The sequence below is a fragment of the Dermacentor albipictus genome, unplaced genomic scaffold (genome assembly GCF_038994185.2).
Source record: "Dermacentor albipictus isolate Rhodes 1998 colony unplaced genomic scaffold, USDA_Dalb.pri_finalv2 scaffold_21, whole genome shotgun sequence".
NCBI classification, from domain to species: Eukaryota; Metazoa; Arthropoda; class Arachnida; order Ixodida; family Ixodidae; genus Dermacentor; species Dermacentor albipictus.
Window position 1 is genome coordinate 1,940,407 of NW_027225575.1, and position 72,089 is coordinate 2,012,495.

General features: G+C 48.2%; 2 protein-coding genes and 1 long non-coding RNA gene across 4 annotated transcripts; 1 reads left to right on the top strand and 2 right to left on the bottom strand.

Moving 5' to 3' along the window:
* Positions 1-9,477: 9,477 nt before the first annotated feature.
* On the bottom strand, positions 9,478-10,646 carry LOC139052324 (uncharacterized). Its single transcript, XM_070529418.1, has 2 exons — positions 10,637-10,646; positions 9,478-10,556 (listed from the first exon to the last, which is right to left on the bottom strand). Exons 1-2 carry the CDS (start codon positions 10,644-10,646, stop codon positions 9,808-9,810), a joined length of 759 nt encoding a protein of 252 aa, XP_070385519.1. The 3' UTR covers positions 9,478-9,807.
* An 8,370-nt stretch (positions 10,647-19,016) lies between these two features.
* On the bottom strand, positions 19,017-20,669 carry LOC139052285 (uncharacterized). Of its 2 annotated transcripts, none has more exons than XR_011509822.1 (2): positions 20,536-20,669; positions 19,017-19,827 (listed from the first exon to the last, which is right to left on the bottom strand). It is a non-coding gene; the product is annotated as an uncharacterized lncRNA (long non-coding RNA). The 2 variants fall into 2 exon arrangements; XR_011509821.1 differs by lacking the exon at positions 20,536-20,669 and adding an exon at positions 20,203-20,368.
* Positions 20,670-44,090: 23,421 nt separating this feature from the next.
* On the top strand, positions 44,091-44,852 carry LOC139052272 (structural maintenance of chromosomes protein 4-like). The gene has a single exon (XM_070529351.1). The coding sequence runs from the start codon at positions 44,157-44,159 to the stop codon at positions 44,850-44,852; it is 696 nt and encodes a 231-aa protein (XP_070385452.1). The 5' UTR covers positions 44,091-44,156.
* Positions 44,853-72,089: the final 27,237 nt, after the last annotated feature.

Sequence of the window (72,089 nt, forward strand, 5' to 3'; positions counted from 1 at the left end):
ATCCAGCCTCCCCCAATTTTTGCCTGCAAATGCAACCATTTTGCACCCAAAAGCAGATGAATCCAGCCTCTTTCAAAGCTACCGCAAGTGTTACAGGCAAGTGCATGCACACTGTGATTCACTCTACTCTGATTTAAACTTAATAGAGGAACCATCACCGTTTTCTCTGGCGAAATGTGGTTAACCAGGGGTCACTTGTCATACATTCGTGTAGGAACTGTCACTGAAGACTTCACAGGCTATGTGCTTGACTTCATTGTTTTGTCAAATTTCAGTTTGGGATGCCAGCTTGGCCCCAAGGAAGGCGACCTAAGGTACATGTGGTGGCGAGCCAGCCACACATGTCAAAAAGCAGTTCAAGCAAGCCTGCCCAAATTGAAGTTGAGGCAGCACAAATGTTCTTCGGCCGCTCATTGCAAATGCGTGGACTTCGCTACACGACTACACTGTGCGATGGCGACAGTGACAAATTTAATAGGTTGCAGGAAGCAGAAGTTTATATAGGATTAAATTACTCATGTGCATAAGCTCATGGGCATAGCCCTTGGTACCCCCTGCAGAAACAAATAAAAGTAGAAGACAAGCCAAGTCTTGGCGGAAAGGAAAAACTTACAGGCGAGCTCCTCACAAAGCTCACAATGTACTATGGCTGGGCTCTGAAAGCGCTCCAAAGCAACATTGAAGGAATGTAGAAAGCTATCTGGGCCACTTTCTATCGCACAGTTTCTGCACACGGTCGCGGGATCGAATCCCGGCCATGGCGGCCACATTTCGATGGTGGCGAAATGCGAAAACACCCGTGTACTTAGATTTAGGTGCACGTTAAAGAACCCCGGGTAATAGAAATTTCCAGAGTTCCCCACTGCGGCGTGCCTAATAATCAAAGTGGTTTTGGCACGTAAAACCCCATAATTTAATTAGTTTCTGCACACGCAAACCCAAGGCATGATCATTGGCCAAGTAGTGACGAGCATTGGTGCAAGTATAACAAGGCTATTGCAAAGCAGGGGAGCCCACCAAAACGCCGCCATAACCTACCAGAGTATGTGGCCAATGTCTTGCTGCCTGTATTTACACACCTCTCCAACAGAAAGTTGCTTAAACATTGTCAGCTAGGCAAAGCCCAAATAAAAGCCTAGACTCCACCATTAGGTCCCTGGTCCCCAAAAATAAAAAAGATTTCAATAAATAAATAAACAAGGTAAAGAATCACGATTGCCCTTTGCTGTCGAAGCCGCTGTGGCCAAAGCTGTCGCAAGCTTCAATGCAGGCAAGGAGAGCAACTGCAGCAGTCCTGAAAGAACTAAACCGAACCTGCATTAACCTTGAAAGATCCACAGAAAAGAACTGGCACTGGCTAGTGACATTTGAGAGGAAGCAAATGCATGCTGAAACATTCCGGTATGCCATGAAAAGAAAGCACAGAACAGAAACCAATGAAGATTATATGCCTGGTAGATCCTAGGATCACTCACGCAAAGTTATGCCTTTTTATTGTGGAATATAAATTTTTCACATGTTTTCAAGCTTGCTTCATTGTTCTCCCAAAACAAGTTTTTTTCATTACGTAATGGACTATTTGCCACAATATGTTTGGGCCTAGTTGTTGGATTCTAATGTATCCTGCTTCATTTAAAAGCTTATACTCTGGTTAGTGCACAAAAGCCAAAAAACCTTATATTTAAGCACATCTGTGAGTGTATAAGCAGTAAAAGTTTGTCAACAAGCTGAGTTTCAAAAAGTCAACTTTTTTACTGGTAAAGCTAAATTTACGATTATGGTTTTCTTGCACACTCTAATGCAACTTTTTGATAGGAAAATTCTAAAAAGTATTTGTAGAAAATTCAGAATCCTAATATCTATTTGTGGTAGGCAAAACTCGATTGCACATTTGTTTTTAGTGTGCAAAAATACAGTATGGGTGAAAGTTTCACTCAGAAGTACTTAAAACGAAAAAAAAAAATTCCAAACCAGTGTCTTCCCGGGATACTTTTAAAGCCCTGAAAGGTTTCAGCTAACCACTGTTGAAGAAACTTGTGAAGAAAATTACGATTAGGGCTGCTTCATAATTCTGCGGTTTTATGAATTCAGTTCTAAGAAAAATTTATTTTGCACAGTTGTCATAAGCTAATATGTTTGCATCTGAGGATCTTTTCATGCAGTCTATGAAGCAAGTTAATAATAATAATAATATTTGGGGTTTTACGTGCCAAAACCACTTTCTGATTATGAGGCACGCCGTAGTGGAGGACTCCGGAAATTTTGACCACCTGGGGTTCTTTAACGTGCACCTAAATCTAAGCACACGGGTGTTTTCGCATTTCGCCCCCATCGAAATGCGGCCGCCGTGGCCGGGATTCGATCCCGCGACCTCGTGCTCAGCAGCCCAACACCATAGCCACTGAGCAACCACGGCGGGTATGAAGCAAGTTATAAGCTGTGGCGGTCATGGAAACTGACTATTTGTGCGATAAAAAAAGATTAACCTATGATAAACTCAAAATCACAATGACGTGTTATTGGAATGGCTGTGATAATAGAGGGCTTAAAACAGGTGAGCATTTTTTTAGTGTTACAGAATTTTAAAAAACAGCCTGTGGCAGGTGCTAATTCTAGTCCATGAGCTGGATTATTCAGAGACAGACATTACTTAAACGAGAAATTGAAACACACATTCAACAAAATAATAAAAAATTTGTCTTAATTAATTTACGGCACATATTGCAATTTATGAATTGTAGCCGGTGGGTTCGCAAGGTGTGTTCACTTAGAGTAAATTTTTAGAATGACAGTTTTGAGATATTCAATGCTAAAGGGTGCAATGAAATACATGGGCATTCCAGTTACTTTTCCGCTTCAATGCATAAAGTAGCGCTTTGTTAGAAAAGTAAAATCGTGCATTTTTACTGCTAGTTTGAAGGTGCATATCTTGAAACCAGGGGAATCCTCAAGGTTTGTTACAAGTGGATATGCCTTGCAAGCTCTCTGGCTACAATTAGTAAATTTCATTATGTCTTGTAAATTAATTTGTTATTTAGGGAATTTCGTTCAATTATTTGATTGTGTTTTAATTTATTGCGCGAGTAATGTCCGCCTCTTTGAATAATCCAGCTCCAGGGCTAGAATTATGCTGTCTGCCGCAGGTAATTTTTGAAAATATTGTAAAACTTTCAAATTATTACCCTGTCGGTGACCCATACTCTACGATAATTCAAGGTCACTGTTTGCAGAATTGGACAAGGCTGTATGATCAAGTCTGGGATCGTGTATTTATTCCGTTTAGCATTGTGAGTATCTGACAGAGGCACTGGTATTACCACTACCTGAATATCTAGTATCATTGGCTCGTTTTCTCTTTTGTTTACTAGGTCACAGATACGTGTATTGTGGGATGTTTTAAAATTTGGCTCTAGTATCACTTGCCGTCCCACTGCTGAGATCCTTTTCTCCAGATGTCTCAAGATGTCATGTCTTGTTATCCGAGTATGGTGTGTCCGGTGATGTCTAAAGGATGTGACCCAAGGACTCATCTGAATCACAGCCAGCTCTGCAACGTTTTGAGACATCTTTTCCCCTCTTGAGGTGGGTGAGGTTTGGCATGAATCCGATGTGAAATTTTACCAAGTCCATGAACTCCTTTCCTTTAAGAAACGCCAGGTTGTTGATACCTTTGCATTTTTGCGTTCTACCGATGTTCTCTCATCGAATGGTTTGTGACATAGATCCCCAAAATTCCAGAGAATTTTTTGACACTATAACTTTTGATTTTTGTGGAAGCATAGTTTGTCAGCCTGATCCCTTGCATCTGAGATAGTTTTCTTTGTAGTTGTGTAAACACAGACTGAGTTAGTTGCATCAGCTAGTTTGGCATATCTCTTGAGCCTCAGAGCTGGGATTGTTGTCCAGAAACATTGTACGCCCAAACCTCTGTCATCTACAGATGCTTAGAAGAAACCCATTGGCACATCCTGGGGAAGAGCCAACCATCTTTGTACCACTGATTTAACTACTCTATCGAATGTTAAAAGTGTTTCTGAAGATGCAGGGCCCAATGTCAAACGACTCATCAAATACTGCAACAGCTGGAAGCGCCAAATGACCAGTCTCTGCTGTGGCTTGAACAAAGCTTTGGACAGCTGCTCTAGGAGAGTCATTAGCTCTTCACATATTGAACCTTGAGTTCTCCCATTTGCTGAAAACGCAAGTGGTTGACAGCATGGTAGGCTTGATTTCCTCTCCGAGCAATTAGAATATGATGTCATCACAGATCTTTAATTTATTATCTCTACCAGAGGGCAGGATCACCAATGTGGATTTGGTAGCATTTGCCTTCATTCCCCCTACAAACAAAGAGTTTTCAAGTCAATTCAGGTGAACCCTAGGTACTGGAACCGATTCTGCAGTCAGAACAAGATCGTCAGTGAAAGCCAGTGCAGAAACTTTTAGAACACCGCTGCAAAATGCACATTCGGGATGAGGCCTTTCAAGAAGTTCATCGATTATTAGATTGAAGAGAAGGGGACTGAGAGGGTCACCCTGTTGAACTCCAGCAGCTGTATGCACCAGTAGTTTTTTTAGTGAAACATAAGAATGGTCGAAGCGGTCTCATAGAAGTTCTTCACATAGGAGAGGAAGTCTTCTGCCACACCTTTTCACCGCTGCCCCAGAAGTATAGCACAATGTGCAATTGTATCGAAAGCTTTGACTGTATCAAGCGTGGCCATTGAGAGCAGTTTCAATGAGCGACGAGCCTCATTTATTATTGTTGCCAACAAGATGTTTTCGGCACATTCATCGGAGAGGATAAAAGCCCATTGTCTCTTGTCTAACTCAATGCCCGCCAACAACCGCCTGGAGTAGATTTATGCCGAAACCTCTCCAATACATGTGGTATAGTTATTGGCCTGTGCTCGGAAGCCATCAAGGCCCCCAGTTAACTGAATATTGTTCTAGCCTGGCACAAAAAGAGAGGCAACCTCTTCAGAAGCATCAATAAATTCAGTAGGACTGTCAAAATCATCATTGGTACTTTCCTCAATCGCTTTTCAGAGAAACCTTCTGGTGCTGAAGCTTGCAAGCATTGAAGTTTTTATATCCGAAGCTGTGATCAATGTCTGTGGGTTGATGGTCACAGCAGACTTCAGACATTGGCCTTTACCGATGCAGGGGCAGCTGTCTCTCAACTGCTGCCACTCCACCAAGAAAGATTGAGGATACTCAACTGCTGGGGTAGCTTGACCATCAAGGACCATCCTGGCACAGAGATTATTTCTTTCAGTAGAATTCTTGCATTTCTGCATACTCTCTCTTCTTTCGTTTTCGATTCCTCTCTCCAAGTGGCCGTTTAGGTGCTGTCGATGTCAGTGCTCTATCATCAGCAAACACTTCTTTCAGATAAGCATTAAGTGTAGATGAGATATCCTGGTCCTCCAAGAAGCACTTGGCAATTTCCCGCAGGTATGTACCACAGCTTGGTATGAACGAGGAGGTGATTTACTTGTAAGGTTGCAAAGTACATCCTTTACTTTCTGCCTTAGGTCCTCCTCTTCTTGATTTTCATCATGGATAACCTCTCCAGGCTCACTCCCATCATGCTGCTGACTTCCAGAGGGTGCAGCTGTTCTCAATCGTTTGGGTTTCCCGTACCAGGTTTCTGTATGCCAGCAATCTTTGGTGAGACTTGATTGTGTTGAATGTTCAATTCTGGAATCTTTTTCCAGAATTCTGGGATAATCTGCGTGCAGTCACTGGTGCAGTCTCATCTGGTGCTGGCGAGTCGGAGGTGGCTGAAGGTGTAGCACTGCTATCTTGCCTGCTCAGGACATCTATGTCAGTGCTAGAGTTCAAGCCATAATCCACCATTGAAGCCACACAATTGGGTGTTTGGTTTGACTATTCCATTATATGAGAACGCTCACTTGAATGCACTGTTCCTCACTCACTTGTTCCTCTGAAATGCAATCTGCACTTCTCGTGCAGTCACTAGGACAGTTCAACTCAGACACCTCTATTGAGATTGCTACTGGTTGTTTATGTTTCATCCGAGTCTTATAGAGACTCAAGCCACATTTTGTGTCAAATTCTCTTAGGCACGTGTCGCACATGAACCTTGTGCCTACCAGAGGGGTTGCAGCCCTGCCAGTCTCGCCACTATGCCTGGAAGTGCACATCACGTCCAAGGCTTGATGCTGCTGCCGCTCGGCAGTGTTGTGTCTGCAAGTACGCAGCAGCCTACTTGCCAGAACACATGTTTATTGCCACTTCCAATACAATGGAAAAGAACCACAAGGCACTTACGTGGCCGTCTTATACAGCTATACAGAGCTGCTAATCAGTGACATCACAGACACACACACACAGGCATGTGCGCTCTATCTAAGACACACAATTCAAGACTTCAGTGACGGCAGAGTGCCACTAAAGGTTCTATCTAAAGGTGATGACACGACACTCCCTTCCCCCCCATAGTGTTCTTAGTAGTGGTCGGGCGGTCGACTTTGCTAGGTGCTGCGTCGAAGCTCCTGTTGGAAAGATGGCGATGTGCAGACGATGGGTCCGGAGGGGTGGCCTGTTTGTCGGTAGCTACTGCCTTCTCACCTACTTGATCGCTGTCAGGCATCTTTTGCGCACCTTCGTCATTTACAGGGTGTGCACCTAGAGACCTGCGAGAGAGACAATGTCTTGGCTACATGCTGGCAGTTCGGTGTTTGGAGACAGCGCCTGAACCGTCTCTTGCGCTCCGCCATCGTTTACAGGGTGTGCAGCTTGAGACGTGCGAGACACAATGTCTTGGCTACATGCTGGCGGGTTTGGAGATGGTGCATGAACCGATTGTGGGAAGCAGTCCTGGAATGTTCGCGGTCGCAGATTATCAACATGAACGTACTGCTCTTCGTTCCCTATCCCGACCACATAAGTGCTTGAACTCGCACGTTTATTTACCTTGCCGCTCAACCACTCCCCTTCCCCGGGTCGTAGACCCTGTACATGGACGCTTTCTCCTTCCTCGAAGTCCCTCCATGCACCTCGTCGCTGATTTGCCAACTGATTTGTTCGCTTAAGTTTTTCTTTCATCCTTTGCTCGATATCCTGATGGAGAAGGCTCAACCTTGTCCTAGGTTTCCACCATAAGAATAGCTAGGCCGGTGTGTCTTCAGTGACCCCTGTTGGCGTGTTCCTATAATTGAATAGGAACTGGTCGATCCGGTGCTGGAGAGACTTCATCTGCCCATTTCTTTGTTCATCCATGACCTGCTTAAAAAGATTTTTTTAAAGTCAGTACACAACTCTCCGTGCTGCCATTCGATGCTGGGTGATAAGGAGGCAATTAAGTGTGCCGAATGTCATTCCGACTCATGAACGTCTCAAAAAGTGCTGATGTAAAATGACAAACACTTCAACCCACTTTGAATAGGAGTCAACTAGCACTAGAAACGAATGCTGGTCACGATGAGCAAAATTCAAGTGCACACCCGGCGCCTAGACACTCCCCATGACATTACAGGAACTTTGGGTGCTGCATTTTGGGTCAACTGGCATGTGACATATTCTTTCACTGTTTGTTCAACGTCTTGCGTAAGGCGGGGCCACCACATGTGGCCTCTAGACAGCATTTTCATATATGCCATTCCAGGATGGCCTTCATGCAACAACGATAGCACTTTCCCACGAAGAGACATTGGCACTATCACTCGGTTTCCCCACGTCACGCATTCTCGGTCAGCAGAACACTCACTTCGTCGCACAAAATATGGCGCCAAAGCGTCGTCACACTTTTGAAGGCCAGCCGACCTGCGTGTAAAACAACGCCTTTGATAACAGCTTGTCCTTGCTTGTTTCCTCTCTAATGTCTTCTGCCAAGAGTAGCTCGTCCAGCGTAGAAAAACCTATGTACACGTCACACACGTCATCTGTGCACCCGTCACCTGTGTTCGGAAGCGGCAGGCGTGAAAGTGTGTCAGCGTTGCCGATATCCCGTGATTTGCGATAAACCCATTTGTAGTCATAAGCACCAATCTGTAAGGCCCAACGCTGCACGCGCGCCGCCGACATAGCAGGAATTGGCTTACCGTGTCCTAATAGCCCCACTAAGGGTTGATGGTCGGAGTAGATCCCAAATTTCCGCCCGAAAAGGTACTTGTGAAACTTCTTTAGCCCGTACATTACAGCCAGAGCTTCTTTTTCGATATGGGCGTACGCCTGCTCCGTTTTAGTCAGAGTCTCACAAAAGCCATTGGTCTTTCTTCAGATCCTTTCTTGTGAAAAAGGACTGCACCTAAACCATACGAAGACGCGTTGCAAACCAGCCCTAGCTCCTTGGAAGGGTCATAGCAAATGAGTACGGACACACTCAGCAGTCAGCCCTTGGATGCTTGGAAGGTTTTTTTCTGCGGAAGCCGTCCATTTCCACTTAACATTCTCAGCTAGCAAGTCATATAATGGTTTAAGCTGTGCTGACATGTTCGGCACGAATTTCCAATAGAAATTTAACAAGCCTAAGTAGGCGCGTAGCTCGGTCTTGTTTTTTGGCGTTGGTGCTTCTTTGATAGTGCGCTGCTTGCCTTCTGAAGAACGGATTGCTCTGTCATCAATCACATAACCCAAATAGGTCACAGCCTTCGCAAAAAACTTGCATTTCTCCTTTCGCAATTTCACACCCCGTTCCTTGAACCGTGTCAGCACAGCTACGACCTTATTATAGCATTCTTCCATTGTTTCTCCTGCTATTAACACAGCATCAAGATAATATGACACTTTGTCTAAACCCTTTAGCATGTCATCCATCATGGCTTGGAAAATAGATGGAGCACTTGTTATTCCGTACGGCATACGAGTGTATGGAAAAAGGCCTAGGTGGGTGTTCACAGTGACCAAAGGTTGCGAATCAGGGTGCAGCTGCAACTGTTGGTACGCTGTAGAAAGGTCAAGAACAGTAAAACATTTGCATCCGTGCAGCATGACAAAACATCTTCCAGTGTTGGCAAAGGGTAATAATCGGTTCTCAGACAATGGTTTACAATCACTTTGTAGTCTCCACATATGCGAACTTTGTTGTTAGCCTCGGGTACGACTACTAGGGGCCTAGCCCAATCACTTTGCTGTACAAGCACCAGTACTCCCGATTCCACTAGTGAATGTAATTCCTGTGCTACGGCGTCCCTGAGTGCAAATGGCACAGGTCGGTGCTTACAGAAAACAGGTGTACTGCTGCCTTTTAGCACTAAGTTCACCGATGTGTCAGCCATCAGTCCTAGTGCCGGCTCAAACACTTCCGAAAATTTTTCTATGACTGCGGCTGATTTATCAAAACCGATATTACACACGCTCGTCCAATCCAGCTTCAAAGCCTCTAGCCAATTACGTCCCAACAACAAAGTGTCACACATTTGTGGTGTTTGGACTACAATTAAAGGCAAGGTTGCTGTTTGGCCATTGTGCTCTTCGCGCACCGTCAACTTGCCTGTAATTGCCAGTGGAACACTTCCGTAAGTTTTTAGCCGTACTACAACTTTCTAGAGGTAAATCAGACCAATATTGCCGGTACATCTTTTCTGGTAAGATAGACACAGATGCTCCTGTGTCAACTTGCATTTTGACATTCCTACCTGCCACCCTAACTTTCACAATGTAGCTGCCGTCATTACTGTTAAATGAAAAAATATGGCTCAGCAAAATATTGTCCTCACCACTTATACTGTCCGAGTCACCGGAGCCTTCTAAACCAGTGCTCTCTTCAAGGGCGTGTACCGAATGTGGTGTCATTCTGCAGACCCTTGCCAGGTGTCCCACCTTTTTGCAAGCACGGCATCAATATTTGTGAAAGGGGCAGGTTGCGGTGGTATGCGTTGATCCGCAACGGAAACAGTCACTTGATTCGGCTTGCCACTCCGTGTTCTTGCTCGCTGCCCGTCTTGTCCATGCGATGGCCTCGGATTTTCTTTGTTGGGGTTGCTGGACCAGGTTCACCTCGCTGAGATCTTTAGGGTGAATCTTCCTTGTTTCGGTGCGGGCAAGTTCCCCGCTTTTGGCAAGGTCATAAGCAGCTTGGAACGTCAGGGTACTCTTCTTGAAGAGCTCGGCTTGTGCTGTTTCGTTTCTCAGTCCGGCCACTAACAGATCCCGCAAAGCATCATCCAGAAATTGCCCGAACTCACAAGATGCAGCCAACCTTTTCAGTTCTAATGCAAACGTAGCAACTGGTTCGTTTTCTTGCTGCAACCTACGGTTGAACCGGAATCTTTCCGCTATCACCAAGGGCTTCAGTGAATAGTGCCCTTTGAGAGCCCTGACCAGTTCGTCGTATGTTTTGGCTTCGGGCTTCACTGGGGCCAACAAATTCTTCAACATGCGGTAGGCCTGTTTTCCAATGGCCGTCACAAAAGCAGATACCTTCAAGTCGTCGCTGACATGGGTGGCACTGATGTAGTGTTCAAAGCGCTCGACATAAGATTCGAAGTCTTCGTCTCCCTCCTCCGTGAACGGCTCGAAGCGGCAGAAGGAAGCTATGCTGTGGTAGTCCGCCTGCTGTTCCCAAACTACTGGAGCTGCAACCAGCGCTTCAACCGTTATCGTCCGTTATGAGAATCCCATCCTCTTCGCCACTGTTGTGTCTTCAAGTACGCAGCAGCCTACTTGCCAGAACACATGCTTATAGCCCACTTGCAATACAACGGAAAAGAACCACAAGGCACTTACGTGGCTGTCTTACATAGCTATACAGAGCTACTAATCAGTGACATCACAGACACACACACACAGGCACGTGCGTTCTATCTAAGATACACAATTCAAGACTTCAGTGATGTCAGAGTGCCACTACAGGTTCTGTCTAAAAGGGGTTGACACAACAGGCAGCATCTTTCTTTTGGATTTCTTTCGAACATTTTGCCATGCGACAAAGCTCAGAAAAGCTCCTCGCCTGTTTGCCTTTCTTGTTGCGTTGAACCTGTTGAGTTAGGTAAATAATCTTGGCCAAGGAAGCGGTGGCAGGGAAAATCATGAGCAGGTGAGAGTGGGGCTTGTGTACTTAAGTCGTCACTTACTTCTATGCTGCACATGAAAGTACAGTGACAACTGGTTATTTTAGCCCATGACATGAATAGACTACAGTACCACTAGCATCACTGTGTCTTATTGAACAAAGTGTACAAATTTGAAGACGTGGAAAAAGAATACTGTTTTTATGTACTCCTTATGCGATTGTAAATATATAAACTTGGCTTCACTCTTCTATTTATGAATCTGACATCATCCCTGCCTACATTTTGTAAACAAATTGCAACTACCATACTGGTAGTGTAACACTAGCAAAAATAGCCTGCAGTCTCAAAAAGACATTGGCATTCCCAAGCATAAGAGTGTATGGTGCGCACTTCAGTTTTATGGGTCTTACTTTTAAGACATGTTTGTAAATGGCCAGACGTGTTAATTTCTCTATAAAATTTTATAATTTTTACACAGCCGTCAGCGAAGAAACTGACTGGTGATTTTAGTCGGTCAGTATAAACTTGGTCACTTAAACTACCGGTAATAAGATAAATAACTGTGAGCAGCTCTTGACTACGGTTTTTATGTTTTCTTTATGACTTGTTACACAGTCGGCACAGCTGCAAGTGGACTCAGTTTCTGTGGTCAACTTGGCTTTCGTATCCAGCTTACTAATTTCTGAATTTAGCATTGGAGAAGGTATCCCTTAATACAAGATGCTCTAGCTGTCTCTAGCCTATGCCTAGGCATCACCAAAAGTAGTGGACTATTCTAGTCTGTTGTCGCATAGATGTAACAGCATGCAAGCCAATCAATAAGACAAACCAAGAAAAAACTGCAAATAGTTTATTGGGTGAACTTGTGCTCTCTATAGTAAAGTACAAACAACTCTGTGGCTGTGATAACAGCAAATGCAGTCGTTTGTCATCGAATCAAATGACAGCACTTTCATTTGGCTGCTTTTATACATGTGTTAGCGAATCTTCCAGATGCACTTGCGGTGACCAGGCAGATTACAAAACATGCCACAGACATTTCTGAGCACACGTGAAGACCATGATAGGCCCATCTTTCTGTAAAGAATGACAACATTCAAGAGGCATGTGTTGTCTGATACTGTGAGTGTATTCTCACCTGGCTGCAGAAAAGTACTAATAATAACAAAACTGCACAGTCAAGACAAGCAATTGAAATTGAATGAAATGTGTGTGGCAGAACTCTTCCTCCCCTTTCCTGCTTCAGAAAGCATCCCAATGCTGTGGACAGAATGTGACAGCAGTAGCTGGAATTGTGTGAGCACACAAGAAAAAGACCAATAGAGAAAAATGTTCTTCAGGAGTGCTCTAACGGATTCACTATAAAAAGCTATAATAAAGATAAGAATGACAGTATGATCAACTTCTTGGAATTAGTGCTGGATAATTTCCTCAGCTGTGGATCAAGTGATCTCATCACCTTATTTTGATGTTAAGGAAGCAAGCTCACATTGTAAAGCACCTTCTACTTTATCCAAAAGAAAATGCATCAAAGATTAAGTTCTGTGTGTAAATTCTATTGTTACAGTCATCGAATAATAAATTCTGACATGATCAATTATTTAATATAGACAGCTTCGTGGTACCACCACTGGGCCCATAGAGTTATTAACTCAATTTTTGGACACCATAAAAGTGCGACTTTATAAATGTTTGACTCCACCTACATGACTACTTGCTAATTCAGTCATTGAGTCAGGCAAAAAGAATTAATTTTGCTTTGAACATTGGCAACATGGTTACTGGGAGTCGCCAACACTTTGAAGCCTAGTCAATCTAGTAGTCACATGGCAACTGGGGGTTGCCAACACTTTGAAGCCTAGTCAGTCAAGTAGTCATGAAACCCATTGCAGTAGCTCAGTGGCTATGGCGTTGCGCTGCTGAGCTCAAGGTCACAGGTTCAATCCTGCCTGCAGTGGTCACGTTTAGATAGGGGCTGCTCGTGTACTTAAATATATGTGCACATCACCTCTTTCGTAACCATGCCTACATAAGTTGATAAATTTGACCGACAGTTTTTCTATGCATTGTTAATCATTTCCGTCTGAATTCTTCTACTTGCAAGATCATGCACCATCTGAAATTACGACTGAATTTAACTATTTGTCAGATTTGACAATTTTTGGCAGAGTGGGGAGTATGAAAAAATAAAACTGGAGGTATCGTCAGGACTAGCCGCCAATTGCTCTTGGCACTTCTTCAATGATGATACAAACGTTTTTATTAAAGGATAGCTGGAAGGCCGATAATGTGAAAGTGAACTGGAAGATGGCCGTTGCGGTAGCCTAATTGGTAAAGCACCACATGTGTAGTGTGGAAGATGTGGGTTCGGCTCCCACCTGCTACAAATTATCTTTTGTCTGCTCTCATTTTCATTTATTTCATTAATAAAGCAATTTGCCTCTTCCCCAGGGTTTGAAATTCGTCATTTCATTGCTTATTTCATGTCCCAATGAAGCTTGTATGTGCTGCTAAAGGAACAGGCTTACATGAACTGTGTATGCAAACCACCAGAATATTGCAAGTAGGTGCACCTCTTTTCTTTGTAATTAAATAACTAATTCTTACATAATACCTGAACACATAGTATCGACTCATATTCATCTCTAAAGAACACTGGCCTCTTAATGGAATAGCACATTGTATTAATCAGCTTCTTTAATTTACTTAATTTCCTATGGTTTAGATTGCAGTGCGTGCTGCGGTATGTACAACTGTGACACAAGGAGTATAAAAGCCTTAAATATATTTACGTGCATGTGCCAATGTGATATGGGATATAGAAAATGTGACGTTTGCAGTGCACAAGCATAACCATTGCATTGCATTACATGTTGCATAGGATGAAATTGCACGAAATTGTATGCATTGTCATTAGTAGTAGTAGTAGTATAGCATTATTTGTATAGCCTTTATGTAACCACTCCGCTTCACTTGGACCCCAACATGTGCATTCGATCTTCATCATTATTTACACATTTTAATTAGTCATAACACATAATTTATTTCGCCTTTGCCATCTCTGGCTTCATTCTGTTTATTCGTATGGTTGTGACCAACAAGAAAAGTTGAGCCCCTCAGATCACTCATTGGTAGTGTATGTCCTGCAGCATTTAAACAATAAGTATTCTTTCTTTTTCCATTTAGAAGGTACTACACCTATTCATGTAAACTGTGTATAAAATGCTAGCACAGCCCTTGTTACAATATAGAAACATTCAGAACCATCACCAGCAGTACCTGACAACTTAAAAAAGTACACAGCTAAGCACCTAAGTTTATTCTAGGTACTCTTATAAGGCCAATTAACAGCCCACCAAATTAAAACAGACATACTAACTGTGTTTCCAAAGACCTACTGCTTCACTGAAATTTGTTTATTCGCTTTTTGATAGAGTGACTAACTATGAAAGAAAAAGTTATCTCCAGCCACCAGCTTGGCAGTCCAGCTGAACCTGTAATGACAAATATGTGTGGCCATGTTTCACACACTGCAAACATTTCAAACTTTCAAATATTCTACTTTCTTGTATATGTGGAAAGCTGGAATGACCTATCAAGTAGACTGCTCAATCTGTATGTGTTTCTAATTTTGTTGACAGAACGCAGACTTTTTTTCTAAGCAGAGATTCTTCTGTCATATACTATTTCTTGTCACTTACTCGGATTGCTTTTTTCTTTCGGGTGTTTGTGCCATGGAGCGTTGCCAGTCTGTGTGTGCCTATTTTGAGGATAGTGCAAATCCTTTGTATTGCCTCCTATACCCACTTCTTTCTGCACCTCGAAAAAGGTTTGCAGCAATCACACGTCAGTAAATAAATATCAGAAAAATATGTCCACACTGTATCTGCTGCTGTAGTACTTTAAACATGCTGTTCGTATTGTATAGTTGCCTAACCTTGGCCGAAACGTTTTTGTGCTATAGGCAACAAAGGCTGAGCATTCAGTTGCTTTCATATGCTGTGGCCCACATTTAGCTTACCTCACAACTACTGCAGCTTGAAGCCTTTATTTTTTTATATGTACACTCACATTAAAAGTGCAACTTCAAAAATGAAATTCCAAAGTTTTTTAGAAGTTTCATGTCTTCATAAGCTTCTTTTTCTTCTTTTTTTTTGTCCTTTTTTTTTCCCCCATCTTGCATGGCATTGCTATTTGTTCCCGGTATTTTCTTCTCTCTTCCCCTGTGCAGTCATGTTTCAGCTATAAAAATGCATTAATGGCTTCAACTAAAAAAAAATGTTTGACATGCCTTTATAATTTTGGAAATCTTGTACTGAGATGTTAAACACAAAAATGTTGTTTGTGAACGTGTTGATCTTGCAAATCACATGGTCGAAATCTATGGGCATAGAGATACTACAGAAATATTTTTTTAGTGTAAACTGATTCAAGTTATTTTCTAGCTGCTTTGACTGCCTGAAATAAAGCCACAAAATACTTTTTTCTGTTTTGTTTTGAATAGCAACCATAGACCAATTGAGTTATGTTATCTGCATGAAAATTGCTGACATTTCGTATGTTGTGTATTGCAATACTTCTGAACATTTTTTTTTTCCTGCTTTTGAATAAACCTCTTTATTATCCTGAGCCAAATTGGACAAAGATCACTTTATGCGTCAAAATGTTGCATTCGAATATTTACGACTAGTGCATTTTTAACACAAAAAGTTCATTACCTCTTAAGTTTATAAGTGCTTGTATATCGTAAACGAGAAGCTAACCCAAGGGAGATATTTTTTTATTAATGAGTATATTCACCTTCTAAGTTGTGTGCATTTTGTTAACCATACTTTGTTGTGGCAACAGAATGAGACTCCTCTGTGACTGCCAAATTCTCAATATTGGCATAAAATTATTAAAGGGGCCCTGATACACTTCCTGAACATAGTAAGAAAATGTTGCCAATCTGTTTTCAAGGCTCCTTTGAACATGTAAGGCCAATATTATTACACTGCATGCAGCAGGAAATTTACAATCTCATGTTAAAAGCAGTGAAAAATTGCTTGCTCTCGCTTAAGCAATGTCATCATGCAGCATCATATCAAGTAGCTGGACCCACAGCAGATATTGGCTGAATTCGCTATTGCGAGAACATCCTCAGTAATACAGTTATTACTAATTTGAATTAAATGAATGAAAGTTACATCTGTGATTTCAAAAAAACAGAAAGAAAAAACATTTTATGTTTTCAATGATGATCTACATGCAATAATTGCACATTTCTGCACTGCTGCATGTGGCCTCCGAGGTGAAATGCGTAGCATAGGTATCGTGGCTGTCGTGAGGTGCTGCGATGAGCTGTCTCACCACTGAGACATTCAACCTTTGTGCTGGGTCACCGGGTCATTGCTCCTTTGTGCCTCCTTGCCATCTCCCTTTTGTAGCTTCCAGCACACTAGCAGAAATGAAATGAGAGAGAAAGCCACTCATCGATTTCTGATAACTTCGCTTGTGTTTGAAGGATCTGAAAAATTATGTGGCTGGAGATTTGTGAGGTGATATAATTTAATAGTGACGTCATTCCATGATTATTTAGAAAAGTGTTTCAGGGCCCCTTTAAAGGGTAACATAGAATGTAGAAACTGCAAGACAGTGTTGAATTTAGAGAAGAGTCATCCTCTGCTCCTCTCTCTTTAAGAAAAAAGCACACTTCTGGAGCATACAGCTCTTGTAAGCAAATGGGGCCTTACAGCGGGTTGTGCGTGTAAGGACGGCCACTTTGCATATGCATTCCATGTATATTTTCGGGAGAAAATCCTAGGTATGGGAGAGTATGCGTAGATTAGCCTGTGTTGTGAAGGGATTGCAGCATCATAAATGATGTGCAGTCATGCTTATGCATGAGCAGTTAATTTGAACTGTATGCCTTCTTGTGCTCAATGAACTATGTGAGTACTTATGAATGTGAAGCAGCGACATCATTAATTTGTGCAAAGAAAATACTTTTACGGATTGAGCATTCATGTATAGATGGGATAAGTGGTCTCTTGAAGGGCTCCTTGCCACATCACAATGGAAATTTCGGTTATATACCAGAAGTCGTTAAGGGCCACCCTGGAAGCAGTCTGCCATAAGAATTTCTTTAAAACAGTTAAGCAGTAGCCAAGATAGAAATAAAGTATTGCAAGGCCATGGTGTTGAGGGTGTTAGCTACCCTCGCACCAAAGGCTCTCTTTCCAGTTGCCTCTACAAGCACCCACGAGCGACAGCCCTTTCATGCCTGCCCCCTTTTCTTGCTTTGCGATGTTATCACAGTGGTCTGTGGGTTGTTTGTACTGCTGCTGGCTATTTGTACATTGCAGGCACCACTCATGTGACGTCATGTCTGCTGTTAAGAAGACAAGCTTATCTGAGAAGGGCACGTGGGGATTTTGTTTGAAATTTCAGCCATTTTCGCAGCATATGCTGGTGTAATACTTTACAGGCATTATCATCACCATGTACTGTGCTTGCATGTTTGTGCAAACCTTGTGAGGAGCCCGCTCAGCATTGGCACATAGGCCTGCATGAATAGTAAAACTAACATGAATACAAGCCTGCATCCCCGTATACTCAGTTTCTGCACAATATCGATGGCCACACAAGTTTGATTGTTAAATCTCTGTGTGCTTAGTTCCTGCACCATATCGATGGCCACACAAGTTTATGATTGTTAAATCATTTAGCAGTTTGCATAAAGACTGTGAAAACAGATTAGCATCAACAATAGCTTATGCTTTGAAAAAAAAAATGATGGTCTAACTGCTTGAGAATCGATCTAGGTTCGAAAGGTATGCAGTAGCTGTACTGCAGTATTCCATGAATTTAAGGCTTGTGCCAAACTTGCAGGGAAAAAAAAACTTTCTTGTGGTATGTTTTTTCTTTTCCTCAGCAGCCAGTAGTACCACCTAAATTCAAACACCAACTTTTCAGCAGGTAAGTGCCCCATCATTGTAAGAAGCAGTGAAATAAGGTTAAGTATATGTGCAGAAAGCTTATGCAAGCACAGAAGTGTGATTTCTTTCAATGTTCTGTGCGTGCACCATGGCTTAGAGCTGGACATGATTGAACCACCTGCATTACACAAAAGAAAGGATTTAACTACCAATTCACAAGTGTGTGCAAAGAACAAATAAAAGGAAAAAAAAAACTTTGAGAGAGGGGCAGGAGGAAGTGCCAGTGGGCAATCTGAATCCAAAGGCTCTCAAAAAAAGATGGCTATGCAGTAGCTAAGAAAACGACTGCGCGCAACAAACTCTTGTGTTCCCTGTGCACTTGGCAATGACTCTGCTGCCATTCTACACAATGACCTAGAAATATTAATGTATATTTGTACAAAAATACGCAATTAGTACAGATTGGGAATCCTGTGAAATAAAGTGCAAGCTAGCCAATATGGCAATGCGTGGAGGTGCGAGCTTCTGCACTCATGCAATGCTAACTCTCTTGTTGTAGGACTGCCCTTGACTTTGATGGATGTTTCATATTGCTACTGGCCATCAGTTGCTAGAGGGGTGCAATTGCTGTTCACACATGGCTTCGTTTTTCTTTGAGCAACAGATTTGTGAGCAATAATTTGCTCACAAATGCTTTTCTAATTGCTTATGAGACGCAAGGTTGCTGCAAGCATACTAGTATCTACTCTGCCTTGTACACTGCATGCACAGTGTATTTTTGCTCCTTGGCAAAGTGCTTGAGACTGACTAGCAGCACACAAATGCTCTTGCAGTATACCTATGATTTGGAGACAATTTATGCAGACAATATTCAAAAGGAACCATAGCTGTCATAAAATGCCTATATTTTCACAGAGCTCTGAGGGCACATCTTCCTGTAGCCTCCACTAACAGCCCTACACCAAAGGCAGAATTAATACTGTCCCACTACTGTAAGCTGTAAACGTTAAATGGGAAACTGCAAGAAATATCCAATTGGCAACTTGGTCATGACTATTTATAAGACTACCTCTTCTTGTGTGGAAATCCTGAGGTTTCGCAGACATGTGAGATAATGCATGAGGAAGGAAAGTGATTTATTGCAAGGAACAACTGGTCCACACGATGTGATGCAACAAAGTGGTCAAACAAAATGAAGCATAGCATGATTGGCAAACGTATCACTCGGGCAAGTCACCAGTAAAATAAAAAGCTTCCGGCATATCACCTTCGAACAGCACAGCAACAAAAACACCACAACTGTTCACACACAATTTCATGACGAGTGACAGGCAGTAGGTTCGCCTCTCAGAGCCGAACATCGTAGCATGATGGCAGTCCCTGAGCAGTTATTCTATGCGCAGACCATGCCGCGCACACAACTCGTCCAAAAAGCTGCTCGACTCCAGTTCGCACTGCACTGCCTTGTCAACGCGCTCCACCAGCAAAGCAGGGCGGCACACTCGCTCAGTACGCTGCACATCACTGCTGACGCAATCCGTCGCGTCGCTGTTGTCAACTTCGCCATCGCAGCCTGGGGCAGCCTCTCTCAACGTTGTATCTATGCTAGAAACGTCGCCCGCGTGGCATTCCAACTCGCGCCGTACAATGGAGTCTTCACTACGGCGCTGGTCCTTGGCGGAAGCCCTCATATTTGCGCACTTCGATGTCCGTAGCGGGTTCGTGCAGGTTCCTGGATGCCGCGGGAGATTGCTAGGCGCTGGGGATCGACGAAAGGGGGCACAATTTTAAAAATTTGGCACTCCAGAGACTCTAACAGCGCGAGCTGCAGATGGCGTCCACAGAAGATGCGCAAGTATCCCAGCGTCCTCGGAATGGAATGGAACCATATGATGGTACGGTGAGGAGTTGGGAGGGTGAGGAGAGGACTGAGAGAGAGAGAGAGACAAGACGTGCATACATTGTACGTCATGTGATCGAATGTTTGTCACCTAAAACGTAATTTAGTGACAAAATAATGCACTAATCAGTTCACAAAATCACATGAATTATACTCTGAAAGAGCACCTCCTCAATGTGACACGCGTATGAAACCCGAGACTTACTGGAATGAGTGCTGTTAAATTTTAGAAAAGGACCAAATAATAAAACCATGAGATCCCACGCAATATGGAAATCGATGTAAGCAAAGCTCTCTGTGCTGCTTGCTTTGTTGACGATAATTAGCGGTGACGTTGACGGCGAAGATTTGATTTTTTCAGCGTTTAGTGCAATACGAGTGGTGAGTTGATGTTAAACGTTACCTTTCGTGCACCACTGCTGTTTGTCCGCGTAGTACACAATCGCACACAGCGAGACGTGATTGCTCGAGGCATTGTTGCGCACCATTCTCATTACCTCACATGGCACAATGCATCGTGGCAGAAAACTTTAACGGCCAAACTACACGTACGCTTGACGATAGTGATAGTGATCTAAAGAAAGGAAAGACGCTTGATTCTGCAACCCGTGAGGGAGCATGGCGAAGCGTCGTCAGGGGAGAGGGAGCGGGAAGTGAAAGATGATAGAGAAAGAAGGAGGATGTGGCCCAATATACTCCACTATGCGCGACAGGTGGCAGTCCTCAGTAAAGTTACCAGCGTTGTAGCGGGCTTTTACGGGGTGTCTATTCCAGTGGAATTGATAAACTCCAGCAGCTTCGCAGTGCAGGTAGCTGGGGACACACCAGGAACAGCAGGTAAGTCTCTGTGGCCCCTGGAAGGCCGTGGCGTCTGTAAGTGTTGATCACTATGTAGCGTTCCTGCGCCAAGGATGGGCAGGCACAGAGAAGGTGCTCCAGAGTCTCGGGGTACCCGCACCTCTTGCAGGCAGGTGACGTGGCGCGGCCCTTGGCGTGCAGCCGGGCCGCAGTCCAGGTGCAGCCAGTCTGCAAGCGCAGCAGTGTGGAACGGTCTCTTCTGGAGAGGCCGTACTCTGGAATCGTACTCTGGAATCGGCTTGGGGGCCCTGCCACTAGCAACTCGGGGGTCCGGGTGAATGGACGTGAGCAGGCACCGTAGCCGATATCTCGTGTAGTCCGAAGCCGCTACCGATCTGGAACCGGGACTACATCATGATGGGTAGCTTTGGCATAGATATCCGCCTTCTCGTTACTGGCTATCCCGACATGTGAGGGCAGCCAGTGGACGGATATTGGGATTCCGGCGGTGGCCGTTAACTTGGCAAGCAGCAGCAACCCTGTAAGTCCTGCCCGCCGTGGGTTGACGAGGGCCTGGAACGCTGGCTTAGAGTCGCACACCACCGCCACCGGCTGCTGGGGGGATGTTCAGCAAGGAGGTCGGCAGCCAAGTGCAGCCCCGCGAGCTCAGCTGCAGTAGAACTTGCTGCGAACGGGAGGGCCTACACTGCCTGTGACAGGCGAGTGCTGCAACTGTGCACGCCGCTGCTGCCGACCCGCTGGGGAGGACTGAACCATCCGTGAACACCAGCAGGTGTCCTTCCAACTACTCCTGGAGCTTGCAGGCTGCCGCCTGCTGTACGCTTGCCGGAGCGCCAAAGCTCACGCCCGCGCGCCTTGTATTCGCCGCGCCTCGCGGGTGCTCGCGGGGCATGGTAGGCATGGTGGTTTGAACTAGAGTGTACTAGAAAACGGTTCAGTAAGCTGAGCGGCTGGGGCGGCGCACGCTTTGCAGTGAGGCGCGTGACAACGAAAAATACTGTGGCGGCGCTGCGATCAAAGTGGATTGGGCCGCATCAAGGTGGCGCCGTTGGAAACTGCCGGCGATATTTCTCAGAAAGGTCATTCGTACAACTTCACGCACTGGTATATGCATTCAGACCGCTTATACGGTATTTACAATTGCATATGACATGTATTTACGCCTTAGATGCCTTTATTTCTCTTCTTTGTTTCATTTTATTTTTTTAAGCCCCTCGGTGATTGCGCGTGCATTGCGGCCCCCAGTGTCGGCTTCCATTAAACTACGCTATTGTACGGTTCCCTTCGGAGAACAAACATTTTTCTTGTTCTTCAAGCAGCATGTATCTGTCGTGTGTATTTTTGCGCATAAAGTTTTCCGTCGCCAGGTCTTGCGAAACGCAGACGGAAAAACATATGTAAACTTCCTGCTTGCCGCTTCAAACAGATAAAACATATCTGCTCCATCCGGCACTATATAATCAGATTTACGGGGAAGTATTCTTACGCCAATTATGCGGACGATATTACGATCTGGGCGCCGGGCGGATCGCTAGCCATGCTCGAACAGTCGTTACAAAGCGCGTTGGAGGCTACCGAAGATTTTCTTTCAAACACAGGCCTTGAACTCTCCCCCGCTAAATCAGAGCTACTGTTATACCGCCAGTCCAGACAGGGGGTCAGAAATCTTGCGCCTCTGGAAACTCTGCCGGTAGAAATTCGAGCTAAAAATGGGCATCCCATACCGAGGAAGGATTCGGTCAAGATACTAGGTCTCCTCATTGATGCCAAAGGCTGTAACTCGACGGCCCTCAACAGGCTCACTGGACAGGCTAGTAATGTCCTAAGACTTGTAGCCCGCGTCTCAAATCGAAGAGGCGGTCTTAAAGAGGATAATTTGCTCAGAGCTTATCAGGCATTCTTCCTGAGTCATGTCACCTACATCGTGCCGTACCTTAATTGGGGTAAAGCGGAAAAGGCCAAGCTCGACTCCCTAATCAGAACCGGCCTCAAGCGCGTGCTCGGCCTTCCGCAGTCCACAAGCACTGAGAAGCTGCTGGAGCTAGGACTCCATAACACCATCGATGAGCTAATAGAAGCTCACACAGCGGCTCAGATAATGAGACTTTCATCCACTAAGCCAGGGATTAAGATTTTAGAAGAAGCAGGAATCCAACCCAGACATGAACCGGCGACCAAAGTTAGCTTGACCCGGGAAACCAGAGCTCACATCATGGTTGACCCCGTCCCGCGAAACATCCACCCAGTGCATAACCAAGGCAGAAGATTCGCGAGAGCCAAGTCCATCCTTAAAAGGATCAATCAGCAGAAGCTAGATGCCCTCTTTGTCGATGCTGCCAGATATGACAGTGGGGATAAGTTCGCTGTCACGGTGGTAGACGTGGGGGGCAACCTGGTCAATGCAGCCTCTGTTTATACTAAGTTTGCCCATGTGGCGGAGGAAGCGGCGATCGCTCTGGCTTTTCACAGCTCAAAAGTTCCCGCTATCATCTTCTCGGACTCGCGCACCGCGGTTAGATCGTTCTCGTCCGCCCTCATATCTGAACAGGCGTACAGTATTGTGATCAAAGCACTACAAAGGACTAGGGAGAGTACCGAAGGAGGATACCAAATCTCGTGGTTCCCAGCCCATCTAGACAGCTCAATTAACCCGCTTGGATGTAATCCTAACGAGCAGGCCCACCGGAGAGCGCGCGATTTCACGCACCGCGCTGTCACGGGTAGCCAGGCTTGGAACGAGGTCAACATCCACAAAGATCCATTAAGTACATTCCACGAAATTGTTTCTCATTATCGACTAGGCAGGAGGACATTTCCACCCCCTCACCCCAAATTGAATAAACCTCAGGCTACCACACTAAGACTCCTGCAAACCCGTACATATCCCACTCCTCGGTCTCTTCACAGGATAGATCCTGAACACTCACAGTCGTGCCCCAAATGTGGTCATGACTCATGCTCCTTTGACCACATGCTCTGGCTGTGCCCAGCCCTTAACGCCTCTCCACCCATCACGAAAGAACAATGGCAGGACTCTCTCAAGAGCAGCAATCTCAACATTCAACTCCAGGCTGTCCAGAGGGCCCACGACATTGCCGCGGGACTTGATCTCCCGGTTCCATCGTGGGCGGAGCCACCGACTTGATCTTCAGGAGCCTTCGGTTTGGCTCCCCGAGGTCTCAGTCCCTCAGGACTCAAATAAAGTTCTTGTCATGTCATGTCAGTGCAATACTTCGTTCATGTTTCTGTCTTCCTCGCGTAACAGAATGCGGAGTAATCGGTACGGGTTCTTTAACTGCGTTTGGACCTGGGGCGCCGAAAAAAATATTTCGGTAGTCATTATACATGCCTTTGGCCCGTAAGTCATGTGAAATTTTTGGTCTTGCCTGGACGAAGACGAAGTGCTTCTCTTGCGGAACACATCTCGCCCGTCTCTGTGTTTTTCTGGACTTCTTACTGCACCTGTGGGGTCTACCGCCCCCTCCATCGCGGTGATGGATGTACAACACCCCGAGGATCCTCCCGGTTCCCGTTCACCCGCGGACATCGGTTCGAGGAAGCGAGGAAATACGTCGAGCGGTAGCGAGGACACAGAGCTGTACTGCGCATCAGGTGACGAGTCCTCGGAAGACAGCTTTCGACTTGTCCAGTACCGCAAGGCCAAACGAAGAATTATCAACTCATCTTCGGCGTCCAGCTCGAACACTATGAAAACAGCTCCTCAGCGATGGCCTCACTCCATCCTGTTTGTGCCACAGAACGCTACCAACAACCTGCGCGTCCTCAACAGGCAAGCACTCTCCGTGTATCTAGAAAACACCGTGCCAAATGAGATCAAGGATGTTAGGATAAATACTAGGCGAAACATCCTGGCAATCGATGTGATGAACCCGAGTGCATTGACCATACTACAACGTGTAACGCAGCTGGGAAACATCAAGGTCCGATCCATCGTGCCAACGAATGGTGCCACAATAACAGGAGTCATCTATGACATTGACAATGAAATATCTAATGCAGACCTGCCAATTCCCATAAAACCAGCAAGCGAACACAACGTGATTGTGCATGTTGGTCGCCTCGGCAACACACGTTGTGTGAGAATAACCTTCAAAGGCCACTGCCTTCGTGAAGGTCGGCCACTTTCGTCACCAGGTTCGACCATTTATTCCAAGACCAATGCAATGCTTCAATTGTCAGAACATTGGACATATGAAGGGTGTTTGTAGAAATTCGGCCGTGTGCCCTCGATGTGCCGAACCCCACTCAGAAGACAACTGCAGCGCAACCACGTTCAAGTGTCCTAACTGTCAAGGTGATCACTGCGCCTCTTCCAAAGACTCCCCAGATCAAGAAAGAGATCACCATTCTCAAACAAATGGTGAGAGACAACTCTACCCACAAAGAGGCCGCTGTGAAAGTACGGCGAAGACGACGTCACCGACGAAGGTCTTCACGGCGGAAAACACCAAGCTTTCAGGACAAGTCCCCTCGTCAAGCATCATCATCAGCGGACGTTTCCAGCACTCCGAACACCAATGTTGGAAGGGCGCAAACTGCCAGATCTCTCTCCACAAAGGAATGGCCGCCACTTCCGCGTACACGACCGCCAGAAGAGCCGCAGAAGAAGGCGCCCCCAGTACAGCAAGGTGCTGTATCCGAGGAGTCGCGAAAAACAGATGAGCAAGTGATAGCACTTATTAGGCCTTTAATGAATGCCATTCGCGTGCTGCTAAGCAACATGCACACACCGTCTGCCAGAAGTGCGCTTCAAGTACTGGACGCTCTGAGTCCGGTGCTTGCAACCCTTGAGTAGATCATGGCTCCACAGCCACGGTCTTTTAGGGAAGAGGTCCGACAAGCAGCTATTTTTCAGTGGAATGCCCGCGGACTCAGAGCGCGCCTTTCGGATTTCCGTCGCTTCGTGTTCGCCAATATATGTTTCCCATTATCGTCATTTGCGAGCCGAACTTATCGAACAAAATCAGGCTTTCTGGATATGAATCATTTATGTCGTCAGCTGTTTATGAAAACAGTAAGGTTTTGGTGTTTATTCGCCGTGACCTCACCTACACTCATCAGCCTGTACCACCTAATGACAGTAATCAATATATATGCCTAAACGTAAGGAAAAAGAATCTGGCCTTCACTTTTGTAGGCGCCTACATATCTCCGTCAAGTCGATTTGATTACAAAAGACTACGAGACATTCTTTCCTCAACTTCCCATCCCTGGGTCATCACTGGAGATTTCAACGCCCATCATACACTCTGGGGAAGTCCTATCATCAACGCAAGAGGCAGAGCTCTGGTATCTTTCGCCTCCAGTAATGAACTTTGGCTACTGAATGATGGAAGTCCTACGTTCTTACGTGGCTCCACGTACAGCAGCTGTCTTGACTTGGCTTTCGTCTCACGAAGCCTAGTCAGACGTGCAGGGCGGTTTGCGGACAAGAGACGCACGGAAGCGACCATATCCCCACGTACATCAAGATCAGAGGATTGACCGCTTCCAAAATACGGGATACGATCCAAAGAGTGGACTGGCCTAAATTTAATAATAATAATATAATAATATTTGGGGTTTTACCTGCCAAAACCACTTTCTGATTATGAGGCACGCCGTAGTGGAGGACTCCGGAAATTTTGACCACCTGGGGTTCTTTAACGCGCACCTAAATCTAAGCACACGGGTGTTTTCGCATTTCGCCCCCATCGAAATGCGGCCGCCGTGGCCGGGATTCGATCCCGCGACCTCGTGCTCAGCAGCCCAACACCATAGCCACTGAGCAACCACGGCGGGTGGGCCTAAATTTCAGTCTATTATGGAAGAAACTGCGACGCCAATCCATCTTTCGACTTGGAAGAGGCAATCAAGAGCGTGGTGCAAGACACTATGCGTACTCTAACATGCTCCTCGAAACTTAATGATTTTGATGTGGAACTAGAACGACTTCGAGCAATCCGACGACGTGCTGAACGAAGATACCGACGTACGAAAACAATGGACGATCTACGGACCGCCAGGCGCACGCAAAATAAGATACAGCGCCGGTTAGACAAGTTCGAATCGCAACGTTCGGCTGCCTTCTGTGAGTCGCTAGATCCACGCAAGCCTTTATCGCAACTATAGAGAACGGTGCGCGGACTGCGGACACTTCCCGTACAGCGATTCCCATTCAAGGCACTTGCCCTCTCTCAAAAGAGATCGGAGATTGAGGTGGCAGAGGATTTCTGCGCCAGATTATCCGGCCAACTCACAGCTACCAACATTCCATCGCCTTCGAGCAGCTGTCCGCCACCACGTGATCACCGGTTGGATCTACCATTCTCGATCCACGAACTTAAGGCAGCATTAGCTTTGTGTAGCCGCACATCAGCGCCAGGACCTGACGGAATTTCCTACCGAGCTCTGTGTCACCTGGGGGAGCGAGCGAGAGGGGTTCTTCTTGAGGTGTACAACGAATCTTGGAGAAATGGCACGCTACCAACAACCTGGAAGACAAGTCGCCTTGTTCCACTGCTGAAGCCTGGCAAGTCGCCGTTGGAGCTCTCATCATATCGCCCGATCGCTTTGGCGAGCTGTGTGGGCAAAGTAATGGAGAGGATGGGGACGCCTGGAGTGGTACTTGGAGTACCACAACACCTACCCAGATGCCATGGCGGGCTTACGACGCGGTCGATCGTCGATCGATAACGTCGTCGACCTGGTGACCTACATTCAACATGAGAAACGCCGTAAGCGTCTCTGCGCTTCCTTATTCCTCGACGTTAAAGGAGCGTATGACAACGTTACGCATGAAGCCATCCTCTCTGCTCTCGCAGAGGTAGGAGAGGGTGGTCGGATGTTTCAATGGACACGGAGCTATCTATCCATGCGATCCTTCTTTGTAAGCACCGAAGAAGGCCATACTTCTCTACATTATAGCTACCGCGGCGTCCCCCAGGGCGGTGTACTTAGCCCCGTGTTATTTAATCTAACAGTAATTGCTCTCCTTGAGCACGTGCCAACCACAGTCAGGCTATCAATGTACGCTGATGACATCTGCATATGGACATCTGCAGTAACACGCCTACAGCTGCGAGCGAGAATTCAGAAAGCCGCGACACAAACTGCTATCTACCTCCGTAATCGAGGCCTGGAAATTTCCTCCGAGAAATGCGCACTAGTGCCATTTACGCGCAAACCCATGGCAAACTACAGTGTGACAATAAATGGCCAAATAATACGACGGGTCCAATTGTACAAGTTTCTAGGTGTCATAATCGACAGGGACTTGTCATGGAGCCCACACATATCTTACGTGAAAAAACGGTTGACAGGCATCTGCCACCTGTTCAAGTTTTTCGCTGGCAAGACCTGGGGAATGTCGCCTAGTGCCATGTTACAACTGTACAGGGTGCTTTTTCTGGGACTTCTGCGATACAGCTTGCCAGCAATAAACAACACAGGCAAAACGAATCTACGCACAATACAAAGTCTTCAGGGTCAAGTGCTCCGGATCTGTCTAGGCCTGCCTCAGAGTGCTTCAACAGTGGCTACGATAGCAATCGCTAGAGACCACCTTGTCAAGATCCACATTGAAATTGAAGTACTCAGGACCCATATAAGGCATCTAGCCAGGACTCCTCGTCACCATTTAGCCTCTCTACCAGCGGACAGGCCACACACATCTTTCAGCCAAACGATAACTGCATATGATGAATCATTGCCAGCTTGTTTCACTCCGGCTGCGAGACCTTCGATCCCTCCATGGTGCCTCGCTCATCCAAAAATCAACCTCGCAATACCTGGTATCTCGAAAAAAGCTGATCTGTCACGAGGGTTGCAATGTGGGCTTGTTGGTAATGCATCTTCAAGGGGAGTATGGTAGCGCGGTTCAAAGACGGGACAAGAGAAGACACAAAGGGACACACATAGCGCTATGTGTGTCCCTTTGTGTCTTCTCTTGTCCCGTCTTTGAATCGCGCTACCATATTCCCCTGATCTGTCATCACCAGCCCTTAGGCAGCTCACGCCTAATAATAATATATATAATATAATAATAATAATAATAATATTTGTACGAGAACTATCGTGACTCTACGCATATTTACACTGATGGATCTGTCCTTCCAAGCAGCTCCGCGGCGGCAATCGCCATACCAGCGAAAGCTACAACAATCAAATTTAAGACGACCCACGCGACAACATCAACGGCAGCAGAGCTCGCAGCGCTCTTTACTGCTCTTCATCACATTGGTGATGAACCGCCACACAAATGGACAATATTCTGCGATTCGAAGGCGGCACTGCAGTCTCTACTGTCACCTTTACGACGCGGACCGCACGAACAACTAATATTCCATATTACAGAAACATTACACCATATAAGTGATGCAGGCCACGAAATAACCTTTCAGTGGCTTCCAAGTCACTGCGGGATTATCGGCAATGAACGGGCGGATCACGCTGCCCGCTCAGCCCATACTGAGGAGCGCCACGTCCCAATTCCTCTTTCTAGAACTGACGCGGCACGGAAGCTCCGCCTACTTGCTCGGCAGTGCACCGCGTCGCAATGGAATGAGCCACATTTAAGAAATCCGCGACTGTACTCACTTGATCCAACATTAAGTCTTCGAGCGCCATCACAGCTTCGCCGTAGAGACGCCACGCTTTTATATCGACTTTGGTCGGGCATTGCCTTTACTAAAGCCTATGCCTTCCGCATAGGGATGACCGACACCCCAACCTGTGACCGCTGCGGCCATGAAGAATCAATTGGCCATATTTTGTGCACCTGCCCGCAGTACAGTCCACAGAGGGCATGCCTTAGCCACGAACTTGACCAACTGGACGACCAACCGCTATCCGAAAAAAGAATTCTGCAACATCGAAAGGACCTACCGTCACAGAAGGCCGTGCAAGCGCTTTTGCGCTTCTTGCGATCTACCGGCCTGTGTGAACGACTTTAACTGAAACGCATTTTGTGTGTGTGTCTCCATGTGTGCGCGTTCGTTTTTTTTTTGCGTTTTCCTCTCTGTCATCTTTCTAACCCCTATCCCCCATCCCCAGTGTAGGGTAGCAAACCGGAGACTCATATCTGGTTAACCTCCCTGCCTTCTCTCTTCATTCTCTCTCTCTCTCTCTTGGTCTTGCCTTTCCTGTCCTTGCTCTCGCTCTCTCTCTCTCTTGGTCCAATTCATGCTTAACAACAAAAAAAGAGAAAGAAAATAGCGGCGCGGTCGCCTAATTTGTGGCTACGTAGTAGATTTGGCGTTGAGCTGCTAAACTCGAGCTCACGGGTTCAAACCATACAGGTCGCGGAGTTCGATGGGAACGAAATGTAAAAACACTCGGGTGCACGTTGAAGAACCCCAGGTGGTGAGAACTGAATAGGGTGCCTCATAATCATATCGTCAGGCGTGAAACGCCAGAATTTGTTTAATAAAAAAATACAGAAAAATCGTGGTAGCTGCGTCCTTAGGCTTTTTTTCTAGGGGTGTAAACGAAAGAAATTATTTTCGAGCCTGATTTCTGAGAAAAATATGTTACGCTTATCTTATATTTCATACCTAAATATAACGCCGTTCCCAGCTGTAAGTCCGCTCAACTAAGCAGCTTCTGTATTATAAACAGCTGCTTTCAGTTATCCGATGCACTATCATAAGGACAATAATCAAGCAATTAAAGGAACGGCATGCCTCACACACGTCGAGATACTTGTAGATCTGCTGTGTTCGTTGAAGATAAGCATGGTACAACATTGGTCACCGATTTTTAATGGGTTGCAGACATGATGAGACTTTAAAAAAATGTTTTCCTTGCCTGAATCGGGTTCGCTGGTTTACAGGCTGTCCCTAAACGGGGCGTTTATATTCGATAACACCTAGGAACTTGTTCAGCAGAACCGATTAGCACCCGCGCGTTAATTCTCTCGGGAACTGGTGCGCCTCTGCGCGACAGCCACGATTCTCCAGCAGCAGAATCACTCGGAATAAAAGGCCTCACTTGCATCGGCCCCTCACCTTCGAGATTTCACAAGTGCTGTTATTCGTTACATTCGAATTCAAACGGCTATTCAATAATTTCTAATAGTGAATCCTGAAGTCGAATACGATCTTAATGGCAAATACCATTCGATTATGCTATATGTTTCTACTTCGTTTCGTCTGCTGGCACGTTGAAGGAGATCGCTAGACAAGCCACGGAGATTACATTGGTAAGGACTTCCCGGTCTCCCCGATTCAGTCTTAGTACATAGGCAATACCTTGTCCCTAACACTGCTGTTCGGATTAACGTCCAATAATTGCCTTGATTCCATTTCTCGGAAACTCGATTGGTTCACCTGGGACTGCTGCAACTTTTAAATGAAATACGCTTATTTCGGTCAGGAGTTCTCACTTTTTCAATCAGTGCAGTTGGAATATTTGATAATTTTTCTCTTCCATATATGTCTAAGTACCCTTAGATTTACGAAGAAGTGCATTGGTGATCTGTATCTCTTCGCGCCACGCAGTTAATAAACCTGGTTTATTTCACTATAATAGTGTTTTCTTTGATCATTGTCCCTGATCAATATTCCACCAACAAGAAGCGTGCGTAAAATGACACGATATAAATAAAGCTTTCTTACGTAGCTTCATGTTGCAGATAGGCGGCTTCTGTGGCAAAAATTACGTGTTACTTTTACAAAACAACTTTAAAATTGCAGTTCACCTGGCTAAAGCTACAATTGGTACCGGCCAACGACAGTCGCGGGCGCGCGAAAGCAAGTAAAACAATAAAAAAATGTACTGCACAAACTTTCTGCGAGAAAATCTGGGCGTGCGCCAGCGTCCGCGCAACGGACGTACGCTCGCTAGCAGACGACGCACTTGACAACGACGGTAAAATGAGAAGAACTGGTGCGGCTTACACATTGCTAAATAGCGGCCATGACCTCTGCTATAGAGGTCTCCCTCATAAGAAGCAATACAGGGTAGGATTCCCAATCCATAAGGGCATAGCGCGCAACATTGACGAATTCTACAGCATTAACGAGAGGGTAGCAGTTCGTAATCAAACTTAAGAGGTACAGATTAAAGGTAGTACAAACCTACGATCAAGCATCCAGTCGCGACGATGAGGAAGTAGATCAGTTTTATGAAGATGTTGAATTAGCGATGAGAAAAGTGCATACAGTAGTAACGGGTGTCTTCAAGGCAAAAGTGGGCAAAAAGCAGGTGGGTGAACAGGCAATTGTCAACTACGGCGTCATTTACAGAAACGCTAGAGCAGAGATGCTGGTAGAATTCGCAGAAAGGAATCAGCTGAGAATAATGAACACCTTTTTCAGCAAACGTAGCAACCGAAAGTGGACCTGGAAAAGCCCTAATGGCGAAACAAGAAATGGAATTTATTTCATACTTTCTGCCGATCCCAGCATAGAGCAGGATCTACAAGGCACCAAGACAACCAGTAGGCAAGCTCTCCCAAATAACAAAAAACCTAATAACGAAATGACAAAGAATGAAAGTGTCCAACTCAAAAGATAAGATAGAATTTGTGGAACTGTCAAAACTGATCAACAAGGCGAAAATAAATTATATTCAAAACTATAACGTGAGAAAGACAGATGCAGCCGTAAAAAATGGACGCAGCCTGAAATCAGTGAGAAGGAAACTTGCCATAGGACAAGCCAAGATGTATGCAATGAAAGATAAGCAGGGCGATATCATCAGCTATCTCGAAGGTATAATAAATGCAGCGGAAGAATTCTATACTGACCTGTACAGTACCCAGAGGACTCAGAACTCCATTCGAAACGATAATGCACAGGATACAGAAACTTCTCCTCTAACTAGAAATGAGGTCAGAAGAGCCTTGCAAGACATGAAACGAGGGAAAGCGACAGGAGAAAATGGAATAACAGTCGATTTAATCAACGATGGAGGAGACATAACGCTAGGAAAACTGGCGGCTCTCTATATGAAGTGTCTATCGACTGAAAAGGTCCCAGAAAACTAGAAGAATGCAAACATTATACTAATCCACAATATTAAAGAACTGAAATATTATAGGCCCATTGGCTTACTCCCAGTATTATATATTTACCAAAATAATCTCCAATAGATAAGGGCAACACTGGACTTTAGTCAACCAAGGGAACGGGCTGGCTTCAGGAAGGGATGCTCCACAATGGGTCACATCTATGTCATTAATCAGGTTATCGACAAATTCGCAGAGTACAGTAAACCTCTCTATAAGTCTTTCATAGATTACGAAAAAGCATTTGATTCTGTAGAGATACCAGCAGTCATATAGCCATTGCGTAATCAAGGAGTACAGACAGCTTACGCAAATACCCTCGAAAATATCTACAGAGATTCCACAACCACCTTATTTCAACACAAGAAAAGTAGGAAGATACCTATAAAGAAACGGGTCAAACAAGGAGACACAATCTCTCCAATGCTATTCACTGCGTGCTTGGAAAAAGTATTCAAGCTATTAAAGTGGGAAGGTTTAGGAGTAAGGATCGACGGCGAATACATCAACAACCTTCGGTTTACCGATGACATTGTTTTATTAAGCAACACTGCGGACGAGTTACAGCAAATGATTGAGGACCCTAACAGGGAGAATGTAAGAGTGGGGTTGAAGATTAATATGCAGAAGGCAAAGATAATCATAAATAACCGGACAAGGGAACATGAGTTCAAGATCGTAAGTCAGCCTCTAAAGTATGTGAAGGGGTACGTTTACCTAGGTCAACTAATCACAGGGAACCCTGACCATGATAAGGAAAGTCACAGAAGAATAAAAATGGGTTGGATCGCATACGGCAGGCATCGTGAGCTCCTGACTGGGAGCCACACCGTTATCCTTGAAAAGGAAAGTATTCAATCAGTGCATTTTACCGGTGCTGACATATGGGGCAGAGACTTGGAGACTGACAAAGAAGCTTGAGAGCAAGTTAAGGACCGCGCAAAGAGCGATGGAACGAAGAATGCTAGGCATAACTTTAAGAGACAGAAAGAGAGCGGTTTGGATCAGAGAGCAAACGGGTACAGGCGATATTCTAATAAACATTAAGAGAAAAAATGGCGCTGGGCAGGTCATGTAATGCGAAGGTTAGATAACCGTTGGACCATTAGGCTGACAGAATGGGTACAAAGAGAAGGGAAGCGCAGTAGAGGATAGAAGAAGACTAGGTGGGTGCGACGAAATTAGGAAATTTGCGCGTGCTATTTGGAATCGGTTGGCGCAGGACAGGCCTGGGTAATTGGAGATCGCAGGCAGATGCGTTCGCCCTGCACTGAACATAAAATAGGCTGATGATGATTGTGTTGTATAACCCATGGCTTAATTATGTATACATAGCAAAAAGGTGTCAATGTAAATTTGCAGTTGAAATAACGTACAATTATAAGAGCGCACGCGGGCAATCTGTCTCAGCGACCGCAGCGAACTTGCTTTGAATATGCTGCGAAGCGCGTCTCCGCCCCAGTCCAGCTAAAACCCCTTAAACTTCGAAAAGTAGTGACACTCTCCTCCTCCGCCTTCCCTCCTCCTCGTTTCTCCTCTCTTTCACGCTTCCTCTTCGACCGTGGCGCCGCCTACAGTGCTCGAGCGTAGCAACAGCGCCAACATGCGCTCCTCGCCACTCCGTAGACGCTTCATGAGCAAAAATGGCGCTGATGCACGGCGCGAGGGCCCACGTGATGCTATTAGGCCAATAGCGACGCCGCGTCGGCCTCGGCCAGAGCGCGTGAGGAGGAGGCGGCATTCTTCAAAGCGTGGCACTACTTTACGAAGTTTAAGGGGTTTTAAGTCCAGCTCGCTCGCAGCGCCCTCGCACAAAATTTTCACACGCAGTGCCTCAGCGGGAGAGCGCCGTTCAGCGCATTCATCGAGTTTCACATTACTATAACTAGAGGGAAATCTGGCGCTGCGATCGTTCAACTACAGTGAACTAGAATATGTTCTATAGTGGCACGAACGGCTCCGCGCAGGCGGCCCGTTTTCGCATCGATGCCACGAGATGGCGCCACTGCAACTTTTCCTACTGCTTTGGCGCGGCGGCCTACGGTTTCTGGGGCTTTTCCGCACGCAATAATTGCAGATTTCGCAATGATCGGTGCTGTTACCTAAACACACTAATCTTACACGTGCGATTACTTATTATTTGCACATTTCAGGTAGTAAAATGCCGATAAATCATTTAAGCCCGAACATCGCGTTCCGCATTTTCAACCGAGTACGAGGCAATGGCCGGCTGCGGGTAGAAACATTTTCATTCGATCGCCGTTCCACATCAGTGCGAATTGGTCACTTAATTACACTGTGCTGAACTAGTACAAGCTGTCCACAGACATGATCTGGCAATGAATGATCGATTTTGCGAAACTTCCATCTTCGTCCTTGTAACGACGTCGTAACGAAAAGCAGCAAACATTCTTGATGGGCAGTTTCTCAACCCTCTCAATGGCACGAAAATACATTAAGAGTGTTCAGCTGCTCCAAGGGTAATCCGGAGACCCTAGCTAGGGGGTCGCCCGCCCTCGACTCACTTACGCCCACCTTCACCCTCCAGATAAATTCTTGATCGCCCAGTAATTTTTTCGCATGCAGTTCAGTATAAACGAAACGCTCTACACGTGGTAGGCAGCTGCTTGCTGAATAAATCAAAGCGGTAAAGGCAGGGCTGAAGTATGATTTATTCAAAGAGCACTGAGTAATGTTTAGCACCTGCTCAATCACCTTCACGCCTTTTGATGCTAGCCTGGTTTAGGCTCTTTGTGAAAAAATGTAGGCGTGTTGTGGCATAAAATGCTGTAACCTCAGCTGCAACTTCCTCACAATGATCTTGGCATCCAAGCTAAATCTTCTGCTTTCGCTTGATTTGGCCCAGAACGTCAAGTAGACTGTCTGAATGTAATTCCAAAAGACTAAAGCATTCAGTAAAGGCATTCTCCAAATTTACAACAAACGTATAAAGCACACTTGACGGGTAGAGGAGGCCGCCATTATCTCTCATTCGTGTGAATGAAGCCAAGTTCAAGCATTCTGCAGCCTCTTTAGTCATCAAGAGACGAGTGAGGCATGCCTCACACCCTGATTTCACGATGCACTTTCGGGCAATATACCCGGCAATATAGAAAATAAGCCTGTTGTCACTGGAAGCAACAACACAGGATGAATGGTCTGGGGCATTGTCCACAAGCAGGTCTTCTGCTGCACTCAAGTTTCCCGAGTCAAGCAGTTTGTCAACAAGTTGTTGCTTAGTGCTTGGACTTGCTTGGAGACCAGCGTCTACAGGCAGAAGAGCGCTGAGAACGCCTGCCTCACAATTTCCTCTGGATACTGAGTGTGCTAGGTTGCTGAAATTCAGACAGTTAATTGTGATAATAAATTGCTGGGGTGTTGGGTAAGAGTTACAGCCAGAAGATGGCGCACGATTCCAAAAAGGCGCTCAACAGGGTCTTGACGTACTGTAGACGTCATGAGGTACCTAAAGCCGAGGTCTTCACATAGGTACTTCAAAAGTGCGAGTACACTTACTACTGTCACTCGTAGTCCTGTTGCTGTAGATTTACTAAAGAAGATTTGTTGCCTCTTTGTGTGATTTTCCCAGCTCCTCAGAAACTCTAAGAATGAATTAAGTTTCTGTACAGCAGAAGAGTTTGGCCGCAGAGCCTCGGCAGGAAAGCGTGATGTCAGGATCTCGATGAGGTTGTGAATGAGTCTGCAAAAGGAAAGAAGGTTACACTCAGTTTATTGCCAGTAACACAACATGTATAATGCAGTAATAGTAGAAAGGGCTACTAAGCAGAAACAAAAAGGCACTACATCAGAGCAAATGTGCAGCACTTGAAAAAGTTCACTGTTGCTGTGATGTCACCACAATGTTCCTCGATCGTGGTCTTGTAGAGCTCCAGCCCATCAGTGTCTTTTTTTCCAAAAACTGAAATGCTAACGAAACACGCATCCTCTCAAAAGTGTTGGGGTTTGTGTAACTGTTTGTGATCCCATGCATTGCCTGCAAAGTGACACAACTCCGGGTGCTGTCCACTCTGAGAGCCTTCCGAACCACCTGCATGGAAACCTGAAATAAATGCAATGTGATAGTCACTGAATATATGGCCATTTTGCGAAAAGTAACCCTGCATAAAAGTACAGTGTGCCGTTTAGCTGCACAAACTTACTTTTCCTTCGGGCACTTGATAGTCAGACTTGAGATCAACTATAGTTGACGATCAGGGTCCACAGGATGCACAGCACTGCACTTGGCGCCGGTCAATGATGCAGCAATGCCCATTTTGGTCCACATTTTCCTGTTTCAGGTTGCTCCATCTGAAGTAAGTCAACTCGCAGTACGGAATTTTCTGCTAGAATCACGGCTTCAATCATGATCTTGGCCAGAAGACTGCCTTCTACGTTTCCACGTGTGGCAAATGCCCCTAGTATTTGGGTCCATTTGCCAACAGAAGGTACAAAAATGATGACCATGCCATGGTCACAAACAGCGTGCTTGTCTTCTGCTGAAGTAAAGGGGCCAAGGTCAACAAATCCATCCACATGACCTGCTGTTGTGACGGAAAGGTGTTCTGAGAGTTTCATCTCGTCCACTATGAGGCCACCGTGGCGCGAGAAGTTATCCATTGGGGTGGTTGTCTTGCTTAGCACTTCAAAAATCTTCTCACCGAATCCAAATCCAGTCCTGTACAGCTTCAGGTATTTGTGAAATGTGGACTTGCTTGGCAGCACTAGGACTTTTTCCTTCCTTAAATGTTCATACAAACGTGCACTCTTCACGTCATAATTAGGCATTCAAGCACCCACTCATTTGAAAACTTCATTCATCTGGTGATTTTACGTGATGAGGCTTTAAATATATGAAGTGCGGCCTCACGCTGCTTTGGAGAAACGGCTGCCATCTTTTCAGTCAGTTCCTCTTCTGCAATAGCTTTGTTTTTTATAATTTCATCTAACTGCTTCTTCAGAGAGTTGGTACTGCTTCTAAGGCGTGCTGTCTTCCGCTTAAGCAACTTGAGTCGATGAGCAAGGGTTCTTGCAGTAGACAGGCGCACAGCGGCATTTACACATGATTTTCTAGTCAGCAAGGATTTTCGGAGAGTCTTGCATTCGGTGCAGATCTGTCCTGAAAGTTAAGAAAACGACAAGCACACAAGTTAGCAAGTATGCCAGCAAAGATGGTGCCACTGCACACAAATACCACAAACATAAGCCAGTTGTTTCAGCGAAAGTGAACTAATACTAATAATACTAATAACTAATAAAATAGGTGAACAGTCAAAAAGTTCACTATTAGAAATTAGTTAACCAGCTTATTACTAGTTACCATGATTCATCTGTTTACTGATGCCCGCCAACACTGCCATTACAACGCCGCAGAAGCTATAGCTCGGTATCTTAAAAAGTTAACTTTAGTTCACCTTAGCTGAAACAACTGGTATTAAAAGGGAAATACTTTCTGTGGATACTATTGCGAGGCACTGTACGCTGAAGACACCATGTGCCGTGCTGGCTGTTGCAGCTCGCAGCTTTATCGTCAGAGAGTGGGAAATATGACTGAAATCCTCAATGTTCATGGCTCCTTTGTAAGCATAGATTGCATGTGCATCTTTCAAAATATTGCTTGCATCAGACACAAAAGTCACCGCTTTTTCAGCACATAGCACACCTTGAATGTACATCTTCGCAGTAAATTCTCCTCCTGACGTTGTAAAACACACAACTTTTTCATGCCACATCTGTAGTCTTTTGTCTATTTGGACAGATGGTGTTACAAATATTACGGCCTCGAGACTCTCCGACCCAATTCGGCACCAATCCTTGGACGGAGCTTCCATGGTCCGGTGAGAGTCGACGGATAATGAAGCACGGTCGGCTGCAGGCGAATATTCATGCTATGGCGCTCCAGCATCATCCTCGCCGCTGCAGGAGTGGCTCCTTCTTTGTTGGCACGTTCTTTTCTGCTTCACTTCAGTAGTTGGTAAAACTTTCCTCTTCCTTTCTGGCCTTCGTCGCGGTGTTGCAGTGGAAAGATACGTTGGGCAGCCTGGAAGCAGTGTTGGTACCGCGTCCGGAACAAGCGACGGCTTCCCTCGCGGAATCCGCACTTCGTTGCCGTTAACCACGTGCACATAGTCGCGCAGAACTAAGTGTGGTTCAAAATGATGCTCGCATACCGCCGAAGAAACGGTGAGAGCTTTATCCTTCCTGTGAAGGTTGCGCACCCACTTTTTGCGGAGTTCGTCGTCTTTCGGTGCCGCGAACAACGACGGTTTGGGTCCGCTTGGGTAAACCGTGCGGCAGCCCGGAGCGAAGCAGTGTGAATCTGTCCGCCTCTTCGCCATGCCGCGGGCTGCACGCGGCGAAGACGCACAGGGCACACGGTCCGCACGAGAAGGCCCTTCGCACGAAACACAAGGCCAACCGGATGCACACAACACTCTCAACAGTCTTGCCAAACGCAGGAGATGCAGGCTGATGAATGCCTATCCGTGCCCCACGCAAGCCCAGCCGTCCGCGCCGCAATGGATGGATGGATGGATGGATGTTATGAGCGTCCCCTTTGGAACGGGGCGGTGGCTTGCGCCACCAAGCTCTTGCTACTATGCTCTCTAATATCCTACCTAGGTTAACCAACGAAAAAAAAAACACTATGAACTACCACATCCAAATTTTCTGATACCCTATTGTGAACTGTGCTTTTGTACGTCTCCGTCCTTTGTCGTTTCCCTACTTTTCTTCCACCAATCCTCCAATCGCCTCTTACTGATGTCTATTGCGGACCTGTTTGCTTTACCACTGCTCCCGCTGAACCCAAGGGCTTCAAGGAGGCCAGTGGTGCCTAAATCGACCGCTGGATAGATGTCTTCACATTCTAATAAAATATGCTCCGTCGTTTCCCTAGCTTTACCGCAGCAAGCACATGCTTCTTCTTCCTTCTTATATCTCGCTTTATACGTGCGTGTTCTAAGGCATCCCGATCTCGCTTCGAAAAGTAATGAGCTTCCCTTTGAGTTATCATAAATGGTTTCTTTCCTAATTTCGTTTTTTCCCCTTAAGTAGTTACTCATGGCAGGTTTCTTTTCCATTGCCGCCACCCATGAGATTAATTCAGCCTCTCTGACTTTCCGCTTGACCTTCTTTGTTGCTGTGTTGCCCACCCCACAGGCCGCATACTTGCTGGTAAGCTTCCTAGTTCTTTTCCTCCACTGTGAATCAATGTTTTGCCTGTACAGATACCTGAACACTCTCCCAGCCCATTTACTTTCCTCCATATTCCTCAGCCGTTCTTCATACTCAATTTTACTGCGAGCTTCCCTCACTTCAAAACTAGTCCAGCCCATATCCCCTTGCACAGCTTCATTTGTAGTCTTCCCGTGAGCGCCCAATGCGAGGCGACCCACTGACCTTTGGTTCCCGTCGAGTCCTGATTGTACCCCTGATTTAAAGCAAACAACCGCATTTGCAAAAGTAAGTCCTGGAACCATTACCCCTTTCCACACACCTCGGAGGACCTCGTACCTATTGTATCCCCATAGCGCTCTGTGCTTCATTATGGCTGCATTTCTCTTCCCCTTGACTGTTATGGTTTTTTCCTGTGTTTCCATATATCCGTTGCCTTCGTTTATCCATATACCAAGGTATTTATATTCTGTTACCCGAGGTATTTCTTGGCCCTGTATCTCCACTGTCTGTTCACTGTTTTCATTGAATACAATAACACCTGATTTTCTAACACTAAATTTCAAACCTAAATTGTTGCCTTCCTGTCCACAGATATTAGCCAGACGTTGCAAATCACTTTGCTTGTTTGCGAGCAACACAATGTCGTCCGCATAAAATAAACCTGGGAGTTGCTGCTCTATTACTGTACCTGCCTGTTTGTATGAGAGATTAAACCCGATATTACTTCCTTCTAGCGCCCTCTCCATCCTCACCATGTACATCATAAACAGCAGCGGGGATAAAGGGCACCCCTGCCTCAGTCCCTTGTTGATATGAACTTTCTCCGCGCTCCTCATCCCTTCCCATTCAACGCAAACAGTATTTTCTAGGTAAATCTCTCTCAAAAGCTGTATACAATCGTTACCTAAGCCTTCCCCTTCCAGAATATCCCACAAAATGCTGCGGTCTATGAAAAATGCTATGAAAGATGCTATGAAAGAGCGGCAGCGCCTCTAGCGGCTTTCCGGAGCGTAACGGGCCGCCGGAAACGCAGGCGCGCCATTCCGGTCGTGTCACTATAATGTACTATAGTTCACTGTAGTTCAACCATCATGGGAATGATGGGAAGTGCAGGCTACAGATTGGCACACGGACGAAGGAAACTCAGGAGAGGCCCTGACGTCACTCTTTGTGAAGCGAAAGTGAAGCCGGAAGTTGGCGTTGCTCATGGCGATGCTCCGCCTATCGGGCCAGCTCTCCTCTCATGTTACATTTCTCGCGAAACCACGCCGCGCTGCGCGCAGCCATGCTGCTCGGATCTGCGAGCTCCGCAGCAATACTAAACAATCGTTAGCACGTTAGCATGATTCCGCCAAAGAGGGCAAAATTTCCTGCGGATATTCCTTCGTCCGTTGCCATTAGAGTTTTAGAATAGGGGCCCCAAACGTTTTGGGGCCCCAAAGAAATAGCGTCGAAGCCACTGCGCATGCGCGAGACGCAAACTGCGTTTCGGTTTTCCGTTGGGAACGCAATTTCACCGATTTAGCGGGAGCCCAAATAGCGGCCCCAAAAACTTTGCGCCAGCAAACATGGCGGCACCCATCGAAGCGACGGCTCTAACCTAGCACTAAACTGGGTTCGATTCGTGGTAACGCGTAAAGTTCGCAAGCTAAGAGAAGTGACTGCGGTTATCGCTTTCTCTCAACTAGCGTGTGTTAAGAAGATTGATTCATTAGACGCCGCTGATTCCGAATTCGCTTGTGGATTTTATGGCTCGTAGGCCTAACCCGGCTAAATTTGGCTGGTGAAGGCACGTAAGGCTGGTTTGCTCAAAACTAAGCGCAACTAATTGTTTGCTGCTTACAGAATAACCTCCCAATTGTAGTTAAACGCGAATACACGCAAGTCAAAATTACTATTCCTGTCATAAAATAGTATATTTTATTTAATTATTTCTAATAGCTTTTATTTGACGCCGTAGCGGCGCTGTCAGCGCAAGACGCTATCCGCAAACGTAAAACCCCATTCTAAAGCTCTTTACTCCTTCGTGCCCCAACGGTAACATCCGCAAAGCTCTTTGGGGCCCCAAACTATTGGGGCCCCTATATTCTAAATCTCTCTATTGTCGTGGCGCGGTACATTGCGTATAGCGTTGCATGCGCGTTCATTTCACGAACTCTAGTTCCTCCTGTTCCACCTGGCCACAGCAACATCCGGTAGAGCGCGGTCCAGATAACGCAGCGCAACAAAACACGGAGACCAACGCAACCTGCTCGCACGGCGCCTTTGCGACGGTACGGAACCTACGGAGCAACACGTGTGAGCGCACAAAACAATAACAAAGCCGCCATTGTGGCCCGAAAGGCGGGGACACTACAGCAAATAAATAAAAAGACAGCAAAACAAAGGAGAACCTACTACGTCATTTCCTTCACACTTTACTCCTAGCGCGCGGAGGGGTAGGGCTTCTTTTCAGTTTCCTTGCGCCATGGATTGGCACTATAGTCTACAGGTATTTTTTGGCAGTTTTCGTTTCGCTCCAAGCGCAGTGGCTATAACCCGCAGTGGGACAGTGCGACGCAAATCTCTCTGCCTTTGTTCTGTTGCTCGAAGTAGCGATAGCGAGCTGGGTCAGCGGCTGGGCCGATGTTTGTGTCGCGGTGTGGTGTCGAAGCACTGATAAGAAAGCGACGGCATCGTAAACGTTGAAAGAACATGTTTTGAACGTTTGGACCTTGGCTTGTTAAATGTGTTAGGTTGGCGCTGTAGCGTTGCGTGCTTTGAAACTTCTGAATAGCAAAAGGAAGGTACTACTGATACAAGACATAGACAGTTGTATTTCTAGTGGCTTGACAATCAAATTTTATTGAGGGCTTCATTATGCATTACTCCTTTATGTGCACATTGAAATGCGTGTTTCAGGCCATTTGAGAACACAAACCTGGTTGTGGTAGGAAAGGTTGCTGTTTCCTGGCTGTAGTCTGCTGTCTAAAAAAAAATGGGTAAGTGCAAAGCCACACCATAACAGCTGCTGGCGCACGCTTCGAAAGCGGTACGTCAATATAAAATATGATGAAGCATACTCGTAGCAGGCCACAAGCGTCTCAGCTAGCACTGAAGTATATGTGCTTAAACGTACTTGAAGACGTTCAGCAATCGTGATAGCCGACGCAGTCTTTCGAAAGAGCGAGAGAGTTTGCAAGTGCCTGTCGTCTGCGAGAAAAGTCTCTCGTTCACAGCGAGCAGGCGTCGTAGCAGACTACACTTGTAGTATTCCTCTCCAAGGCACAACACTTTCTCCCACTACAAAATTATTATTTCCATAAATACTTGATGAGTACATAAGTACATGCACGGTTGTTACTGCTGTTGCAAAATTAATAAATAATTATTCCCTGGTGCTAAACCCGAAACAGAATTGCAGAAGAATGCATACCATCTTCGGGATCGGCCCACGTATGGGGAGTGCTTAACGTCTGCTTCACCTCCGCCTCGCGTCGGGCCGACATTTCACTACTTCGGGATCGGCCCACGTATGGGGAGTGCTTAACGCCTTTTTCGCCTTCGGCGCGGGTCGCCCCGGTATTGCAATATATCTTCGGGGCGGGCCCACATATGGGGAGTTCATAACGCCTGCTTCACCTCCGCCGCGGGTCGGGCCAGCATTGTAATATCTTCGAGATCGGTCCACGTATGGGGAGTGCTCAACGTCTTTTTCTCCTCCAGCGCGGGTCGTGCCGGTATTGCAACGTATCTTCGGGATCGCCCCACATAGGGGCAGTGCTAACGCCTGCTAAACCTCCGGCGCGAGCTCGCCCGGCATTGCACTAGCTTCTGGATCGGCCCACGTATGGGGAGTGCTTAAAGGGAAGCTGAAGAGTCTGTCAAATTCAATAAGACGCTCATATACGGATGCGGGAACCTTATAAACCATGCAAGTAAAATTTGGGGGGGGGGGGGATTTTTCGCTTAGGAGCGACGTAATCGTCGGTTAGAATTGCGCTATAGACCCTCCCCCCCCCCCCCCTCGTCGAGCGCCGCGCGCTGTGACGTCATCCTGGTACGCACTGTGTGTGTGCCTGAGCCACAGACACGCGCTAAGATAAGCGCTATGCTTTCATTTCTTTTAACCAGTTCTCACACAAGTCATGTGACCATTCTGGCTGTGTATATTTCACGCCGGTACATTAAAAGCGATCATTCTTGGTCATGAGACGACGACCGTCTGTCTGACTGTCTGACATGGTGTCAGAAGTGGGATGTGTCAAAGCTGACTACGATGTAGCGCTGCAACAGCCCGTCAACAAGCGAACGAGCGCCTGCTTCCACAAGAGCAAGTCCTCCCGGTGACAATCGTCAAGCAACGCTTCAGCATGGCAGGAATCAAGCCTTCTAGGCCTTTCGACTTCCAGAACGCTGCGGACTGGCCCGCCTGGATGGACGAATTCGACGACTACAGATTCGCATCCGGACTACATGAGAAACCAGACGAAGTACAAGTAAGGACTCTTCTCTATACAATGAGCAGAAAGGCACGGAAGATTCTTGGGTCGCTAAACATCAAAGACGAAGAAATGGAGGACTTCAACCTCGTAAAGTCAAAATTTAAGGGCTATTTCGTCCATACCAAGAACACAGTCTACGAGAGTGCTCGCTTTAATCTACGCCGCCAACAACTGCGAGAAGCAGTAGACCAGTTTGCAACCGAGCTTAACAGGCTAGCAGACAGATGCGAGCTCAAAGAAATGAAGGAACGCCTAATAAGAGACCGCTTCGTAGTAGGACTACGAGACCAGCTTCTCTCGGAAGAACTACAGATGGATCCTTATCTCACGCTGAGCACTGCTTTGGCAAAAGCGCGTACCAGCGAAACGGTAAAGAAACAGCAAGCCGAGCTAAAGGAGCACGAGGGCATTATCCCAGAAGTTTGCGTCGCCGCAGTAAAGGCCGCGAAAACCTCTGGAAAGAGCAAAAAGTTTACACGTGGTCACAAGCCAACTTATCGTGAAATGTTCTGCAGTTTCTGCGCCGGACCATTTCATCCGAAAAGCAGTTGTCCAGTGAAATAAGAAAGATGCAGGTTTTGTCGAAAGTATGGCCACTTCGAAAAGGCGTGTCGAAAAAACAGACAAGTAAACGGGAATATTGACGACATTGCCGAACTTGATAAATTTCTTGGCACGGTCGAGCATTCGGCGAACACACCATCTGAGCACTTCGTCACGGTACTGATAAACGACCATAAGCTCCACATGAAAGTAGATGGTAGATACGGGAGCCGAAGTGACAGTCGTCGGGGAAAATTTCCCTTTACTTCCGCGTTCTCTGGACAACGCAGGTGATCTTAAAGGACCGAACAATGCAAGCATTCGTACGATCGGAAAGTTTGACACTGAAGTAGCTTGGAAAGACAACTAATGGTATCTTCGACTGGTCGCCTGTACGCCCCGAAGCAGAGTCGGGTAGATCAGGCGTTTCCCGAGCTCAAAGGTAGAGGACAAGCGCGCAAGCCGAACGTGCGACTCGCTCTCGGAGTAGGAAATTGCCGATGCGAAACCACGTGACTACTGCCAACGTCCGATGATTCGCCTATCCAAAGCTCCCGGCGCTGCCGGAAAAACCGGTGGACGTGCCGGCGGGACGAGCGTTCGTCGAGACGCCAGCATGCAGTGGCCTAGGTTGCCAAGGTTACGGTGGGCCGTCGCCAACAGCAGCGACGCGGTGCTGCGATGACGTTTCAATCTCGATGACTGCTCCGACGACAGGGCTCGGAGCGCCTCAGAGCGCTCCAAGATAGAGGAGAGCAATCGAGAAGAACCAGCCGAACGCAGGGCGCGCACCCTCTATTAACCAGCCGAAGACAACGCCGCTCGCGAGAGCGCTCCAGAGTGCTCAGAGACGACCAGCCGAAGATAGCATAACTGTTCGAAACAGACCACTTACGTCGTGCATAACTTGCGCACCCTTGTTGAGACTACCGGCTATCAAATCCCTAGGAATCTTGCGCTTCCTAGATGACTTAGGAACTGCTGACGATATCGTAAGCAGGTATCCTAAGGTATTCCAAGGCACGGGTTCCATATCTGGAGAACATACCATACGTCTCGTTCCGAATGCAACACCGTACGCCCTGTCTACACCCAGACAGATTCCTATTCCCATGAAGGGAAAAGTCAAGCAAGAGCTGGACAGGCTAGAATGAGAAGGAATGATACAAAAGGTCGAAGAACCGACAGAATGGTGCGCTCCTATTGTACCCGTAATGAAACCGTCTGGATCAGTAAGGATATGCGTCGACTTAACTCAATTGAACCAATTGGTCAGACGCGAGCATCATCAGCTACCAACGGTAGAGCAAGGTATGGGAAGCTTCCAGGAAGCCAAGGTCTTTTCTAAACTGGATGCGAATTCTGGATTTTACCAGATAAAGTTTTCCGAAGAGTGTCAAAAGCTCACCACTTTTACAACGCCGTATGGGCGGTACTGCTTCCACAGGTTGCCGTTCGGGATCACATCCGCACCAGAAATTTTTCAAAGAAAGTTCTCGCAGGTCGTCGAAGGCCTAGACGGCGTACTGAACTACATGGACGACATTCTGGTGTACGGCAAGAACAAAGTGGAACATGACAACCGCATTCGTAACGTGCTCGAACGAGTGGAACAAATAGGAGTAACCCTTAACCAGGAAAAATGTTTCGCTGTTGAGCAAGTAGCATTTCTGGGCATGATCTTTGACGCCAGTTGTGTGCGCCCAGATCCTGAGATCAGAGTAATCAAGGAGTTGCCTCGACCCCAAAACGTCGCTGAGGTTCGTTCCTTATTACACATGATGAACCACCTCGCAAGGTTTCTTCCTGATGCTGCGTCTGTAATCTGCGCCTTTACGCAGCCTCCTGAACAATGACAGTGACTGGGGTTGGGGAACTCACCAAGAAGCTTTTGAGAAGATCAAGACTACTCTCAGCTCTAACAGATGTCTGGCAAGGTACAACCCCATGTATTCCACAATCGTTTCGGCGGACGCGTCTTCGCAAGGACTTGGCGCCGTACTGCTCCAGGATCAGCCATCTTCCGAAAGACGTCCAGTAGCATATTCATCCAGATCGCTCACGAAAACAGAGCAGAGAAATTCACAAATCGAAAAGGAAGCGTTGGCTTTGACCTGGGCAGCAGAACGCTTCGACGAATTTCTGAGAGGCCTCACGTTTTTATTTGAGAGAGACCACAAGCCCCTCCTTCCGCTACTGGGTCGCGATCCCCTCGATTCTCTTTCACCAAGAATCCAAAGGTCCAGAATGCGTCTTGCGTCTTATGCGGTACTCGTTCACGCTCACATACGTCCCGGGTAAAACCATCGCTACAGCGGACACTTTTTCTCGAGCCAGAGTGATGAACACGGGACTGTCTATCGGGGAATTGTCCGAAGCTGACGTCTCGGCTCATGTGGATGGAGTCGTTCGATATGAGCTCTCAGATGACATGCTCGACTGCATACGCTCAGAGCAGGCAACGGACCCCGAGTGAGCATCGTTGCTCGAAGCTTGCATGCAAGGTTGGCCCGCAAAGGATCGACTACCGCAAGTTTTGAAACCATTCTGGGCTCATCGTGGTAACATCACGGTTTGCAAGCAGTTGCTTCTGAAGGACGCCAGACTAGTAATCCCAAGATCTCTGCGGAAAGAAATGCTTCATAGAATCCACGAAGGGCATCAAGGCATTTCTCGCTGCCGCGCAAACGCAAAGGAATCAGTCTGGTGGCCGGGAATTAGCCAGGAAATTGCAACAACCGTAGCCAACTGCAAAATTTGTGCTGCAGAGCGCACCCAATTTTCCGAACCGATGATCCAATCTGAAACAACTGAGCTTCCATAGAAGAAAGTCGGAATTGATTTGAGATGAAAGGAGCTGTGTATCTTGTTCTTGTCGATACCATTCCAGGTATCCTGAGCTGGCCCTACTGGATCAAGGAACATCGTCACAGGTGGTCACCCAGCACCTGAAAAGCATCTTCGCCAGACACGGGATCCCGAAAACGGTAATATCTGACAACGGACCGCAGTTCATCTCATTTGCTTTCATTGATTTTGCAAGAAAATACGGCTTCAAGCATGTCACAACGAGCCCTATTTACCCACAAGCTAACGGGGAAGCTGAGCGCATGGTAGGGACTCTAAAAAGACTACTGAAGAAAGCGCCGCACCCATACATTGCCTTGCTGAATTATAGAAACACACCGGGCCCAACCAGCTATAGTCCAGCGCAACTGCTAATGAGCCGTTGCTTACGCTCACGAGTGCCATGCATGCCATCCGCGTTAAAACCGCGAGCGGTAACCGTTTCTTGGAAAAAGCAGGACGTAAAGTACACACGGAAACAAAAGATGTATTTTGACGGACGTCATGCTGCGAGAGCTCTTTCCAGTTTATCTGCAGGCAACCAAGTATGGCTTAGAGACAGATGCGCCGAGGGCACAGTCCTTCGTCCTTGCTCAACACCAAGATCCTACTTGGTCCAGACTGCAGGGGGACCGTACGCAGAAACAGACGCCACCTGTTCCTGCTCCCAAACGGAGGAGAAACCAGTCCCGTCCCTGCCGGACAGCCTCAACAAAGCAGCCTGCCAACGGACACGACCGACAACGCGGACATCGTGGCTAAGCAATCGTCCGACACCCAAGAGACCCTTTCGCTGAACGAAACTTCGAGACCAGAGCAAAGAACGACGCGATATGGGGACGTATTCTGAAACGTTCGCCGCGGCGAACTTTTCGCACTGGCCACGCCTCCGCCGTAGCGGCGCGCGCTGAATGGCTGCTTTGACAAAACCGGAAATGCACTTGCGCCACCTGAATTTCCGGTTTTGTCAAAGCAGCCATTCAGAGCGCGCCGCTACGACGGAGGCGTGGCCAGTGCGAAAAGTTCGCCGCGGCGAACGTTTCAGAATACGTCCCATGGGCGCCGATACGAGCGCCGAAAAGACTCGGCATTGATGACTGATTTGTAGAGTGCTTTCCTTTCTTGGTAGGTACACAGTGCTTGTAAAACGGGGAAGATGTGACGTCATCCTGATACGCATTGTGTGTGTGCCTGAGCCACAGACACGCGCTAAAATAAGAGCTATATGCGTTAATTTCTTTTACCCAGTTCTCACACAAGTCATGTGACCATTCTGGCTGTATATATTTCACGATGGTACATTAAGAGGGATCATTCTTGGTCATGAGACGACGATGGTCTGTCTGACTATCTGATGCTGCTGACGATGCGAGCGGAAACCGCAGCATAGTGACGTCAGCACTGGTGTTCCGTTCCTTCGCAGCCTCCGCGACCGTGCCTGACCGTGCATGTTTCTGCGTGCGGGCCGTCCTAATCTGCTTCGCTCGACCCTACGTTCATTTGTGTTCAGTTCAGTTCAGTTTATTTTCCTTAAAGACCCCCGATTTCAGGGGTATTACATAAGGGGTGGGTACAAGATTCGAATTAAGACTAGTTCAAGCAACGTTCAAGTTCAAGCACGCATATATATACACATACATAGTATACATATTCAAGTATATTCACACATGTATTTACATATATCAAAGCCTATATATGTAGACCCATATATAGGTGTAGAGTGGTAGCTGACGTGCGCTGCATCAATTGAACTTTTAGGCCGATCATGCTGGCGTTCTGTGCAGCCTATGGTTGCACGAACACCAGCGGCCGCGACGATGTTCCGATGTTCCATTAGCTCCCGCAAGACAAGAAGCTTTCAGCTAAGTGGGAGGCTGCTGTGAAGCGAAAGAACTTCAAGCGCTCAAGAACAGGGCTGTGCTCTAACCACTTCCGTGACGACGATTACAACGAGAGTTTATCAATAATGCGTGCTTTGGGTTCTCCTTCGTGTTAGCACGCTGAACGGTAGGTACATGTTTATGTCCCACCCTTGACGCAGCTTTCATCGCCAAGCGCCGCGAACTTTCTATTCGCACGTGTGTTGTGAAACAGCCTGCATGCAGCTACCATAACGCAGTGCAAGTGTAAAGTTTGCATGTGTTGGAAAGCCTGCTCACGCCAGGACGCTGCGCTCCCCCTTCTCTCGCGCACATAGAGAAACCGACCGTCTCACGTAGCCGACGGAATTCGCCGGTTACGAGTAGCGTGCGGATGGCGCGCTGATGTTCTGTACTACACGTGCTACAACAGCCGGTAAGCGTTTACCGCGTTTAAACTGTCTGTGTAGATTGCCGACAGTTTTGGGGCAGCGCACAAATGCAGACGATCGCATCACCGCTTACGTTCTACGAGGAGGCACGCGGGAACATAATACTACAGTTATTTGCCCGGAAACGTACTCACTGGATCGCTGAGTGCAGCTTAGCAAAAAACATACTCGCCAAAGAACATTTCCAACACAAGGAGATGCTAACAATTCGCCTTCGTTCGCGTGGAAAGCACTGCTTGCACCAGCATTTTTTGCTTATTGGAGAGGCCGGCTCTTCGCAATCGGCTCGTACATGTAGGGAGTAAAGTATAAACCCCATACAAGTGATCTGGCACGCGACAGCGACAAGCGAGGCGATGGCTGTCGCGTTCACTCGTCGCCTACAAGCCGAACTCCACGCGAGCGACGGCTTTGGGCGATGACTTCCCGCTATCAGGGCAGCAATATACGCGCTGAAACTAGCGTGACGCGTGCTTTATCAATATAAGTTAATGTATTTTACTGTAAAAATGAGCATAAAATATTTCTGAACGTCTTGCACTAGGTTCTTATTCTTGCACGTGTAAAATTCAATAGTTTGCTCGTTCCGTGCGACAAACAGTAGTATATGAGTTATTTACATCCAGTTCCGGCTTCGCACTATTGGCTAGTCGCTCACAGCACTTCCGGGCGACGAGTTTTAGATTTCTAGAAACGAGTGATCGAGCGACAACACCAAGTGATCTGTTCAAGCGACGGCCTGTTTTGTCGCTCGAAGCCGTCGCCGTCGCGCGCAAAATCGCTCTCGTGGGGTTTGGACTTAAAGGGCCCCTGAAACGGTTCGGACAAAATTTGTAGACGCGTAGGGTACAGCTTAAGTAGAACATTCGCACCACAATTTAAGTGAAGCGTTACGTATTAATGGAGCTACAAGCGATTAGGAATTACCCACCTCCCCAGCCATGCTTTTCCTCCTCAACTCGTTCGCCGAGCGAGCGGGGCTAAGCTCCGCCTTCACTGGTCCTGCGTCACGATGCGACGTCACATCGTCCACTTCCGGTTGTTTTGAAGCCCGCCCCCGCCCGCGCGAAACCTCTCCGCTAGCCGCTTGGCTGTCGACCCCAAGCGAGAGCTGTCGAAGCAGCGTGCGTTGCGAGCATTCTGTCGTAGCGCCGAACGTGTCTGGTATTCCGTTAGCCACAGGCAAGCTGGTCATATCGGCAAATGACTGGAGGCATAAACTCAAGCTGATGAAGGAACTTTGGCGCAGACGTACGTGAGCGGCCTGATCGGTCTGCACGGTCCAGACACTTGTTGGCGCAGCGCTTAACCGGCCAAACAAAGCGCTAATATTGCTCTAACCAAGTGTAAAACATTTTAAACATTTATAAAAACAACGTGTTGATGATTACACTCCTGCGAAAAATACGCACCAGCAGCAAAAAAGAATACGCTTCGTTGCTGCTACTGTGTATGGTTGAGCTCTATGCCACCAGGTGGCTGCACCGTGCAGACCATTCACCTTTGCCCTTCTGCTCATCTCGGCTCATCCCGTTACGGCACAGTCAAGCGGCCAGACCCTGTCCCCTTGCGCTTACGTTTGCCCTAAGACGGGACTCGCGAAACGCTAGTGCGTTAGTAATCTTCCGGTGTAAAGTGACGGCCACAAACGTGCAAATCCTGGCGCCGATCGCATAGCGGCAGTCCGATGCGCAGCAGCCAGTTCGCTCGTACGCTGCCCTGCAGAGGGACACGATGTCGCAGCTTGACATATTGCCAGTCGCTACGTTTGCAGTCCACAAGGCAACAAAGTCGAATCATAGTGCTCGCGAAAAGACTGAGACCAACTCTGACCGCGGAGCTCTCGTCAAAATGGAGTACGTTGTAACACAAGCAGACGACACTTGCTGTGTGCCGGAAGTGCTGAAGTGTACTGAAATATTGTTCTTGTGCATTCTCTTTCTGCTACTTTCTCTTTATAAAAACAAATTAACTAACATTCCAACTATTACGAAGATCATTTGTTTACCATAAAGTTGGAAAAATTATCGATCACGCGCCCTGGTCAGCCAATCGGATAGCTCGCCCCACTGACGTCATATGGGTGATTTCGGTCATATGGGTAGGGGCGGCTTAAAATTCCGCCGAGCAGTGCGCTGCGATCGGCAGCGATGTGCATTTTTAAAACCTTATAATAAATTACACGCTTTAGGCAGAGCACTTAGATGTGTCAATTAATGATCAGAAGGACCTACTCTAACGACTCAGTACGTTTGTAGAAAATCGTCAAAAGCGTTTCAGGGTCCCTTTAACGCCGAACTCCTCAGAGAAACGCAAGCTCTCGAAATTTTCCATGACCGTCTCAGCAAAATATCACCAAACTACCTTGCACCGTGCTTCGTGTGTAGCGGCAACAGTCGGTCCGGACCAACACCATTGTTGACGTCACGAGGCGACCGACCAATCACAGGCGGAAACGAGGCGCGCGAGCTGCCCTGAGTCTGCTGCTGCACTTTTCGTTAAAATAAAATCTGTTTGCGCTTTCTTTCGCTCAATTTCGATGCGATATTCGAATTCGGAGGGTTGAATACCATGACTTACGACTGTTCACTCATTTTTTCTGGAAAAACTTTCAGCTTCCCTTTAACGCCTGCTTCACCTCCAGCGCCGGTGGGGCCGGCATTGCACCATCTTCAGGATCGGCCCACGTTTGTGGTGTGCGTAATGCCTGCTTCACATCCGCCGCGGGTCGACCCGGCATTGCACTATCTTCGAGTTCGGCCTACGTATACGGGGATTCCCACGGGTGAGGCCGGCATTGCACATCTTCGGAATCGGCCCACGTATGGGGATTGCTTAACGCCTGCTTCACCTCCGCTGCGGGTCAAGTCGGTATTGGAATATCTTCGGGATCGGCCCACGTATGTGCAGTGCTTAACGCCTGCTTCACCTCCGCCGCGGGTCGGCCCGGCATTGCTCTATCTTGGGGATCGGCCGACATATGGGGTGTACTTAACGCCTGCTTTACCTCCGCCGCGTGTCTGCCCTGCATTGCACTATCTTCGGGATCTACCCACGTATGGGGAGGTGGCACAAACTTTATTTAGTGAAGGCCAAAAAAATGAAAAGAAAATTAAGATGCCGCCGTTCCGTGGGTGGCCTTCAGGCTGCCGGTCGTGGCCACGAAATCATGCCTGGCGGCGAGTTCCGCCGCCCACATCGTTAGCCGTAGCTGGACGTCCGGCTCCGAGCTGGCCAAAGCAGCCTCCCACACCTGCGGACTAGATACATGCCAAGATGCAGGGGGAGGGTGTTTCGGGCATGAATAGAGAATGTGAGCATAGTCTGCTCGTGGGTGTCTGCAGAGCGTGCATTCGGGTGAGAAGGCACTGGGGTGAATGAGGGCAAGTCGGGCAGGAGAGAGAAAAGTGTGGGCCTGTAAATTGTGCCACGTGCTCTGTTCGAGCTTAGACAGGGATTTGTGAGAGAGAGGGAGGGATAGGCGAGAGTTGCGGTAATGAAGGGTGATGTCATGGAAGGTGAGTCGGTAGTCCCGCGTGTTCATCTCGGAGTGGAGGGGGCCAGCTTGGTCTGTATCTCGCGAGCGATGGAATTTGCCGCCTCGTTGCCAGGGTGCCCCGCGTTAGCCGGAACCCAGAAGAGTTGGATACTACGAAAAGGGGGAGGGGAGTGCTCAAGGATGCTGAGCGTAGAGGAGATGCGACCCTTCGCAAAGAGTTGGACTGCAGGTTTCGAGTCGCTGAGTATGAAACGGGCCGGGGTAGTGGCAATGGCGAGCGCAATAGCTGCTTCTTCTGCGGTAGTGGAGGTGGGGGCAGGTATAGTGGCAATGGTCAGGGGAGAAAGTGCATGGGGAGTGGTGGCAAGGGCGTAAACGGGGTAGGAATTGTATGGCGCCGCATCGACATACACATCATTAGATTGTGTGCCGTACCGGCGCCAGAGGGTGGAGGCGCGGGCACAGCGGCGGGCGGCGTGATGCTCAGGGTGCATGTTCTTGGGAAGAGGGTTGACAGTGAGCATGGAAGATACAGAGGGTAAGGGGTGGTTTACACAGGCAGGGGACACAGGGGTCGAGCAGAGGGAAGAGAGAAGGGCTATACCAGAGGGGGTGCGAGAAAGGCGGTCGAGTTGCGCAGTTCGATGGGCCTCCACAAGCTCTGAAAGAGTATTGTGGACGCCCATCGCCAGCAGACGAGAAATGGGGGTGTAGGTGGGAAGCGCAAGGGCCGACTTGTAGGCTTGGCGGATGAGACAGTTCACCTTGTCTTCCTCGGCGCGAGAAAGAGATAGGGGAGGGAGTAGACAAAGCGGCTGAAAACGAAGGCCTGGGCAAGACGATGGAGGTCGTGCTCACGCATGCCGTGGTGCCGTTTTGCGACACGTCGATTAAGTGGGACGGTTTGGGGGATGGTGGTAGTTAGGCGGGAAAGGACGGCAGTGTGTTTGCCGTGGGATTGGAGAAGAAGACCCAGAATGCGGAGGCAGGAGACAGGAGGGACCGGGTGCACGTCAATAATGATGCTAAGGGATGAGGTGGCGGCCGTGCCTCGAGACGGGGGAAGCAGAAGCTCCGACTTTGACGTGGAGCAGGCCAGCCCGACGGCGCGAGCATGACCGGCAACCACGTCCGCACCCGCCAGGGGGACGGCCTCCATCTCTCCAACATTTCCGGTGGTCACCCAGAGGGTGATGTCATCGGCGTAGAAAGCATGGGACAGGTTAGGAATGGTAGCGAGAGCGTGTGCCATGGGGAAAAGAGTGATGTTGAAGAGAAGGGGGAGAGGACGGAACCCTGGGGGAGTGCCCTGATTTCCAAGAGTGAAATTTTGAGAAGAGAGAGAGGGCCGAATGAGATTTCAGCCGTGTGACGGGCAAGGAAAGCCATGATATAACCATAGATACGAGGACCCACGTTAAGGGTGGAAAGAGCATCTAAAATGGCGGAATGGAGGACGTTGTCAAATGCTTTCGTCATGTCCAGTGCCAAGACCGCACGAGTCTGCTAGGCGTGAAGAAGGTGAAGAACCTCTTCGGAGAGCTGCAGCATGACGTCATGGGTAGAAAGGGAAGGGCGGAATCCGAACCTAGAATAGGGGAAAAATGGTTGTCGTCTAGAAAGTTCCGCAAGCGGTCGAGAATAATGTGCTCGAAGAGCTTACCGAGACAAAAGGTGAGGGAAATGGGGTGGAGATTTTGGACGTCTATTGGTTTTCCAGGTTTGGGGATGAAAGTTACCTTAGCGTGGGTCCACTCGGACGGCAGAGTGCTTTCATGCCAATGTTTGTTAAAGAGTCAGTGATGGCCTCGTGGAATGGGGTATTTATATTATTGACACGTGTACTTATCTCTATCGGGCGACCATGTTTCGCCGCCGAACAAATGTTATCGCACAGCGCGGGACGCGCCTGCATGTATCCGAAGTTTCTGGAAAGTTATCGATGCTTCTATCCGCTGTCTGTTGTCGCCGAACCTTGTATATCTGATTTCATCGCGTGACGCGAATGGTGTAGAACTTTGTGGAAGGCACGCGGGTCCGAACGATTAGACTGGAACATTCGACGACTGCTGTATAAAAGCCGACGCGCTTGACCCGCAGATTCAGATTTACGACGACCGCCGACTGTGTTCGCCGCTCTCGTTGTGCTTTTAAGTGTAGCGTGTTTTGTGGGCACAGGTTCGCCCAATAAAAGCTAGTTTTTGCCTTTCACAGTATTGCTACTGTGTTCATTGACGTCACGACCACGTGACATCTGGTGGAGGTGCTTTTCGTTCATGTACCGGACGCCCCCGACAAGCCGTGATCCAAGCCCGGACCGCAAAGAGAACACCAACGTAGTCCCGGAGCATCGAGCAAGCCGCCGTCTTCAACAGCTTCCCCCGGAGCACGGACTTCTACCTGAGAAGACCAAGAAGAGTGTGGCCAAGGCAACCCCAATGGCAGCCCCAGCGTCCCCCATCGTGCTGCAGCAGCCCAGGGAACCTCCGACGTTCCGCGGATCAACAATCGAGGACCCGGAAACCTGGCTTGAGACGTATGAGAGGGTCGCTACGTTTAACAGTTGGGATAGCGACGACAAGCTGCGGCATTTCTATTTCGCACCGGAAGACGCCGCCAGGACCTGGTTCGAGAATCGGGAAGCCACCTTAACGACGTGGGACCTGTTCCGAAGCGGCTTCTTGCAAACGTTTACAAGCGTCGTACGAAAAGAGCGAGCCCAAGCACTACTAGAAACCAGAGTGCAGCTGCCAAACGAGACGATCGCGATCTTCACGGAGGAGATGGCCCGTCTTTTCCGGCATGCCGACCCAGAAATGCCAGAGGAGAAAAAAGTCCGCTTCCTGATGCGGAGTGTCAAGCAAGAACTTTTCGCAGGACTTATCCGTAACCCGCCGAAGACCGTAGCTGAGTTTTCTGCAGAGGCATCGACGATCGAGAAAACTCTGAAAATGCGCACCCGGCAATATAACCGCCAGGGGCTCACGCCGCAGTACGCCATCCAAGTACTGGATTCCGACAACCTTCAGGAGACCATCAGGGCCATTGTGCGCGAAGAACTGCGCAAGGTCCTGCCTTCGTCGCAGCCCCAAGTGGCTTCGATCGCCGACGTCGTGAAAGAAGAGGTGCACCGATCACTTGGAGTTCCCGAGCTGCAACCACAATTACCGCAGCCCCAGCCAGAAGCGATGACATACGCCGCCGTCGCACGCCGTCAAGGTCCCCCTCCGCGACCACGCCAGGACCCTGCAACGACGCAATTCCGTCGTCCGCCGCCGCCGCCGCCGCCGACAGCGCGCCCACCCGTCGCCCAGCGGAGCTACCCGAGGAAGACCGACGTTTGGAGCGCCCCTGACCACCGCCCGCTCTGCTACCATTGCGGGGAAGCGGGTCACGTCTACCGACGATGTCCATACCGGGAAATGGGACTGCGAGGTTTCGCCGTCAACGCTCCGCGCCCGCAGCAAGGTGAACGCCCTCGCGATATCGCTGGCTTCCTCGCGGCTACTCAGTGGAGCTCTCGACGACCGTCGCGTTCACCATCACCACGCCGCTACCTGTCGCCGCAGCGCCGACCATACACTGGCCCAGCTCGGGGCCGGTCAGCGAGCCCATATCCGGAAAACTAAAAGCAGCAACCGATGGAGGTGCGGTTGCTGTCCGTCGAACTGTCGAAGATCCTCCGCCGCCGACGAAGACGCCGAAGAAACTACCTCGACGACATAACGACACACCGCCGTCCCGACGAAGTCTTGAAGGAAAGAATACGACGACGAAAGACGACCTGACGACGTCACATACCAGCCACAGGTCAACGCGACGCAGTCGTGATCCGACGCCAAGACCGAACTTTAATACAAGACAAAGAGCCACCGACCTCGACGTGCTTCTCGACGGCCACGCAGTCACCGCCTTAGTCGACACAGGGGCTGATTACTCCGTCATGAGTGGACACATCGCCGCCCAGTTGAAGAAAGTTAAGACTACGTGGGAAGGCCCTCAAATTCGTACCGCCGGAGGACACCTCATAACGCCGACTGGAATGTGCACGGCAAGAATTACCATTCACGACCGGACTTACCGTGTCACCTTCGTTATCCTCCAACAGTGTTCACGAGACGTCATTCTCGGCATGGACTTCCTCAACCAACACGGCGCAGTCATCGACCTGAAGTCGAAGTCAGTAACTCTGTCGGAAGACCATGCGATACCGTCGGAGAACCCTCGTAGTCACCACGCCTTGAGTGAGCTCGAAGACCAAGTGAGCATCCCGCCTCGCTCCAGCATTGTTATTTCGGTCGGCACCGAAACACCCGCTGACGTAGAAGGTGTCATCGAAGGCGACCAACGTCTACTGCTAGACCGTGAAATTTGCGTCGCAAGAGGGATCGCTCGACTGCACGGAGGAAACACGAAAGTGTTGCTGACAAACTTCAGCCAGGAGTTCAAGCACATCAACAAGGGCACGACGATCGCATACATCGAGGAAATTCTGGAAAACAGCAATGCGTTTGTCCTCTCGGATTCCGCCGCATCTACCCCGACGACCATGGTTGCCGAACCAGACTACGACATTAATCCAAGTCTCCCCGTGATTAAGCAACAGCAGCTACGAAGTCTGCTCCGGCGATACAAGAGCTGCTTTTCGACGTCATCGAGGCTTCGACAAACACCAGTCGCCAAGCATCGCATAATCACCGAGGAGTACGCTCGACCACTTCGCCAGAGCCCTTACCGAGTTTCGCCGCGAGAACGTGAAGCTATAAGAGAACAAGTCGACGAAATGCTGCGCGACGACATCATCCAGCCGTCGAAAAGCCCGTGGGCATCCCCTGTTGTCCTAGTGAAGAAAAAGGACGGAACCCTTCGTTTCTGCCTCGATTATCGTCGTCTGAACAAGATCACGAAGAAGGACGTATACCCTCTCCCATGGATAGACGACGCATTGGATCGGCTCTGCAACGCTAAATACTTCTCCTCGATGAACCTCAAGTCTGGCTATTGGCAAATAGAAGTGGACGAAAGAGATCGTGAAAAGACCGCCTTCATCACCCCAGACGGCCTCTACGAGTTCAAGGTTATGCCATTTGGACTGTGCTCGGCGCCTGCAACGTTCCAGCGCGTGATGGACACGGTTTTAGCAGGATTGAAGTGGCAGACCTGTCTCGTTTACTTGGATGACGTCGTTGTATTCGCCGAAAGTTTTGACGATCACCTTAGGCGGCTTGCCACAGTACTAGAGGCCATCAAGTCATCAGGGCTCACTCTGAAGCCAGAAAAGTGCCGCTTCGCTTACGATGAGCTTCTATTCCTAGGCCACGTCATCAGCAAATCCGGAGTATGCCCCGACCCGCAGAAAACAGCTGTCATCGCAAAGTTCCCGCAGCCCACCGACAAGACGGCAGTGCTGAGATTTCTTGGCATGTGTGCCTACTACAGGCGATTTGTCAAGGACTTTTCACGCATCGCTGAGCCGCTGACACAGCTAACTAAATGTGACGTCGAGTTCAAGTGGGAAACGCCACAGGCCAACGCATTTCAAGAACTCAAACGACGCATGCAGTCGCCGCCCCTACTTGCGCACTTCGACGAGCACGCCGATACCGAAATACACACTGACGCCAGTAGCCTGGGCCTCGGTGCCGTCCTAGTCCAGAGAAAAGATAGACATGAACACGTGATAGCTTACGCTAGCCGATCATTGTCAAAAGCACAAGGCAATTATTCTACAACCGAAAAGGAATGCCTCGCCATCGTTTGGGCTACAGCGAAATTTCGCCCTTACCTATATGGCAGGCCATTCAAGGTGGTCAGCGATCATCACGCGTTGTGTTGGCTACCTAACCTAAAGGACCCTTCAGGACGGCTGGCACGGTGGAGCCTCAGGCTACAAGAATACGACATCACTGTAACCTACAAGTCCGGACGAAAACACTCAGATGCCGATTGCCTATCCCGCGCCCCCATTGACCCGCCGCCGCAAGATGACGAGAATGACGACGCCTTCCTTGGAATATTAAGTGCGGAAGACTTCGCCGAACAGCAACAAGGAGACTCGGAGCTAAAAGCCCTAGTCGAGTATTTGGAAGGGCACACCGACGTTGTCCCAAGGGCATTTAAGCGTGGATTATCTTCGTTCACGCTTCAAAACAACCTACTCGTGAAGAACTTCTCACCAGTCCGCGCCAACTACCTTCTTGTTGTTCCGTCGGCGCTACGTCCAGAAGTACTGCACGCCCTACATGACGATCCGACCGCTGGGCACCTCGGTTTCTCCCGGACGCTATCGAGGATACAAGAAAGGTATTACTGGCCGCGCCTAACCGCCGATGTCGCCCGTTACGTCAAGACATGCCACGACTGTCAGCGACGCAAGACACCGCCGACAAGACCAGCGGGATTACTACAGCCGATCCAGCCTCCTTACCGACCTTTTCAGCAGATAGGGATGGACTTGTTGGGACCGTTTCCGACATCAGCTTCCGGAAATAAGCGGATTGTCGTGGCGACGGACTATCTCACCCGCTTCGCTGAAACTGAAGCTCTACCGAAAGGCAGCGCAGCCGAAGTGGCTAAATTTTTCGTGGAGAACATCCTGTTGCGACATGGTGCTCCAGAAGTCCTCATCACCGACAGAGGAACGGCTTTTACAGCAGAGCTCACCCAAGCCATTCTGCAATACAGCCAGAACAAGCCACAGGTGGACAACTGCCTACCACCCGCAGACGAATGGTCTCACAGAGCGCCTCAACAAGACCCTCGCCGACATGCTATAGCAATGTACGTCGACGTCGAGCACAAGACGTGGGACGCGGTCCTGCCGTACGTGACCTTTGCATACAACACGGCGGTGCAAGAAACAACACAGATAACGCCATTTAAGCTGGTTTACGGCAGGAACCCGACGACGACGCTCGACGCCATGCTGCCGCACGTAACTGACGAAGAGAATGTTGACGCCGCTAGCTATCTCCAGCGCCCCGGAGAAGCCCGACAGCTCGCCCGCCTGCGGATCAAGAGCCAGCAGAGGACCGACAGCCGACACTACAACCTCCGACGACGCTTCGTCGAGTACCAGCCCGGCGACCGTGTTTGGGTATGGACCCCGATACGCCGACGAGGACTCAGTGAGAAACTACTCCGACGCTATTTCGGACCCTACAAGGTCATCCGACGTATTGGCGCTCTGGACTATGAGGTCGTGCCAGACGGCATTTCGCATTCACAGCGGCGCCGCGCACGATCTGAAGTGGTCCACGTGGTGCGCCTTAAACCCTTTTACGGACGCTGACGAAATTCCTTATTTTTTGTTGTGTTCTTTGCTACGGGTGTTTTTATTTCGCTTGTATGTAGCATCGGGTCGATGCTTTTTAAGAGGGGGGTATTGACACGTGTACTTATCTCTATCGGGCGACCATGTTTCGCCGCTGAACAAATGCCATCGCACAGCGCGGGACGCGCCTGCATGTATCCGAAGTTTCTGGAAAGTTATCGATGCTTCTATCCGCTGCCTGTTGTCGCCGAACCTTGTATATCTGATTTCATCGCGTGACGCGAATGGTGTAGAACTTTGTGGAAGGCACGCGGGTCCGAACGATTAGACTGGAACATTCGACGACTGCTGTATAAAAGCCGACGCGCTTGACCCGCAGATTCAGATTTACGACGACCGCCGACTGTGTTCGCCGCTCTCGTTGTGCTTTTAAGTGTAGCGTGTTTTGTGGGCACAGGTTCGCCCAATAAAAGCTAGTTTTTGCCTTTCACAGTATTGCTACTGTGTTAATTGACGTCACGACCACGTGACATTATGAAGGGCCTTGCCAGAGATTTGGTCGGCCCCCGTTGTGGAGGTGGTGCGGAGCTTATGCAGCGCGGCATGAACCTCGCCGAGGGTGATATCTGCGTTGAGCGCAGAATTAGGGTTGCCGGTGTAGGAAGGGAGAGAGGAAGGGGGGTTGGTGCAGAGATAGCGATCACGAAGAACAAGAAGAAAGTCGGAATCAGAGAGTGGAGATGAGTGAAGGAGGCGCGTCACGTCCGTGGCCTTGGAATGCGACGGGTCAAGGAGGACACGCAGGAGAGCCCGCGTATCCCTCAGCCCGAGGTTACCAGCCATGCCCTCGCAGGTCTGGCCCCGCTGCTGTCTGGTGAGAGAGGAGCAGTGCTCCTCCACGTCCATTGCCAGGCGAGCAAGGGGGAGGCGTAGCGAGCGGTTGTGTTTCTGGGAAAGCCAGCGGTGGTGCAGGGACTGATACGCCTCCCTGAGGTACAGGAGGCGACTATCAGCCCTGTAGGAGTGAGGAGGGGTGGGGATGGTAAAGGTGGCAGAGGAAACATCCTGAAGCAAGTTGGTGGTCCACTGAGAAAGGTCTGAGATGGAGGTGGAGGCCTGTTGCCGCGACTGGCAGAAGCAATCCCAGTCCACCACCTGCACCAGACGCTTGCGGGAGAAAGATCGGGTTGGAAAGGAGAAAGAGATGGACCGGATATAGGGGTCGCTACCGAGAGAGACCCAGGTGTTCACCCACACCGCGTCCGGGATATTTTTGCAGATGGAAAGGTCCGGATTAGTGTTCCGTTGTACGCTAGAGCCAATGCGGGTGAGTTCCGAGAAATCGTTAAGGACGGTCAACTGTTCGTTGTGCACGAAGGTCCATAGCGCCAGGCCCTTCCTGTAGTTCTTGGGGTAGCCCCAACTTACGTGATAAGCGTTAAAATCCCCAAGAATTAGGAGCGCGTTCCGGCTCGCACGTGAGATGGCGTTGCGGAGAAGGAGGAGGAGAGGAGCTGCAGTTGTGCGGGGAGGGCTGTATACATTAGGGATAAAAAGGGTGGCATCTTGCCGCCGCCGGGGAAGTAGTTCCAAGAAGAGGTGAGCGCACTCCGGAACGTCGAGCGGAGGTTCGATTGCCATGTAGGCGCGACGAACTAGCGTGGCAACGTTCGGAGGTGAAGGGGAAGCAGGGTGGAAAGCTGTGTACTCACGTAATTTTACTGGGGAGAAGGTTTCTTGAAGGGCGATGATAGCGGGGAGGTCGGAGGGAGGGATGTTCTGGAGATGGAACTGCAGCAGTGGGTTCCGCTTTGCGCGGAAGCCGCGGCAGTTCCACTGCAAGAAATTAAGGCGCGGGGGTTGTCTGGTCATCTTGAGGCCGGGGTGCCCCTGCTGGTGCGGGGTGCTTGGGAGATGAGGATGAGGGGAGGAGGGATGAGAAATTATTGGTCATCTGGGCAAGATCGGCCTTGAGGGAACCCTGGCGGGCCTTAATTTTGTCCAATTGTTAATTTGAGCCATCCAGGTCTGCGTGTCCGTACGCAGAGCTGTAATGGCGGCCATGAGGCGTCGTTCATGTGCCTCGAGGAACGAGGCCGTGTGGCGGATGACAGCCTCCATCTCCGAGGTGGGGGCAGGTTCGGTAGAGGAGCGCCTCTTATGTGGAGGGCTGCGGGAGGGGGAGGCGGCACGAGAAGACGCGGCCGCAGAGGAGGCGGACATAGGGGCGGGAAGTGGTGGCGGCGGGGGCGGGAGAGCGATGGGTTGTGAGGTTTGGTGAGGGGAAGAGGTGGGGAGGTGGGGGCGCGCGAGCAGCGCCTGCAACTGTTCTTTTAGTAGGGCAATGTCGTTGCTCTGTGCTGCGATTTGAGCTTTGAGCTCTTCTTTTTCGGGGTCGGGTGTGGGAGGCTGCGATCGCAAGCTCACTTGGGAAGCAGTTGATATATATATATATATATATATATATATATATATATATATATATATATATATATATATATATATATATATATATATATATATATATATAATTTATTTATTTCGAAAATGACTTGCCCCGAAATGTCTTGCCCCGATAGCGGTGGAAATGAGACGGAGCGGCGGTGGGGGCTGCGGTCTTGGCTTGATCGGGAGCTGGATCATTGACGGGGGCGGGATGAACGGGACTCCTTGGCGAATGGTGTTGACTGCGCTGAGTTGGATGACGTTGACTTGGGACTGGATGTGAGTGGGGAGGGACCTCCCCGTTTGAAGCGGAGCTTACACGGGAGGGACCCCGTGACATGTGTGCCGCTGCACAAGATGCATTTAGGAGTGGAGAGAGGGGGGTTCCGAGCCGCGTGCACAGCTCCGCAGCGTGGGCAACGTCCGGACCTGGGCCTCGTGCATACGTCGGAGCGGTGACCATGGCTCCAACAATTGACACAAACTTCAGCCTTGGGGTGGAAGGGGTGACAGATGAACAGGCCGCAGTTGAACACCACGGTGCGAGGGAGTTCTTTCGTGCCGACGAAAGTGATCAGGATGGACCGGGTGCGACCCATCTGCCTTGAGTCTGCGATGGCGTAAGTGCTGCTGGGATTCATAGCCTACAGGTCCTCGATTACCTCCTCTTGGTTTATGATTGTTTATGATTCTGCCGCGGAGGGCGTTGTCGGGTGCGACCACATAAGTGCGCACGGGGTACAGCTGGGTGGCGAGACGCAACTCAGAGGTATGCACGTACTGCCGGGTGCGTTGCTCCGAGGGCGTACTGACGGTGACAGAGGAGTTGTATGGGTTCATGCGTACGCGGTCTTCACCACGGGCGGCGGCGTATTCAACGTTGGCGCTGGAACAGAGTGAGGCAAGGAGGGCCCCATTGGTGGTTGTCCGAAGGTCGAGGCCACCTCCAGAGTCGAGGCAGCGGGACGTGGTGGCGTAGGCGGTGAATCTTCGGCGATGGCGGGGGTGCCATGGTGGACTTGAGGTGGGCGTTCGTGGCTGAAACGGCTTCCTTTGGATAGGCCGCTCGGTGGGCTTGGAGCATTCGGGTCCAGCGGGGGTCGTCATCAAATTCTTGTTGGGAGATAAGTGTACCGTCGACTATACTTTTCATATCGGCGGCTTCGAGGCAAAGGGAGCGAGTGCCGGCGCAGCAAAATCCGGTGCGACGCTAGATGCAGCTGCGCGCTGCGGGCGAGGTGGCGTTGCGCCGAGCGTTGGGCTCAGCTCGGCGGCCCAACGCCACTGGTGGCTGGTCAATGGTGAGGCCCTGGTGAAACGGTGGTCGGCGGGTCCGGGCAATCGAGGTGTCAGGAATGTCCATACACCTTCGCGTGCTCGGCAGCAGAAACTGGAGGATATCCCGGCGAGATGCCAAAGCCAGGAGAAGGTTTCGCGGAGCCCATGCATGCGAGGCACGTTCGAAGCACGCCGGGTGTGGGTTGCGTCTCCCACGTATGAGGAGTGCTCAACGCCTACTTCACCTCTGCCGCGTGTCGGCCCGGCATTGCACTATCTTTGGCATCGGCCTACGTATGAGTATTGCTTAACGCCTGCTTCACCTCCGCTGCGGGTCGGCCCTGCATTGCAATATCTTCGGAATCGGCCCACCATGGGGTGGGCTTAACATCTGCTTCACCTCCGCTGCGGGTTGGCCCGGCATTGCACTATCCTCGGTATTGGCCCACGTATGGGCAGTGTTTAACGCCTGCTTCACCTCTGCCGCGTGTCGGCCCGGCATTGCACTATCTTTGGCATCGGCCTACGTATGAGTATTGCTTAACGCCTGCTTCACCTCCGCTGCGGGTCGGCCCTGCATTGCAATATCTTCGGAATCGGCACACCATGGGGTGGGCTTAACATCTGCTTCACCTCCGCTGCGGGTTGGCCCGGCATTGCACTATCCTCGGTATTGGCCCACGTATGGGCAGTGTTTAACGCCTGCTTCACCTCCGCCACGGTCGGCCCGGCATTTCACTATCTTCGGTATCGGCTGTTAAGAACGGCCCAGCTGAGGTGCAAGTTTTGCCAGCCAGTTGCGACAGCGACGGCAACTTCTTTTGGAACGCCACCGTTCCGCTCTAGCCTCGTCGCCGTTGTGACTGAATCTGCTCGGCGGACCAACCATTGTTACTGAGCCGCCACCGCCGCCCTGGTCTGCCGCGAGCGGCGGAGTGCTCGCGGGAACGTAGTTCGAGGCTCCTTCCCACGCACCGTCCAAGACGCAAGACAATGGGCACCGGGCCGCGCTGCAGGGGTCAGCTCGGGGAATAAAAGGCACCTTTCCTGACACAAGCCCTGAGTTCTACGAAGTCCGTCTGACGTCGGCTCCAGACCGTGAACCTCGCGCAAGGAAGTGTGTGTGTGAGTGTGTGTGTGTAAACCGTCCCGCAGAGAGGCGACTTGTTTACGATGACTGGACGGCCGTTACCGTCACCTGGGTATCGGAGGAGGACCGTGTGTTTATAAACCGCTGTTGTACGGCTGCTCAGTGCACTTTCTCAAGCAGTCATGTTAGACTGATGCACTTTTCTCGAGCAGTAATGTTAGACTGATGTACTCTCTCGTAGTCATGCTAGACTGATGAACTGCATGTAGATAATCTAAATAAACCCACATTCCTCACTATCGATGAGAAGCAGTCCTTCCCTTCATCAACGTCCTCAGCGTGGATAAGTTGGACGACGGCATGGGCCAGCTACCTTCTAATTCATGCCCGACTCCAATCTTGACAACGGGTTACGAGCGATGGGATTGAGACCCCAATCCTAACTGGCTGACAGCGGCGAGATGGACTTTGCGACGTGCTGCTGTCTGCGGTCAGTGCTTGGTTCTTGCTTTGACTCTCTATGCTTCATTTTGTGGTTGTTCTGTTTAGAACAGTAGGGAAGCTAGATTGTTGAGTGTAGCTAGGTTGTGTTTTCCTAGCTAGATTTAGCGAGCAGGACCAAGGCAGTAAGCGAGTGCGCACGGTTTTATCGGAGAAGAATGATGTCACACACCTGTGTCGACAGCCGCGCTGCTCCTTCTCCCCCGCTAGGCTCCACCCACCCTCGCAGCATCGCTATGCTATTTTTATGCTTTCACTCCCTCTCAGCTCTCTCTCCCCCAGCTCGGCGAAGCTGCGAACGTCAAGAGACACCCAGCGAGGTTCTAACAGCTCCACTTTAATACTAAAGACATAAGTGCTGCTTATTTGTGTTTGATGATCTCGCCCTCGCTTTCCGCTGGCATCATACCACGTGATCGGAAGGAAGGTGGGGAGGGTCGTTCCCATCTACAAATCAGGTGACAAGAACTCCCCACTTAACTATTGGCCCACCTCACTACCCAGCGTACCTTGCAAAATCATGGTGCATATCATTTATGCAAAAATTACGAAATTTTTAGACATAACCTTTTGCCACATTCAAGGCGCGCATTTCGCGAAGGCTTTTCCTGCGAAACCCGATTGGTAGTTTGTCTTCATGATCTTCGCAGTAATTACCCGCCGTGGTTGCTCAGTGGCTATGGTGTGGGGCTGCTGAGCACAAGGTCGCGGGATCGAATCACGGCCACGGCGGCCGCATATCGATGGGGGCGAAATGCTAAAACACCCGTGTATTTAGATTTAGGTGCACGTTAAAGAACCCCAGGTGGTCGAAATTTACGGAGTCCTCCGCTACGGCGTTCCTCATAATCAGAAAGTGGTTGTGGCACGTAAAACCCCATAATTTATTCTTTGCACTAAACCCGCCGTGGTTGCTCAGTGGCTATGGTGTTGGGCTGCTGAGCACGAGGTCGCGGGATCGAATCCCGGCCACGGCGGCCGCATTTCGATGGGGGCGAAAACACCCGTGTACTTAGATTTAGGTGCACGTTAAAGAACCCCTGGTGGTCTAAATTTCCGGAGTCCTCCACTACGGCGTGCCTCATAATCAGAAAGTGGTTTTGGCACGTAAAACCCCATAATTATTATTATTATTATATTCTTTGCACTAATCTAGATACAAGCCAACAGACAGATACAGTATTTTTGGACTTAGCGAAAGCATATTGACACGCGTACTCCTTTATCTTTATCGGGCGACCACGTTTCACCACCTAGCAAATGTTATCGCACAACGCAGGACGTGCCTGCATGTATCGGAAGTTTCTGGAATGTTATCGATGGTTCCATCCGCTGTCTGTGACCAAACCTTGCGTAATCTGATTGCATGTATGCGCGACGCGAATAGTGTAGAACTTTGTGGAAGACACACTGGTCCTAGCGATTACTCTGGAACATTCGACGACTGATGTATAAAAGCCGACGCGCTTGACCCGCTGATCAGATTTTCGACGATCACCGACTGTGTTCGCCGTTTTCGTTGAGCATTGAGTGTAGCCTATTTTTTCTGGGCACGTTCGCCCAATAATGTAACGCCCAATAATACTAACGTCATCTGGTCTTCTAATAGGTCTCTCGGTTTCATGAAACGTAACCTAAACAATCCCCCAAGCATGGGAAATTCCTAGCCTCAAACTATAATCAGACCTAAACTCAAATATTCACGTGCAGTATGAATCCCGCACCAACGCGCTCTAATCGGTGCAAAAACGTACCATAAGGTTCATACATTGATCATATTCTTATGATATCAGCGTCCGGTCATATAAAAAAATCCTGACTAATCGACATCGTATCTCATTTCTCTATGTTTTCAATAAGTTTTATCATACTTCGCATAATCAACTACCGTGCATTGTTCACGCGTCCCGCATTCACACCACACTCGGCACACGTACCAAGTTGGCCGCGCTCGCACTCATATATACTATTTCAGGCTCATTATTTTTTCGCACGGCGACCGATTGGAACAGCCTGCCCCACCAAATTACCGCCATAACCTGTGCACCTATACATTCATGTAAAAGATAAGACCATCTTTCAGAATAAAAAAAATGCGGGATATGTTTTCAGATAAGTTTCGCCATTCACAGTTTTGTTCCTGTGTCCTCAACTATCACTAACACGTGACAATATTATGAGGTACCGCATCAACGATTATTATCAACATTATCTCTGGCGAATATGCAGCCCCATATATTGCGATGGACAAGCATTCCTTAGTAACCGCTTGCAGTTCGTCTTTATTAACAACAGCACATCTGATTTCCTACCAGTTACTTCTGGTGTTCCACAAGGATCTGTTCTTGAGATTCTCCTCTTAATATATATAAACGACTTGTCCAGTGCATGTGTCCTGCAATATTCGCTTATTTGTGGATGACTGCGTCGTTTACCAAACAATTACTGGCATGTGTGATCAAATCTCGCTTAAGAAGATATTAACCACTCGCTATTGCTGGCTAATGAAGATTAACCCAAATAATTGCAAAGTAGTGCTATACTCCGACCGACGTAACCTGTAGCTTACCCATGCACAATAAATGACATACGTAGAAACTGCGCGATCTTACCTTATTGGTGTTACCCTTACTAATGACTTGTCTTGGAGCGCACATAATACTAACGTCATCTGGTCTTCTAATAGGTCTCTCGGTTTCATGAAACGTAACCTAAATAATCCCCCAAGCATGGGAAATTCCTAGCCTCAAACTATAATCAGACCTAAACTCAAATATTCACGTGCAGTATGAAGCCCGCACCAACGCGTCAGTGCAAAAACGTACCATAAGGTTCATACATTCTTATGATATCAGCGTCCGGCCATTAAAAAAAATCCGGACTAATCGACATCATATCTCATTTCTCTATGTTTTCAATAAGTTTTATCATACTTCGCATAATCAACTACCGTGCATTGTTCACGCTTCCCGCATTCACACCAGACTCGGCACACGTACCAAGGTGGCCGCTGTTGTGCCATTACCACAAGCCCGGATTCCGAATCTGCAAGATGCAGAATCTATCCTGCGAGCGCCCTAATTCTCCCTTCACAAGTCAGGATGCTGCGCCTTCGTGCGGGAGAAGCCTCGGCGAAGCAGCGTGTTTAGACGTGCCCGCGTGTGCCCGACAGCCCGGCGCCGCACCTCCCTTGCCTGGAGGTCACCGCGCGCGCGAACTTTGAACCGGGTGGCCAGCGCGGTCGCTGGTTGGACCCCTCGGACGACCGTCGTGTGCTGACTTTGTATTGGGCCGTTTGAGTGACAATGGGCCTCGGGGATTATAAAAGCAGCGACACGCCGCTCGAAAACAGGATCTGCCGACCCCACCGGGAGAGAGTGTCGCTCCCGACTGGGGTGAGATGTGTCACGCGTTTTCGCCGGACGTCGTCGTGCGAGAACAGTCGCGTTTGTTGTGAGCACTCGGCCCCAGTGCCGACCCGTTCATGTCCTGTATGATAACCTGTATATAATGTATAAAGTCCCTTTTGTTATTCTCATCGACGCCAGGCTCGGAGTCATCGCTACCAACGCTCTGTCACGAAACGGGTGACGAGCGCTACGGGACCACAAAGCCGTAATCGTGGTGCAGCGGTACAAGTTCGTAATACTGGCGGCACCGGTTGGATGTCGTAATACTGGTGGCACCGGTTGGAAGTTCGTAACACCGCGCTCGGACTCATATATACTACTATTTCAGGCTCGTTATTTTTTCGCACGGCGACAGATTGGAACAGCCTGGCCCACCAAATTACCGCCATAACCTGTGCACCTATACATTCATGTAAACGATAAGACCATCTTTCAGATTTAAAAAAATACGGGATATGTTTTCAGATTCATTACTTGTGCTATTGTAATTATGTACCTAATGTAATTATGTACAAATATCGTTCATGTGTGTTTTATTTAGAATTTCACGTATACGCTGCGATTCCCACCTAATATATCATGAATATATGCATACGCACACCTTATGTAATTCTCCTATGGGGTTTTTGAGGTAATAAAGCGAACCAAAACGAGATAAGACAGATGCTTTCGCTTAGTACTTCTTAATAAACTACGACGAAAGGCAAGGACCAGTGGCGTAGCCAGAAATTTTGTTCGGGGGGGGGGGGGCTACGCCACTGGCTTAATATATATATATATATATATATATATATATATATATATATATATATATATATATATATATATATAATGTAGCTGCACGTTGCAGCTCAGCCTCCTCCTTAAGAGGAAGCTTTAGCTCGGGTGCTCCTATTTAAGTACATGTAGAAGCGGACTTCGTTTTTCCCTGCAACCACTTCACCAAATTTGAGGAGATTTGTTGCATTTAAAAGAAAAAGTTTAATTCTAGTGACTACTGGCTTCGAATGTTTCATTTAGGTGGTCAATTATTTATTAAAAATTGGCCAAAATTGAAAATTTTCAGAAAACGAAACTATCAAGTTTAAAGCTCCGTGACTCAACAATGAAAAATGATATCACAATTCTGTGAATTGCATCTTATAGTACATCTACAGCGGACAAAATAGATATGTTACACATGAATCTCAAAAAAAATTTAGTGTTGTGGAAATACGGTTTTTGCAGAACCGTTGTACACAACGTAACCAATTCACGTAAGATACAAATTGACACAGCAAACTTGTCCGCTTTGACTGTTATAATAAATGCCGTTTACAGAACCACAATATCTGGTCTTCATGCATAGCTATTAGTTTGTAAACGTCGTGCTTCTATTTTTTCAAACTTTCGAATTTTCCAAAACATTTTCAACAAAATTCAGGCCCTAAATCGAAGTTCTGTTTCCAACAGACACTAGGATTTAACTTTCTCTCTCAAATGTAACCAATTTCAATAAAAGGGATTATCAGGCTTATCTCAGAAAAGCGTTTCTGCGTTTTGCAAGTATTTGAATAGGCCGCGTCGGATTGGGCCCGAGCTAAAGCTTCCTCTTAAACAATTTATCGAGGGATCAAATACATGAATAATAACTGCATTGTCATTGCCAAAGATGCTGCAAATGAATTCTTGAAAGCTGCGCACTGTAAATACAAGTAAAATATGTATTTTTTCATAAAATATTATACTCGTATGTGCCAAAAATTGTGCCCAACATAACTGACGTCAATGCTTCCATGTTTTTTGTCTGTATATTAAGTAAAGAAAATATCACGAACTTTAGAACAATATCAGTTCGAAACCAGGAAAGCAGTGCATGCCGCTGATATGAAAAATTAAAAGGCAATGAACTGAACAAGTTGAGGACAAATATGTTAATGAAACTTTGTCATTCAAGAACCGTGCTTACATTCTTGTATATATGCAATGGCCAGTGAAAAATCTCAATGACGCTGTCGTTTGTTCCAATGTATTACGCAGGAGTAGCTGTCCCTTGTCGTGTATCGTGAGTAATTGCACCGAAGTTATAGTCGCAACAGAGAGCACGTATAAAAAGCAGGAGTTCTGCAAGATATATGAGGGCAAGTCAAATGAATGAGCCAACACCGGGGTACTTTATTTAAAAGTAGTCTTCATGAGAATTTAGACATTTGTCCTATTGACTAACGAGTTGTGTGATTCCCGTCTTCTAAAACTCCTTGGGTTAATGCTGCTTCAAAAAGTCTGTATCTGGTTCCCTTGAGCTGTTTTTTCGGTTGCCCCAAAATGTAGAAGTCGCAAGGTGACAGGTCTGAGCTGTATGGCGGATGTTGCAGCGTTTCCCACTTGAACTTTGCCAGTTTTGTATTAACCACATAAGCGACGTGGGGACAGGCATTGTCGTGGAACAAGATGACCCCATTCGTCAATTTTCCACGTTGTTCGTTCTTGATTGCGACACGCTGCCGTTCTGGCGTTTCACAATATCGGAAACAATTGATAGCCTCTCAGGATTTAGCAAATTCTATCAGTAATGGACCCTGTCGATCGAAAAAAAAAAAGTCAACAACGCTTTTCCAGCGGAAA

Bases quoted from the DNA above. Each gene is read 5' to 3' on its own strand.
- LOC139052272 (XM_070529351.1), top strand. From the start codon at position 44,157: ATGGCAGGAATCAAGCCTTCTAGGCCTTTCGACTTCCAGAACGCTGCG.